Source organism: Sorex fumeus, unplaced genomic scaffold (genome assembly GCF_029834395.1).
Source record: "Sorex fumeus unplaced genomic scaffold, SorFum_2.1 ptg000015l, whole genome shotgun sequence".
Taxonomy (NCBI): domain Eukaryota; kingdom Metazoa; phylum Chordata; class Mammalia; order Eulipotyphla; family Soricidae; genus Sorex; species Sorex fumeus.
This window is the reverse complement of record NW_026606072.1, coordinates 10,306,206-10,376,670: the sequence shown is the minus strand read 5'-3', so window position 1 is coordinate 10,376,670 and position 70,465 is coordinate 10,306,206. Positions and strand designations below refer to the sequence as shown.

The window sequence follows — 70,465 nt, the reverse complement described above, 5'->3', positions numbered from 1 at the left end:
GTATTTCCATCAAAATAGCAATTACTTCTATTGTCTCCAACATTATTTCCAGAAGCTTCACAACAAAATGAGTTAGCACGAAAAGTTAGTACAGAAGTGCAAAAACAGACAGGCTCTCTAGCATTAAATATTTTTCCTGCAATGGGATGATCTTTTTAAATAAGTCTAGGGCCAGGACAATAGCCCTAAGGTCTGGAGCACATATTTTGCATGTGGGAGACCAGATACGATTCCCAGCACCCCATGTTCCCCTCAAGAACTCCTGGGAGTGACTCCCAGAGCATCAAGCTGGTGGTAGCCCCTGAACACCAGGTATAATCCACAAACCAATCCAAACAAGAAATAAAAGTACCAGTCCAAAATTGTGGAGTAATAAGGAAGAGTAAGCCTGGTGCATCACCTGGAGTGGCCCTCAAGAAAAAGAACAAACTAACCCTCAGATTCACGCCTCTTTAAAGTGCCCCTCCCCCACCCCAGGACCCTGAGCTGCAGAAACAACCTTCACCCCTTCACCCCATTGGCTTTGCCGTGGGGCCCCAGGACATGTGTTTGACACAAATGGGCTTTATTTATTGGAAAAGAGCCTCTGTTTGCAGCAATGGGGGAAGTGCGAGAAATTCCTGAGTTTGTTCCCGGCACCTTGGGGTCAGGGAACATGGACCGTGGGGGTGGAAGTACCGATAACCCCGCCCCCCGCCCCACGTGGTTTGATGTCTGGCATTGCAATCTACAAATTCATCTGCTCTTGAAACAGCCCCTGCGCTAAAACACTGCCAAGCAAAGCCTTTGGACAATTGTACTGGAAGAGCAGAGGAGAGGAGAGTCAGCACAACGGATGCCTAAGACGGGAATAAATATCTAAACGTGGGGCAGAACCCATGGCACTGCAGGGAGGGCCTGGCCTTGTCCGAGGCTAACCTGGGCTCAATCCCTGGCATCCCATGTGGTCCCTAAGCACTGGCAGGAGTAAGCCCTGAGCACAACTAGGTAGCACCCATAAACAGAAACAAAAAATATTTATAAATCAAACTTTATTTAGCAATACAGACTTTTGAACCCAGTGGCAGCAGTAGAATCTGCAGTCTTATTACTTCAGTAAGAAGACCGTACGACCAACCAAAAAAGTGACGACCAAAAATTCTGCAGTGACCAGATCTGGAAGGGGAAGAAAATAACCACTTTTCTGTACACAAATTTTTCTTTCTTTTTTTTTTTTAATGACATGCTAGGGGCTGGAATGATAGTACAACGTACAGCGGCTAGGGCATTTGCATATTCAATCCCCAGCATCCCATATGGTCCCCCATGCACCAGCAGGAGTAGTTCCTAAGTGCAGAGCCATGCATAACCCCTGAGCATCGCCGGGTGTGACCAAAAATCCAAAAATAAAATAAAATAAATGACATGCTAGTGTTATTTTAATTAAAAACTACATATTCCCTTACATGTAAAAAGACTGGTTTTTTTTTTTTTTCACTTTTATCACTCCATGGGGCTGAAGTGATATCAAGTGGGAAGGCTCTTGCCTTGCTTTTTGTCTGACTCAGGTTTGATTCCTGCACTCCATATGGTCCCCCGAGCACCGCCAGGAGTGCTCTCTGAGCACAGAACCAGGAGTAAGCCCTGGACACCACCAAGTGTGCCACCAAACAAAAAGAACTATCTTGTTAAGATTCGTTGTCTGCATTTACTGTTATGACTAAGGAGAACAAAAACTTCAACCAGAGTATCAGGAGAAAAATACATAGTTCCATAGAATGGAAAAAATCTTGAACTGAGGTGGAGCAGATAAGCCCAGAATTTGAACTTCCTGCAGAAATGCAAACGAAAGTCAGAATGAAAAGGACAAATAGGGGAACTGCAGGATAGCACAGCAGGCAGGGAACTTGCATTGATTGAGGCCAACCCGGGGTCGTCGATCCCCGGCATCCCAGGTGGACCGTCCCCCCGCCAGGAGTGATCCTTGAGCGCAATGCCAGGAGTAAGCCCCTCACATCACCAGGTGTGGCCCCAAAACAAAAGAAAGAGGCAGATGGGCCTAAGCATATCTGAGCTTTGCTCTGAAGTCTGGGGCCGCAGGGAGCACAGGCTTTGCAGGAGGCAGAGTTCCCTCCTTCCACCCAGCCCCCAGCAAGGAGCCAGGAGTATCCCCAAGGCCAGCCCACTGCCAGGCTGCCGAAGATGGAGGACACAAGGAAGGGAAAAGCGTTTCCCATGAAATCTACTGCGCTGTAATTCCCTGTGACACAGCACACCCCCCACCCCACCCCCACCGTCAGTTCTGGTTGCGGGGAGACCCCCCCCGTACTCTTGAGTGGCGATTGTCGGGGTCTGCTGCGCGTCCACGGTTGCCACCCGTCTCAGCTCCTTCAATCCGCTCATCCTCCCAGCCCCCCAGAGCTGGTCCCAAATGATCCCAAATGGTCGGTTCATCCCTGATGCTGTTTGCAGGAGACAGCTCCCAAGTTGGGGGCACACAGACACCAGAGTCTTGTACACAGCTGAGGTGGGTTCAATCCCTGGCACCCCATGTGGTACCGTGAGCCCAGAGCCAGGGTAAATCCTGAGCATGGCCAGGTGTGCACCCTTCCACCCCGAAGAAAAAAAACTTCCAGTGAATCTAAGGAACAAATGATGACTTTATTTTTGTGTGTGTGTGGGAGTAAAAAATTTTAAAACGTGGTCTCAAATATTGAACTGTTTCTTCTCCTTATTCATGGCAAGTTGTGTCTGATTTAGACATCTGAAGACGACTCTATTGTAGCTAATCCCAGGATCTTAATCGGCAGGTAGAGATTGTAAAGGATTCAGATGTAGGTCTGAGTGTGATGGTAGATAAAGTGCTAAAAGGAATTTGCTCTGCTCTTAGGTTGAAAGCCAGGGAAGGGTCTAGGTCCAGTTTCCCTGTGTTCATGCAGAAACCGCTGCCTGCCCCCAGGGGCCTTGGTGGCGTGCAGTCCTGATGGCGGAGACTCTCTCCATCCTGGGCTCCCACACGGAGGCGCAGAACTGCTGCCTCTGAGCGAGGAAGTCGGCTACACTCACCCAGCCCCTGGGTTTGCTGCTGGTTTTCCCCAGACTGTTGTTATCTCCAGCTTAGCTGCACGCGATGTGTGCCAAACGTGTGTCTCTGCACTTTGTGAAAGTCAGCGTTTCTCTCGGGAGCTTGTCTCCCAAGTTAGGTTTTCAGGCAGGTTCAAAACAGGCCCAGCTGCATAAGGCAGGGCCAGTCCTGCCCTGCTCCAACCACTGCTAAAGCCAGAGCGGACGCGGGGGGCGGGGGGCTCCTGTTCTGCGTCCCCCACTTCCCTGATGGCCAAGGACAGATACCAGAACCAGAATGTCAGGCATGGTCTTTGGTCAGGAACTCTGCGGGGCCGGGAGGCAGTCTCCGCGGTCCTGAGCTTACTGTGGGTGCTGATGTCTGGCTGTCTCTGCGCTCACACACTGCCGTGCTCACCTCACCCTCTCTTTTCCCTCCCACTCCTGCTTTCTTCTCTCTCTGTGTGTGTCTTTGATGGTAATACTAAAAGTCTATCCACGTTATAATAAATAAATTTCATATATATTTTTAGTAAACCAAGTCGTTGTGTATATATATATATATATATATATATATATATATATATATATTGGTTCTCCTGGCTGTGTTTGCATTTCTCTTCATGTTTCTAATATTTGGTTCTTGTTATTTGCATTTTTAAAGGTTGCCCAGTAACACTTTAAGGTATTTGCATCATGACTGAGATTTATTTCTTATGTAAGTTGTAAGGAAAGAATCTGGATAGTGTGATCCCTTGGGAAAGGTTTCTGGCCCCAGAGACCTCCCTTCTGGCTCTCCTCCCTCTGCTGTTGCTCAGGACACCAAATATAAAGCATGTGGCTTTAAAGGGGCCCATGTATTTGTGACTCGGGCATCGGTAAAGAGGCCCGATGTCCTCTAGCCACTTGTGGCTTGCACGGTAGAAGTCAGAGCTGAGAAGAAACCAAAGGAATTAGCCGTGAGGACTGGTCAGCAGGAGCAGCTGCCAGGGTCTGTTTGGCCATGTCCATGTAGGGGTCGCCACACATGCCCTGTCATGGACAGCCAACCGGGAGATTGTGCAGTGTTCCAGGCTTGTGTCAGGAACACGCCAAGGAAGCTTCCCTCTCCTCCTGCCTCAGAGCTCCTGGCTCAGGCAAGTTGGATAGTCCTGACCAAAGAATGGGGATCTGGGACTGGAGCGACATTCCAGCGTGGAGAGCAGTTGTCTTGCACACGGCCAACTTGGGTTCAATCCTCGGCATCACATATGGTCCCCCTGAGCACTGCCAGGAGTAATTCCTGAGTGCAGAACCAGGAGGGACCCCTGAGATCTCCTGGTATAACCCCCCTCAAAAAAAATTGGAATCTGTTCATCTTCCTTAAACCCCTTCACTTTGAATAAACATTCAAAATCAGATTTTCTAAGTGTGTGTTAGATTTAAAGCAAGGAACTCTTAAAATAATCTTATGGTGGGATCAGTTACCAAATGAGTTTGTTTTGCTTTGCTTTGGGGACGCAGTGCTCTGCAGTCATTCACGCCTCCAGAGACCATGCAGTGGTGGGGACCAACCCAGCTCTCCTGTCTGTGAACTGTAGACCCCAGCCCAGCCCCCAAACACATGCCATACGAAAGTCAAGATTCCTGACACGCGGGGTCGCATCAGAGTTTTCCTTTCCACTAAAACCCTCTTATTTCCACCTAAACAAGATTCTATTTCCTAGCGAGGTGTTACTCATGTAATAGCTTAACGGCACAGAAGTCCATCCTTTCTGGTGTACGTCCAGCCCTTGGGGTTGAATTCCAGAGATCTCTTTTAGTCTCAGATTCTTTTCTTACTACTTAATGATCTGGAGTGTAAGTGTGAGCCACACACTGAGATAAATACACACTTCTCTTTTCATCTCTGTGAGAATTTCAGTTTGTCGTAAACCCGTGAGAATTCTGTAATGTGTGTGTGTGGATATCTTGGATCTCACTAACCAGACATACATTCTGCCATTTCTAACGTGGGCCTCAGTCTCCGATTCCTCCTGTCAGTTTTTGGAGGGAGCCAACCCTCGGAACATGCTCCTCGTTCACCCACTCATCTGGGGACCAGGGAGACTCGGCTTGTTGCTGTAAGTTACACCTTATTCACTGTGTCACCTGCCCGCATCACTGGTGCTATGGCCCAGTGCATGTGATGTAAACATGCATGACCCAGTGCCGCAAGGTGGGATGGAGGGAGTTCCCATTGGCCCTCCCGGCTTCTCCCAGGGGTGCACATTCCCTCCGTCCCCAAGGCACACAGATTCGAACCACTGAGTAGGACATGAACATCCACAGCTGTCCTGGACCCCAGACTTTAATGAGATCCCCCACTTCACTCGCGCCTCTGTCTCTCTCCAAATATGAGTTCCAGGAGCCACACTTCTGTCCCCTCTCATGTCCTTTCCAGGCTGTGGCATTGCCCAGTCTTGGCTAGCTGTGCGTCCCCGCCCTGTGCTCCCCCACACACGTCCTTTTGTGGTGTAAATGGTCACACACACACACACAGCCACAGCCACACACGCACCCGTTGGGTTGTATCTGTTGTGTCTTCGCTCCTTCCCTGTCTTGCCACCCTCTCTCCCCAGGCCAGGTCCTCCTCCTCCTGCTCTGCAAGCCAGCCCGGAGGAGAGTCTGGCAGAGGGTGTGAGGCCACAGGCTCTGTGTGCCCCGAGCTCTCATCCTCTACCAGAAGCCCATGTTCATCTTTCTGTTCTGGCCTTTTGCGAATTGCCTTTTTGTTTAAGAGCAACTCACTTTGGTCCTCTCCAGAGTCTGGATGAAAATCATTCTCTGTTGGATTAGTCGGAACAATCTTTGCCCCTGTTCTGGCTCAGAAAGGTTTCAAAAACACATTCTCTGAACTTGCTGAAAGTGACTGAACTGAGTGAGAACCAATGGATACTCCCAGCATAAAGCCGCTCTGCAAGACATTTGTATAATTGCTTTGCATATGTGTGTGTGTTTTAATTGTTGTCATTGCTTGGTAATAATTTATTCAAGAAATAGCACTTCAACCTGGGATTAGGTGTTTAAAAGAATTCTTTTGGGGGGTTGGGGGTGCAGCCAGTCCTTCTTTTCTTTTTTCTTTGTGTTCTCCATCTCCCAAAGTTATTAACTTGTTTCTTTAAATTCACATGGACACAATGATATGCAGGTTCTGGCATGTACACATAGGCAAACTTTTTCTCCCTCACAGTAAGTAAAATTTCACTAAAATTTTGCACGTGTAAAAGCCTGGGCCCCTCCCCCCGCAATAGTCCTGGGAGCGATTGAGTGTCCATTCTAGGGCAGTTGTGCACTGGCCTCTCTCTGGGTTGATTTCTGGCATTTTGAACACTTTGGTCTTTTAGAGAATCCGAGTTCATAAGAGACTCCGATGAAGAGAAAGCTTCCCTGCAGAAATCCATCAGTATTACCAGTTCTTTTTCTCACGGAGAAGGACACAGAGCTGGAGAAGCTGAGAAATGAGGTCGAGCCCGGCCCCGCCCACGTGGACCGAGCCACGCCCATCTCAGTCCGGGCCACGCCTACATGGGCCGAGCCACGCCCATATCCCTCTGAACCACGCCCACATTGGCCTGAGCCATGCCCACTCCGGCTTGAGCCATGCCCATGTCGGCCCAGGCCACGCCCACATAGGGGGTCACAGCCATGGCAACATAGGCCTCAGCCACACCCCTGTGTTGCGGGTCTCCTTCCTCAGGGGAGAAAAATGCCTCCTCGAAGTCCTTGTATTCAGTTGTTCAATCCCTGGAATCTGACAAGGTGAAGCTGGAGCTCAAGGTCAAACACTTGGAGCTTCAACTCAAAGACAACAAAAGGCAGCTCCTGATCTGGGCAGGTAAAATGCTTCCGCTGAGGGGTGCCTGCTCTCCGCCCTCCCCCACACCTCCGGGGGCACCAGCCCCCCTGAACTTGGGCACCTGCCCGGAGCATCGGTTCTTGGTAGGGTCCCTGGGTCCGCAACACTGGCGCCAAAATAAGAGACCAAAACAATGTGAAAAGGCACTTTGGGGATGGGGGTTAGTTTGGTTTTGGCGTCACACCTTGCAGTGCTCAGAATTTACTGCTGGCTCTGCTCAGGGATCACCCTGCTCAGGGGACATTCAGGGGACTAGAGATCTAACCCCCTACCTGCTGAACTGTTTCTGCCCTAAAAAGGCACATTTTCAAAGACCTACACTCACTCTTTTTTTTTTTTCAACTAAAAGGTAATTCTGATTCTCAAGCAGATGAGGACGAAAGGGCCCAGGAGAATCAGGTAATATTTCTCTGCTCTGTTGCTTCCATGTTATGTTTTATTTTTGTTGTTAGTTTGGGGACCACACCCCGTGGTGCTCAGGGCTTACCCCTGGCTCTACACTCAGGAATCACTCCTGGTAAGGCTTGGGGAACCATGTGGGGTTCCGGGGATCCAACCCAGGTCAGTGGGGTACAAAGCAAATACCTATACCAATCCCACCACTATTACACCTTCTCACCACTCTTACTTTAAATTTCCCCACCACCGTTCAAGCCTGCCTGCCAGAGGCAGATGCTAGAAAATTTATTTTCTATTGCCGATAGCACAGCGATAGTGTATTTGCCTAAGAAGTGGCCAACATGCCTACCCGAGCTCGATTCCTCCACCCCTCTCGGAGAGCCTGGCAAGCTACCGAGAGTATCTCGCCCGCACGGCAGAGCCTGGCAAGCTACCTGTGACGTATTCGATATGCCAAACACAGTAACAACAAGTCTCATGATGGAGACGTTACTGGGCCCGCTCGAGCAAATCGATGAACAACGGGAGGACCGTGACCATTATGAATATCATCAGAGGTCTTCTGGAATTCTAAAATTGTAAATGGTTAGGGTCCAGAGACATCTCTGTAGGGAGCTAATCTATTTTGAGATTCCTTTGGGCGGCTCAGGATCAAGGCTGTTGATGGCCTGAGATGGTGCCCGGAGGCAGATCTGGGGCGTGTCAGCCATGACCCCAAGTGGGCGGGGAGAGGGTGGCCCTTGTTTTTTCATGACACTTCACTTTTCACTACGTAAGACATTCAGCGTTTAAAACATTAGCCAGTATGTTAAGTCTTTGTATATTATCTAATCTCACTCTGAACTGTCCTTCTCCAGTACCCCCCAGACAAGTAAACAGTTATTTCATCATTTTTTTATTTTTCCATATAAGCATATGTATATGTTTATAAGCATATATAAGCCAAGCCTAAATGTTTTCTTTTTGACTTAAATATTTTCATTTTACACGAAATGGCCTGAGCTTAGCTCTCTTAACAGCTGCTTACTATTCTATTCTATGGATTGCTCTAATTTCATCAAATTTGAAATTAATCTAGGATAAACCCCTAGAAACAGAATTGCTCCACCTAAAACTTCCTTTATATTTGGCTACTTGACTTCATTTCTCCTGTGCTGAATGGAGGGGCCATCTCAGCTTCTGTCCCAGACACCCAGCGGCTCCTGGGACTTAGCTCTGCCCAGTGGGGGCGGCGAGCCCGGAGCTGCCCGGGGTGTCTCACTGTCCTGGGCATGAGGAGCCCAGCGAGCCTTGTTTTCTCTCTCCTTTAAGCACCCGCTGGCCTTGTTTTCTCTCTCCTTTGCCTCCGCTTCCGCTTGTGCCTCCTGCTGCCGCCAACACTTTCCTCCTAAGCAGCAAATGCTTTGTTGTCTTCCTCACTTGTGAGTGTGTGTGCATGTGTGAACATGTGTGTGTGCTCACACGAGCACTGGGGAGCGTGTCTGTGTGTGTCCGGGTGTGTCCACGTGTAAGCGTGTCTGGCTTTCCCCTCTAGATTTGAATCCCTGCTCTGGCCTTTTCCTCTTCCTGAACGGTAGCTCCCAACAGGACCGTGTCTCGGAGGGAAGTGGGAATGGTTTCTTGGCTCCAGTGTGGGAGGGCCTGGGCCCTCTCAGAGACTCGTCATCAGAACTTGCCCTGAGGGAGAAAAAGAATCAGTCTGTTTTGCTGGTTTTCTTTACACTTCCTTTGGGGGCCACACCTGGCGATACTCCGGGCTTCCTCCTGGCTCTGCACTCAGGAATCACTCCTGGCTGCTCTCCGGTGTCCCCTATGGGATGCCAGGGATCGAACCCGGTTCGGCTGTGTGCAAGGCAACGCTGTTGCTCCGGTCCCTTCTCTTTATTTTATTTCAACCAACCAAACAAAACCAATGTTCTGCGCCCCACCCCGCGGTGTCCAGGGGCTGCCCGGGCAGGGGTCGCCCCGACGTCTTAGCACCACCACTTCCATCTCTGACGCACGTTCTCGGCTTCCGGGGGCTCGTGGGCCAAGGTGGGGACTGAGCGGGACCCTCGGCCCAGGGTGAAATGATCCCGGGCTGGAACCAAGAGGTGGAAGCCAAGACCAGAAAGAGGCGCAGGGACGCTGATCGCTTCCGGCTTCTGGCGGGGGTGTGACATCACGCCGTTCACGTGACCGCGTCGTCACGTGGCGGCATGGCCGGGCCGCGCACCTGTCATCAGGACGGTTAACCTGTACCTGCTGCACAAGTTCCTGCACAAGTGCGCGGGCAGCAAGCTGAGTGCCGGGTTCGGCAGCAGCCTCTGGGGCCGGGGGCACCCCCCAGTACCGGCAGCCCCGAGAGAGGGGGCGTTGCGCTCCCCACCCCTGCGGCTCAGCTCTGGGAAGGAAAACGGGGACGACTCCAGTCCGTCTTGGCAGGACAAGCGCAGCCCCGCGCCCAGGCACTCCCCGCTGTCCCCGTGTGCGGGGTGTCGCCGCATGCTACCCTGGGTACCACTTCTCCCAGCTGCCTGTTACTCCACGGTTAGCGCAATCAGTTACGCCAGATAAGGAAAAAGGACCCTGGTGTCGCACAGGCGAAATGCTCACAGGCCGCGTGGCATTCTTCCTGGCCCCCAGTGATACCATCCTTGCCTAGGTAGAAGCGAAGGTCTGCTGGAGGCCTGACTCTCTCAGGGCCACAGGACACTGTCCCAGCTTTCCAAATACTCTCAGAATTAAGATACCTATGGTGTTGGGGTTGGGAGTTCCCTAGAGCTGGGAGGCACGGAGAGACCAGACACACATCGTTCCTGCAGGAATTCAAGCGGGGTTTTATTCAGACCAGCATGCTGGGGCTCCACACCGTACCCAAGAATGGGCAGAGGCTGGGAGCCTCGAACTCAAAAACAGGTCATCTTTTATACAGTTTGAGAAAAAAGACCACATATTTTGCACATATTTTGCCAATACGTGTTTTGCTGGGTTCCTTTCAGTTTTCCTTGGAACATCTTGACCCGGTCACATAGTTTCAGTTTCCAGAATGGTCAAAACACTCTATCTATCTTTAAATAGTTATGTCTAGCCCATACCTTACACATCTACTGGGTTCAATCCAATTTTGTAACCGCAAGGCTGCTGAACTGTTTACAGAAAGCAATTTTGCAAGTTACTCCTACCTTCCCTTCCTAGCTCCTTTCAATGGGATACCTACGCGAGTGGTTTTTATTTTATAGACGCTGGATTATATGATGCCTGTTACATACTGGGTTGAACGGTTTCCTTGACAGTTCGCCCACGGTTCATGACCTCAGTCTGACCCCAGGACACTGCATACACACTCTTTGTGGATGACAGTGATTGTGCTCCATGGTCAGTAGGACCCCCTGGCCTGATGCTGTTTTTCTTCAGGCCATGAAATATGAGTGTCGTCAGCTATTGTTAACTGCAAGTTTTGTTTGTCAAGAGTTTGCAGATGACTGTTGTTTTCTGTTGGCCATTATTGAAATTCATTTTACTCAAATAACGGGATGCTTCTCCCTCCCGCAGGCAATAGTTTGGGATGAGTATCTCACATAGGACTACAGCTGAATCTTCCGAAGACAATGTTTATGAGAAACAGCCTCGTTCCTGATGCCGCATTCCCTCTCAACGGAACGACCATCTCCGAATGCAACCTAGGTCGAGAAGTCAACATGACAAATGACCTGGCTCCCGAGCTGCGCAGGAGGAAGAGAGCGGCATGGAGCGCCTTCAAGACTGTTTAAGAAATAGCTAAGAGGACGAAGAACCTCCAGCTCCGGGCACATCTCTTTGATTCCACTGTTCTTCCTGCATTAACATATGCCTCAGAGACCTGGGCCCTACGCAAACAGGATGAGAACGCTATTCAGGTCTCCCAAAGAAGAACAGAAAGAGCTATGCTTGGAATATCACGTTTCACTCAAATGAGAGAGAGAATCCGGAGTTCTGACATCCGTCGACGATCAAGAATCAGGGACGCTGTCTCATATGCCAAGGTGTCGAAAATCAGATGGGCTGGTCACGTAATGAGATTTAAAGACGACCGCTGGACTAGAGCTGTTACCGACTGGATTCCATGGGATGTCAAAAGACCGCGTGGCCGCCCACCTACCAGATGGTCAGACTTCTTCGTCAAGATCATGAACGATCGGTTTGAGGCTCTTCATGTTCCCAGAGCGAACAGATGCCATTGGGCTACACTAGCACGCGACAGGGACAAATGGAGACATTACTGGCGCCCGCTCGAGCAAATCGATGACTAACGGGAAGATAAGTGATTAAGTGAGTATCTCACAGGACCGTTTGGCTTGATTGCACAGTACTCACTTCTAAAGGTAAAAGGGTTTTGGTTATTATTATTATTTTTGAAACTGTCATTCTGGACTCTAGCAAGAGTAATATGATGTTCTACTTCTGGAGTAACTGGTGTGCAGAGCTGTCTGGTTTTAGAATCACTGACGCTGTTATGAGTGATGTTTTATCTTCTGTGGACCTTTGTTTATATATTTGAAGTAAAAAAAACAATTTATTTGGTGACTTTTAGGAAAGGGACGAAGGGAGAGAAAGTAACATGTTCAAGAGAGACTGTGGACTTCTCCAGAGGCAGAGAGAGCCCCTACACACATCCAACATTAGATAGGAAAGCACAAAATTCCCCATCTCAAGGAGACCTGCGGGCACCGCATTTGCTTGGCTACATGGGCACAAGCAGCTCAGGGGCTTGGGCAGCATAGGAGCCTTCAGTGGACCTTTCAAGGGTGGGTGTGCTCCCCCCTCCTCTCCTCGACGGAGCGGCATGTCTTCTGATTGTTACTTAATGTGGCTCAAAGTTTTTCAGACACAGGATTGGTTACTTCAGCCTGAATTTATACACCTGGCTTTGGGGAATCTAAATTTTTATACTAAAGTGGTTTTTTATTTTATTTGGGGGCTCGTGCCAGGCAGTGCTCAGGCTTCGCACTCAGGATCACTCCTGGCAGTGCTCGGTGGACAGTATGGGGTGCTGGGGATAGAACCCTGGGTCAGCTGAATGCGAAGCAAGCACCTTCCCCACTCTACTTTCTCCCTGGCCTCGGGTCTCCTGAGCACTGCCCCAGGGCACCTCCTGGTGGTGATTCTTAGCAGTTCGATGGTGCTTGGCGCTGTGGTGGCAGGGGTCGCCCAGGCCACTCCAGTGGCCTCTCCAGTGATGCACATGGCAATACTCGAGACCCTTGTGGTGCCATGGAGCGAAGTTGGCAGTCATGTGTCAGGCATGTCCCTTAACCCCTGCACTCTCCGACTCAACACTTAAGTATACTGTGCTTTGGAGTGGGAGTGCTGCAACACCTGAGTTTTTGTTGTTGGTCTGTTTTGTTTGGGCCACCCTGGCAGTGCTCAGGCTGACCCCTGGCTCTGCCGTCTGGAATGACTCTCGGTGGTGTTTGGGGACCGTGTGGGAGGCCGGCAATGCAACCCAGCTTGGCTGACTGCAGTGATGTCCGAGTTTGGGTCGGCTGCTAAGCTTTAGGGGTTCTGTTCACCATTTGTATGTGTGCTTTCCTAGGAACATGAGGTGGAGAAAATGTTCACACTCAAAGGAAGCCGCTTGCCAGCAGATGATGTCAAGAATATCATTTTTTTTCGTCAGACCCCGGCTAGAACTGATGGATATAATTGCTGAAAATGTGCTTAGGTATCTCAGAGCTGATGTTGGTCCATACAGAATCATTCCTCTAGTGGTTTTAGTGCTCATCAGGACACCTCTGCTTGCCAGCGCTTTAGGAAGTGGATCTTTGGACAGATGTGAGAGTGTGTCGAAGGAGAATGGGGGGGCAGGAGCAGGAAACTCTGCAGTCAGCCAAGGATAGATCCTCGGAACCCAGTGTGGTCCCCAAGTCTGCCGGGAGTGACTTCTGAGCCTATAGCCAGGAGTTAGCCCTGAGCACCTGCAGGTGTGGCCCAAAAACTGTAAATAGAGAATGGAAATTTTGTGTATTGGGGGTTGGGGAGGCAGGGCTAACCACATAAACCCCCTATCTCAGGACAGTAGAAAGCTGCGTCCTGTCTCAGTAGAAGGACCCAAATTTCTTTATAAAAAGAAAAGCAGCTGGGGCTGGAGCAATAGCACAGCGGATAGGTGTTTGCCTTGCATGCGGCCAATCCGGGTTCGATTCCCAGCATCCCGTATGGTCCCCTGAGCACCGCCAGGGGTAATTGCTGAGCACAGAGCCAGGAGTAACCCCTGTGCATTACTGGGTGTGACCCAAAAAGAAAAAAAAAAAGAAAAGAAAAACAGCTTTTCAAGTACTTTTGAAACCTGAATCAGTAAAATGATAGAAGCTGAATTTTTTTAACTCTGGGGAAGTTTTTAAAAATCACTTTTTCACTTGAAGGATGGATTTCCTGATTTCATATTTTTTAGGAGTTATCTTCTCCACTATATCAGTATTTGTATTTCTTTGGGTTTTTTTTTTTTTGAGGAGTGGCGCACCCAGAGGTGCTCAGGGCTAACTCCTGGCTCTGCGCTCAGGGATCACTTCTGGTGGGCTGAGGCAACCACATGGGATGCTGGGGATCGAACCCAGGCTGGCCGCATGCAAGGCGAGCACCTCGCCACTGTTCTGTCACTCTGTCCCCGTGGTTGTTGTATTTCTGAAGCTGCTTTTGTCTCACTTGGGTTTTGTTCCTCAATTTTTTATTTCCTCACCGTGACTTATAAAGCTATGGATAAGAAGTGTCGGGCATTCACTGTGCCAGCTCCGAGCTCGCCGTGGTGTCCAGTTCCCTCCCTTCCCGCTGCCAGTGCTCAGGGCAGGCTCCTGGCAGGCCTCGGGGTTCTGTGGGGAGGCCGGGCACTGAGCAAGCGCCTCCCCCACTGTATAGCTTGGACCCAGGATACGTTTTACACTTGATTTGCTATTGTTGACGTCTCAGGCTATACGAGCATTAGCTTTTGTGACTTTAAGGCAGTTTGCTGAGCTCCACATCCCTGGCAGGGACCATGCAGTGTCAGGTGTGGCCTGCATGGGCCCTGGGCTCCCTCCCTGTCCACATGGTCTCCCAGTGCTGCAGGAAGTGGCTGTCAGAGTCCCTGGACCCACCAACCTGCCTTTTCTGTTTTCGTGTGGCTGTGGGATCTGGTTATAGCCTAATTCGTTTTGTGTCCATTTCTCACACTAAAAATTAATTTGGGGGAGCCGGAGTGATAGCACAACGGGCCAGGCGCTTACCTTGCATGCAGCTGACCTGGGTTCACTCCCCAGCATTCCATGTGGTCCCGGTGCAGGCCAGGCGTGATCCTTGAGTTCCAGGCCAGGAGGAATTCCGGGGCACTGCCTTGCACGTGATTCAAACATGCCCTGGGCAACCCAAAGACCCAAGCTCTTAAAAATGCACTCTTGGCAGCCAGGGCTGGGGCTGAGGCACAGTGTGTGTGTGTGTGTGTGTGTGTGTGTGTGTGTGTGTGTGTGGCCTTGGGTGCCGTTCCCAGCACTGCTGTGGCTGTGACTGGGGCATGCCCTGTGTGCGTGTGTGTGTGTGTGTGTGCGAGGCCCTGAATGTGCGAGGCCCTGAGTGCTGTCCCCAGTTCTGTCGTGACCTTCTCCCCTCCCTCAGGAAAGGCACAACGCCAAGACGGCGGGCGAGATCAAGCAGTTCGTCTCCCAGCTACCCCACATGCAGGTGGTGTGGGGCTCCCTGGCCAACCACACCTCCATCGCCGAGCTCATCCAGGACGTGACGAGTGAGTGCCCTGTCCCGGGCTCAGCCTCAGGGTGTGTCACTGGCTCCCTGCTACTTCTGGGGGCCCCGGCTCCTGTTTCACTTGTGCATTGTTCCCTGTGCTAGCCGCTGTGTCCTCGCAGAAGTGTTCCGAGTGTGACTGTTGGGTTCTGCGGGGTCAGGTGGTGCAGCAGGGCTCTCCCAGGCTCCGGGTGGCGCCAGCACTGCTTCGCCAGACCTGGCACTACTTGCTGAGGTTGGTTTCAGTCGGATGTTGCAAGGAGCTGGAGTTGCAGCGGTACTGCAGTGCCTGGCACACAGCCGGCCCGGGTTGGATCCCGGGGTCCATATGGTCTCCGAAGCCTGCCAGGAGTGATCCCTGAGCACCACCGGGGGTGGCCCCCAAACGAACCAAAGTAAAATGCCCTTGGGAAATTGCTTTAATTAGTGTGAAGGGGGAGCTGCTAGGGCCCAGGCCCCGGGGCTCTGTGTCTAGGCGCACCTTGGGGCACAGGCCGTCAGCCTCACTGTTCTGGAAGGTGCCTTCCCGGTGATGACTTAAACTTGGTGCTTGCTTGCTACTTTGCATGCCTCCGGGAGAAATGAGCATTTATCCCACTTCTGAGATGCTCGTGTGTGAATTATGTTTCAGCGTCTGAAGACTTCTTTGATCAGTTAACCGTGGAGCAGGAGTTGCTGTCTGGAATAGACACTGATCAGGTACGTGAACACTAAAACCGCTTTAGCCGATAGTTAACCAGATTGGCAAACAGAACTCGAGGTAGGAAAGGAATCGCTTTGATTCCCGTGTCTGGCCTAAATACCTGTCAGGGCAGTGCAAAATGTGCGGAAAGAGATTCTGCCAAGGGATAGGTTTCTGTTGATCGGGGGTGGTGTGTGTGTGTGTGTGTGTGTGTGTGTGTGTGTGTGTTCCTTTGCGTGTGTGTGTGCATGTGTTCCATTGCTGTTCGCTGCCCTCAGAGAAACAAGACCCAGCCCTGAAGCCCAAGACTATTGAAGCCCATCACAGATAATTTAAGAGCGTGGGTTATATGATCCCTTTTCCTCTCTGCCTGTCAATAAATCCCGCATTCTCACTTGCAGAAAGCAAGCACCCAAATTCCCCACAGTCCCTGCTACTTTACTGATGCTGCTCAGGTGTCGCTGACAAGTGGGACAGTTGCACCCGCCCGCAGGCCCTGGAGCTAAGGTTGTCCAGGGAGTGTGGGCAGGAGCGTGAGCCAATCTCCAACCTCTCCTTGATTGGGCCTCTCAGGGGCCCGGGAACACCCAGGCCTGCAGGCCCAGACACAGCTCTCACGCATGAATCTGCCACGACTCGAGGTCAACAGTTATATGCAGGACGGCATGGCCCAGAAGCATCCACTCATCAAGGTGCTCAGGCTCATTTGCCTGCAGTCGGTGTGCAACAGTGGGGTCAAGCAGAAGGTTCTGGATTATTACAAAAGAGAAATTCTCCAGGTCAGTGTTTCTAAGTGACTCATTTGCCAAGGGCGAAATTTTTTAAAAAGGCAGTTGGCCTTGCACGTGGCCCACCTAGGCTCGATCCCCAGCACCCATATGGGTCCCCTGAGCCCCACCAGCACTGATCCCTGAGCACAGGAAGTGGGGGGGCAAAAGCAAACAAAACAAAGGAGACATCTGGAAAATAGCACGTCAGGACGTGTGGTTGGCCTCCTTTTCTTACTCAGTTATTTGAGTACACTGTCATCTATCTTCCTTACGTTGGGCCCATGCATTCTGACTTTAAAGTGAAAATGTGGGGTCCAAAGAGCTCGAAAGGGGCTGGAGCAATAGCACAGCGGGTAGGGCGTTTGCCTTGCACGCAGCCGACCCTGGTTCGATTCCCAGCATCCCATCGGTTTCCCGAGCACCGCCAGGAGTGATTCCTGAGTGCAAAGCCAGGACTAACCCCTGAGCATCACCGGGTGTGACCCGAAAAGCAAAACAAAACAAAAACAAAAACAAACCAAGAGCTAGAAAGGGGTAAGGCACTTGTCTTGCATGCTGCCGGGTATGACTCAAAACCAATAGTATCAGAATGAGAGTGAAAATGTTCGCTCCCTCTTCGGAATTGGGAGATCTAGCAGGCTCCCCAACTTCTCTTGCAGACATACGGCTACGAGCACATCCTGACGTTACAGAACCTGGAGAAGGCCGGGCTGCTGCGGCCCCAGCAGGGGGCAGGAACAGCTACCCCACCATCCGGAAGACCCTGCGCCTCTGGATGGACGATGTGAATGAGCAGGTGAGCCGAGTCTTCGTGCACACGCATGCACATGCACCCCATCTAATAGGCGAGCCGAGCTTTCACGCACATGCACGCGCGCCAACATACACACACAGACACGTACATAGACACACACACACATTTCCCCAGTGGTGTGGCATCTTGTTGGTGGGAAGGTGCTGCCCTTGCAGAAGCCAGGACTGAGTGGGGCTTGTTGGGGGACACTTTTTGAAGATGGGGGCTGGGGGTGGGAAGCGGGGGCCCTTGTCCACTTAGGCCTCAGGGCGGGGGAGGCTGGTCTGGACTCAAGGAAGCCTCTGGTCAGCGAAAAGGCCAGCCTCAAGTAAGAGGATTGGGGACCAACACAACTGACTCACTGTGGGCAGTTGGGGCTGCTGGACTCAGAGTCACTGTGAGAGAGGGGGGGTTTCAGACTGGGGGTCACTGTGATGCTGGGGGCTCTCCCTCTCACCCTTGGGAGATTTGGGCTTGGCTGTGCCCTGGGGCCTCGGCCCCTGGAAGAATGCCTGAGAGTAGCTTGGCTGGGCTTAGAGCTCTCCACATTCCCTCCCCCCAGTGGGCCAAGTTTCCATAGGAGAAGTTTCTCACCAAATCGATGAACAGTTTTTCTTCTGTGGGGGTCGGATGGAATCTTTCCCGGGCAGACAGTTGAATGTTCAGACCCAGCGGTGCTGGGGTTTGGCCACGCCCCTGCCCTCTGCACGGGCTGCCGGGCACTGGCATCTTCCAGCACACAGGGGTACCAAGCAGCTTTCTGAGATTGGTTTGAGACAGAAGGAGTCAGGGCCAGGAGAGGTGAGGGCAGAGCCATGCATCAGCTCTGCACCACCAGGTCTGATCCATAAAGCTGTAGGGACGGGGGTGGGGGGAGAGAGAGAGAGGAGAGAAGAGAGAGATTGGGAATTGGGTAGAGGGTGGAGATGGCAGGGCTCAGCGGGGTAGGCTGGAGCACACTGTGTTCCTCCCCAAAGTCAAATCCAGGACGGCAGCGTGGACATTTGCCTTTAATGCGGCCAACCCAGGTTGTGATCCCTGAGTGCAGCACCAGGAGGGAGCCCTGAGCACCGCAGGGTATGGCCTCTGCCAGAGGAAAAAAAAAGATCCCATGGCCCATTAGGCAGAGAGGAGTTGGTTGACTCCAGGTGTCCCTCTCGAATCCTCCGCAGAACCCCACGGACATCTCGGCTATGCCCCCCTCAGCATGTGTCTGGCCCAGCTGCTCTCCCGGCCTGGTTGGCGCAGAATCGAGGAAGTTCTGCGCATTCTCCCGGGCCCCCACTTCGAGGAGCGCAGCCGCTGCCCACGGGCCTGCAGAAGAAACGTAGGTTTGTGAGGGATTTTGTTTTCGTGACCCGCCTTTCCCCTTGATTGAGTCTTGGCAAGACCTGAAGACTCTAATCTTACATTCTCATTTTCTAGAAATACAATTGCCTACATTTTTCATTCAAACTCTTGAGGTTCTGCAGTGTGACCTCAGGGCTGGGTGCAGGGTGTGTGGGAAATTCTGTTTCTCCCACATGCCCGTCCCAGCCTGTTTCCTACTAGTTATTTTCAGCACATATTTATTTGTTTTGCTTTGGTTTTTGCTTGGGGCCTCACCTTGTGATGCTTAGGGATTACTCTTGGGGGTATTCAGGGGTCCATATTTGACTCTTTGATGCCAGGGAAGCACCTTTGCACTGAACTGTCTATCTGGCCCCCCAGAGTTTTTCTTTTTTAAATGTTGTATTTTTCTAAAAGGTGGTTTTTTGTTTGCAAATATGATTGTATATGTTTTGTTTACTATCTTTATGACAGGGAGCACTTCTGAAGTATTTCTCTTTCAAAGTGTCAGCTTGGCTCTTAGGGGCGCCTGGGCCAGAACTCTGCTCTTTCTTCTGTGCGGTGAGGTTTCTCCATGCTTAGTCCCTTAAGACAATCTGTAGACCCAAAAGCATTGATTTATGTGAGTTTTCAACCAGATGCTTTTTCTATGACGTACTCTTCACTGGAAATAGGGAAAATTGGGCGTGGCTGGAGTTCTGGCAGGCCGAGTGAGACTGCCCCCTCCAAGTGGGTAACCACCACCTAGAGTGTGCGACCCTCAGCCTCAGCGAGAAAGGGAGGGAAAGGGAAAATAAATACCGGAATGAAGGGGAAGATGCAAGGGGAAATAAATCAGCTTGATAATGTCCTCTAAAAATGGCATACCAGGGCCAGAGAGATAGTAAGGTGGGTAGGGCACTTGCCTTGCCCCTGGCAGACCCGGGTTCATTCCCTGGCACCCCATATGGTCCTCCAAGCCCTGCCTGGTGTGACCCCCAGTGCCAAGCCAGGGAGTCAGCTTGAACCGGTGCACGGCCCCAGCGCTCCCGGTGCCTGTCTGCGCCCTCTGCGCCCTCTGCCATTGGAAGCTTGTGCAGGTGTGTTTGAGACGCGATCGCATTTCCCTGCATTCTTGGGCGTGTGAGTTGATTTGTGGTACTGGTACTGCTGGTCTCAAGACTTGACCTTTCGAGAACGCAGGTGCATCACCAGATTTCCAGGCCCCCTTTCCCTCAGCATGCTGGTCTCAGCAGCACCTTAAGAGAAAGAACCTGCGGCTCGCTTGGTTTCTGGCTGCTGTCACCCAGGTCCCCGTGGGTTTGCTCACGTCCCTGGGCTTCGGCCTGTGGAATCCAGAACTTTCCTGGGCTCCCCCGATGGTCTCTCCCCACCCCAGTCTTGGAGCAGGGAAGGGCTTGCATGCCCTTGTGTGGTGACAGGACAGGGGCCTGCCCGGCCCTGTGTGGTGACAGGACTCGGGATTCACCTTCCATGCGAGTCATTGCAGGTCTGGGAGAGGCCTCTCTGCTCCTTCTGTTCCCAGTCAGCAGTGCGGAAGCTTTGAGGAAGAGGCTTGGTCACCCCAGCTGAGGGTAGGGGCTGTCTCGGTCACACCCAGGGTCGCTCCTGGCCCTGTGCAGGCGGGGTGGGGCCATCCCAACAGACAGACCCGAGACAGGTCGGAACCAAGGGCCCCACATCCCCCCGTGGATGCTGCATTCACATCTTCTCTCCCGCCCTGAGCCACGATGGCCCCCGAGCCCACATCCCGGCGGGGGTAGCCATGGCTCTGCTCACCTGAGCTGCTCGCAGTGGCCCTCACTCTGGGTATTCTGCTCGAGGGACCCCAGAACATGGGCACTCTGGCGTGTGTCATGTGAGCAGTCAGATTGGGCTCAAGGCGCTGGGGGACTTGCCCCGCCTGGGTGGAGTTTGCCAAGGGCCCCGGAGCCCTCACCAAAGTCTGTCTCTGAGGCTTCCTCGTGTGAATATGGGGGACCTTCCAGTCCTCACAGAAAGGAGTCTGCTGCTCGTGTCCGACCCCCTACCCACACACACACACACACACACACACACACACACACACACACGGAGCCCTCCCGCAGTCAGCTCCGTGGAGTAGAGGACACCAGTCTCCGGGAGCTGTGTGCAGGGATGGGCTCGTCCGTCTGTCTGTTCACTGCCCCTCTGCACCTCAGTCGGCAGCTGAGAGGAAATGCCTGGCATGACCAGAACTGCCGGGTCTCCCTCAGGGGCTTTGCAGACTCCAGCCCTCAGTGTCCTGTGTTGACTCACGGTTCTGCTGAGCCCCTGACCCAGAGTTCAGTACAGCCCTGCTCCCTGCCGGGCCCGCGTCTCTGTCCCACCACTAGACGTGGCTTCAACATTCAGCTATGCGGAGACCATCACTTGTTCTTTTACAAGTCAGTGTGTAGAAATGTCTCTACTTTGTAAAGACAAGCTCGAAAAATACTGTGCATGGTATCGCTCATGCAGGCGGGACTGAGGAAAAATGTGTGTGTGTAGTATCAGTGGGTTTAGCACTGGGCCCTCGCAAACGCCCTGGGGGCTGAACGGCCCTGTGAAATCCACTGAGAAGAGTAGAACTGGGCTGATAATGCAAAGGTTCACCCCACTCCCAGTTGCAACCGAGCAAAACATGCAGGGTAGACATGTGTTGTTAACGTGTGTGTGTGTGTGTGTGTGTGTGTGTGAGTGACACATGTGGCCATGCTCAGAGGTTACTGCTGGCACTCTAGTAGCCTGGCATTGGTTACTATCGCTCTGGCCTCTGTTGTTAGCACTGTAGCACTGTCCTCCCATTGTTCATCGATTTGCTGGAACGGGCACCAGTAACGTCTCTATTCTGAGACTTGTTGTTACTGTTTTTGGCACATCGAACATGCCACAGGGAGCTTGCCAGGCTCTGCTGTGCAGGCAGGATACTCTCAGTAGCTTGCCGAACTCTCCGAGAAGGACGGAGGAATCTAACCCGGGTAGGCCACGTGCAAGGTAAACGCCCTACCTGCTGTGCCATCGGCCCCTGTGGTTAACTTAAAAAAAATTTTTTTTAATAAGGAATTAAGGGTGGTGAGGATATAGATGAGAGGGCTAGAGCCCCAGCATCACCTGGGGAGCCCCGAGTTCAGGACAGGAGGGACCCACACACCACCAGATGTGGCCCCAGGGGCTTTTAAAGAGGAATTACAAGGGCTGGAGCAATATACATTGGGAGGGCATTTGCCTTGCACGCAGCTGACCCAGGTTCAATCCCCGGCATCCCATATGGTCCCCAAAGCACCACCAGAATAATTCCTGAGTGCAGAGCCTATCCCTTGAGCCTCGCCGGGTGGGAGTTATTAGAGGTGTCTCTGTAGTAATACGCCGTTTTTAAACATGAATGTTTTGTTTGGGTGCTCGGGGCTGGGCAGGGCCGGGCAGGAGCCGGCTTAGCTGTCCGCAGGCAGACACAGTTCCCGCCTGAACAGTCACCTGGATCCCTGAGCAGTTAGAAAGAGGCCCCCTAATGCTTTCCTTCCCCTGCATCATCCTCTGTGGTCTACTCCAATGCAGAGTTTCCGGTTCTTTTCTGAGGACTCTTTGGACATCCTGACCAGGGTTGCTTACACTCAAGTGTGAGGCTGCACCCCAGACCTGGCGGAGCCATCCTACGGGATCTTTGGGGATGTTATGCTCACTCTGGGCCAGGCTCTCTGGGAGGTCTCCCTCTGCACCCCGCCCCCAGTCTGCATACCTCCACGGTGTTATCTTTTTATTGTTAATTTTTTCACCCGGAGATGCACGAGGGTTACTCCTGGCTGTGCACTCAGGATTTATTCCTGGCGGTGCTCAGGGGACCATATGGGATGCCGGGATTTGAACCCAGGTTGGCTGCATGCAAGGCAAATGCCCTCCCCGCTGTACTATCGTTCCAGCCCCGACACTAGAAGCTTCGACCTGGGGATCCTTGTTCCTTCAGCTCTTTTGCATGGAAGGGCGGGTGTGAGGCAGAACTGAGCGGCTGTGAGCGCTGGGGGGATTCCATGGCATGTGGGGTGACTGTGAGCTTTCCGAGGCATGTGGGGTATCCCCTGGTGGGTTCTGCAGGGCAGCTGGGGCTGGGATCCGGGTTAGGCCAGAGACCAGCCTCACCTCCGGTCACCTTCTCTCAGTCCTGTTTGCCGGCTTGCTCTTCTCTTCGAGCTCTTGCTAACTCTGATTTTCCCCCCTGACACATAAAAATTTCCTCTATCTGGATATTTTGAAGTTGAATGCCAGCATGAGACGGGTGACGGGGCTCGCTGATGACAGTGAATAGATGTCGTTTGCATTTGTCCTATGCCTTCAGGCTGCACATACTCTTGAACTGTGTCTGCAGCTTCTGAAGTTTTGTTTGGAACGGAAGACTTATTTTTATGTAACTTCCTGATAGAAGTCATGCGGTGCTGCCCGAGGGGTAAGGGGTCCTCGGAGTCCTAAGGGAGGAAAATGACCCAAACTGAGGTGCTTCCTGTGTGCCAGTGTCCCATCACGCCACACCTCCCAGAGCTGGTGTTTCCCTGTCCAGAAGACACTGGACAGATGTGAGCCAACATTCTAGCAGGGGGGAAGCATTTGTGCTGCGGGATGAAATAGAACTGCCTTCGGAAACCCCAGCTTTGAGTCAAGCTGACATTTTCAAGAAACCCAAAACAGACTTTTTTCCCCCCATTTTTAGTACCAGAGCAGATAATCCCCTAAGGTTATTTGCTTCCCTGAGAGATATTTAGCTTACCCTTTCAAGGTTCATTTAGAGCAGATCTTGGCGGTAAATCAGAGTTGGGTGCTAACCGAGTTCAGAGTGTTTGCTTATTTGCGGCCTTCTTTGTCTCTTAAGAGGAGCCGTAGTTACAGGCCTCCAGAGAAAACAAAACACAAGCACCTGCTTCCTCCAGGCTTGGTTCCTCTGTTCTCAACCCCTGGCCACTTGTCTATGCATCGTCCCCAGAGCAGGCGGGGGACAGAGGCAGAGAGGGTCTGAGCAGCCCCTGCATGGTGCTCCCCGAGCAGTGCTCCCCATCTTTGTGACTTCTGTTGAGGTTCTGAAGTGAGTCATCAGGTTCTAGTGACAAATGTCTCATGTACGACGTGACACAAAGATGGAGTTTGTGCCATCAGTCCCCGGGGTGGGAGGAGGGAGTGTCGGGTTTTGGGGGTCAGTGGCAGGAGGATGTGACCCAAAGCGTGTCGGCTTTATCGCGGGTGGGGAAAAACAGATCGTTTGGGGAGGAATGTGCTTGGGGTACAGATTTGCCGCGTTTTTCTGGATTTCTCCTTCTCCCTCTCTTTTTTTTAATTTAGGAGTACTGCTATTTATCCAGCCACTGATTAGCTGATTGAATTGTGCATGAACTCCACCTTACTTTTTTTCATTTTTTATGATTTTATTTATTGAATCACCGTGAGAGCAGTTACAAAGCTTTCAGGTCTAAGTCTCGGTCATACAATGAAACACCCGTACCTTCAGCAGTGCCCATTCTCCACCACCAACAACCCCAGTATATCCCCATCCGACACCTTCCTCCTTCGTGTGGGGCAGATGATTTCCAAATTATTCTCTACTTTGATCACATTCAATATTTTGACACCAGACCCACCATTATTATTTGAGATTTTACCCCAACACTCAGATCTGCTGAACAGGCAGCAGTAGACAGTTTGTTTTCTATTGCTGGTTATGAATAACCTATGATGTTGTGTGGCTGCAGTAGTAGCCGCGCGATTTTGATATTCCAAATTTGAACACTTAAATCTGGAGGGATTTCTGCCAAAACCTGCTGGGTTCCGAGATTTGCTCCTGAGTCTCTGGCATCCTGGTCATTAAGCAGCTTGATCAGGAGTCAGAGAGGCCGTTCGTGGATGATGACTTGGGGTCTCGTTGGGACGGAGAGGACAGGACTGGTTCCACCCCCATCCTGTGAGGCCCAACAAGTTTTGTCACTGAGGGCCCAAGCCTGACTGTCCAGCCACCTGGCCGCCAGGGGAAACAGGCCAAGGCATGAAACCATGGGCCCAGCACTGCAGGGACCAGACGCATTTCTGCCAAAAGCCACTGGGTTTCGAGATCTGTTTCTGAGTCTCTGGGATCATGGCCATTAAGCAGTTCAATCAGGAACCAGAGAGGCCATGCCTCCAATGATATAGCTGAGCCGGAGCTGGCTTGTGGGTGTGTTTCCCACATACCTAACTTTTGGCCGTTTACTTTCTTGGTAAACTTTGCCCAAGTTTTTGGGGTCTGACCATAGTCACAGCAGCAATTTTGGGGTATCTGGAGTCTGAAGGTGCCATCTGGTTGCTGATATACTCACCTCACAAGTACAGTGTTTTTCATTTGTTTGTTTGTTTTTAATGTAGGAGTACTGCTATTTATTCAGCCACTGATTAGCTGATTGAATTGGGCTTGAACTCCACCTTACTTTTTTTTTGTTTTTCATAATTTTATTTATTTATTTATTTTTTCTTCTTATATTTATTTATTGAATCACCGTGGGAAAAGTAACAAAGCATTCAGATTTAAGTCTCGGTCATGCAATGATCAAACACCTTTCCCTTCACCCTTCACCAGTACTCATTTTTCACCACCAAGAACCCCACTATACCCCAGCTCCCACCCACCCAATGCCTATGAGGCAGATGATTTCTACTTAACTCTTCTCTACATTGATTACATTCATTATATCAACAAACGATGCACCATGATTGTTTAGAATTTACCCCCCAACAATCAGAATGGCTGAAAAGGCATTGTGAAATACATTGTTTTCTATATAAAGTTTGGAGTTCCGGGGCTGGAGAGATAGCACAGTGGGTAGGACATTTGCCTTTGACGTGGCCAACTCGGCTTCCAGTCCCAGCATCCATATGGTCCCCTGAGCAATGCAGGAGTAACTCCTGAGTGCAGAGCCAGGAGTAACTCCTGATTGCAGAGCCAGGAGTAACTCCTGAGTGCAGAGCCAGGAGTTACCCGTGTGAGTTCAGAGCCAGGAATAACCCTTGTGCATCACCAGGTGTGACCCAAAAAGCCAAAAAAAATAAAAGTTTGGTGTTCCTCCCCTCCAAACACAGGTGTGAGGTGCTGCGTTTAGCTGAGCAAGCAGAAGGAAAGCAGAGAGCTCGGGCCCAGAGGTTGATGCAGATTGCTGGGTCGGGCCGTCGATCAAGGGAAATTTGGGGATCTCTGGGACCCGTCCTCTGGCCCAGGGTCACGGTCCAAACACAGGAGCATGGGGGTGAGGGGGTCGGGGCTTGTTCAGGCCAGAGACTCTACTGGGCTCACACACGGCACTGAGTGCTCAAGTCTCAGGGAGACAGTGAGGTTCAAACACATTTTCTTTCGCGCTGTTTTTTTCTTTTTTTCTTTTTTGGCTTTTTGGGTCACACTCAGTGATGCTCAGGAATTACTCCTGGCAGTGCTCAGGACTGGTGATAGAACGTTAGTCAGCCGTGAGCAAGGCAAACCCCTCCCCACTGTGCTCTCACTTCAGCCCCTCCTTTTGCATCTTTTTGTGTTTTTTCAGAATTGATTGATTTCCTCGTAGACTTTGCTGGCCCTGACGTTCTCTGTAGAGTCCCTTGTTGCACACTGTGTTTCGTGGGCACTTTGACATCAAGACTTGGTGCTTGCCTGGTGCATGGCTCACCCTATAGGTCCCCTGAGCACCGCCAGGAGTGATTCCCGAGTGCAGACCCAGGAGTAACCCTGAGCACTGCCGGGTGTCCCAAAAAACAAAAGGAAAGAAAGAAAATAGGTATCCTTGACCGGAAGGGTAGCCCAGGGCCAAGGAGCCTGCCTTGCCTGTGGCTGACCCCACCCCACCCTATACGTCACCCCCCCCCAGGTCCTGCCAGGATGAGCCCCCATGACTGGATCAGAGTCGGCCCTGAGCACCGCCAGGTGTGTCCCGTCCTCAGCCCCTAGGTTAGGTCACTCCGCCCTCCCCTCCTCCCCACCACTCCCCCGTTCCTGCTCACTGATCCTCGAGGGGACCTGCACTCATTCAGCTTGTGCTCCCATCGGAAGCAGGCCAGGCCATACTCCTCTGTACAGCTCTCAGGCCTTAGTGGGCTGGGCCACTCCCTGGCCACGGTGCGGCAGGTGTTGCTCACAGCACTGGGGTCACAGAGAGCAGGGCTGTCAGGGTCGGGCTCAGGGCCTCTGCCCTGTCGCTCTGCCCCTCCGCCCCCCCCCCCCCCCCGCCCACAGATTTTATGGCCCGGCTCCTGAGGAGGGCCCTGGGCACGGTCACTGAGTCCAGGTCCCACTCAGGGGACGCCGAATGACCTCAATTGGAGATCTGTAACTGACAAACATTTGTCAAACGTTTTCTGAAACCACTTTCTCAGGGCTCAGGAGTCCAGAACTGGGCCCCGCAGGGACCAGAGGCACATTGGCCAGCTAGTGCTGGCGTCTGCAGGGCAGCCCTCCGGAGCCTCAGCCGGACCCTGGCGTCACGAAGGGTGGCGCCTGCCCCTTCAAGAAGGGCCCATGATGCCCTCCTCCTTGCTGAATTCTCATTCTACCTCGGAACATTCTAGACTCCAAGTGCCATTTTCAGTCTCTGTAGGAGACTGGCACGAGCCTGTTTGTCAGAGCTCAGTTCTTTAAGCTGCGAGTGCAGTGTGACACAGGTAAATCTGAGTCTCTGGGATTTTTGCCGGCGTGCGGGCGACTTTTTTCTCTAACAGTTCTTTAGTGTATGATAGTTTTTAATCTTTAGTTCGTTTAAGTTTTTTTAGTAGTTATATATATATTTTTGGGGGGTGGGGGCGGGGTGGGGTGGGGTGGCCATACCTGGCTGTGCCCAGGGGTCACCCTGGCCGGCTAACGTCCCTGTGCTGACGGAGATCGAGCCCAGGACAACTGGATAGAAGGCAAGTGCCCTCCCCACTGTCCTGCCTCTCTGCCCCCTGTGGACTTTTCTATTAAATACGGAATGACTCTGAAGTCAGTGGGCCCTCATGGGGGGCTGATGAGAAGCAGAGGAGAAGATGTCACTCCCCCGGGACTGGCTGGAGCCCTGGCACTGATGAGCGCGATGAGCCCTGCCAGCCCCACGACGCCCACTAGGCCTTCCCGGGGTCTCGGGCCGGAGTGAGGGGTTGCCCTTTTCAGGGAAAGGGAGTCGATCCTCGACCTCCTCAGGCCCCCGGGCCTTTGTCCTTCTCGCAGAAAAGCATTTCAGGAGATGAGCATGAAGCAGAAGCATTTTATTTGGAGGCTTTTAGGAAGGGGAAGGAGGGAGGGAGTAACACGCTCGAGAGAGAGTGAGCTTCTCCAGAGGCGCAGAAAGCCACTGAACACGTTAGGTTGCCTGGTTGCGTTCGGTCCGAAAGTTCACACCTCAGGAGGGGAGAAGCCCGTGACATGACCGACCTCATAGGCAAGAGCAGTCCCTGGGCTCGGGCACACATGAGCGCCATCCCTTGGTTCAAGGTGGCTAATCTCGGGTTTTCCCCAGGCTGCCCCTGGTGGGAGTTTCTAGCTACCTAGAGTCCGTTGCTAGGGTGGTTGCCAAGGGGGTAGAGTTGAGTGGTCCAGGGTCCTCTTAGAAATTCCTTTCCTGGCCTTTGTTCCTATTCCCCCCGTGGGGGGCGGGGAGGCTCCAGCCTGCTCTGGGCCTCCTAATGTGGGTTAATTTTGACCAGACCTTGGGTCCCGTGCCGTCAGGTGATCTTTTGGTGGCCATGAAGCTTTTGTTGACTTCCCCGGAGTTCCATTGCCATGGCGACGCTTCCCCCATCCACCTGTCTGCCTCAGTTCTGTGGGTTAAGAAATGGAGTTAATACTGGCTTGTGGTTATCAAACTTGGGCAGCGTCTCAAGGAACGAAGGAAACACCAACACCTCCTTCGCTCCCCTTTGGCTCCCCTTTGGCGCAATTTTTTTTCTTTTTGGGTCACACCTGGTGATGCACAGGGTTTACTTCTGGGTCTGCACTCGGGAATCAGTCCTGGCAGTGCTCAGAGGACCATATGGGATGCTGGGAATCGAACCTGGGTCGGCCGCGTGCAAGGCAAACGCCCTACCCACTGTGCTATCGCTCTCCAGCCCCCCTTTGGCGCAGTCTTGCTGGGCCCTTTTCCCTGGCAGTTCTCAGCCCATAGAAAAAGTGTGCCTGTTGCTTGCCTTAGTTTCTGTGTGTAACCCCGGGCCTCTCACACACACACATACGCACACACGCACACACAAGACCAGCGATCACTGCTGAGTCGCCTCCCGGCTAGTCAGTGTCTGGACGGGGAGGTGGTCAGTGACACTCGCAGTGCTCAGGCACGATTTCTGGCTCCTGAATGTGTTTGGGGGTGGGTGTGATGCCAGGGAGGGGTGAGGGTCAGCTACCCGCAGGGCAAGTACCTGTCCCCTCTGCCCTCTGGCCCCGAATCTGCAGTTGTTTGTTTGTCTGTTTGGGATTGAGTTTTTGCGCAGGAGTGACATTTGGTGGGCTCAGGGGGTTGTGCGGGAGGCTGGGGGTCGCACTTGGGGTGGCGAGTGTCAGACTGGCAGCTCTCTGGGCTCCGGAAGCTGCTGTGGTCGCTCCCCTGAGACAGACTCTCTCCTCTGCTCTTCAGAGATTTATCCCTGAGAACGAGTGCGCCTCAGAAGGCCCCACAGTGGGCTCGATGGTCGGGGCCTGGTAGTGGCCGCGGCAGCGTCTGACCACCTGACCATGAGTCTGCTGAGGCCCAGGGGGCTGAAGGCCCCCACCAAGATCCTCAAGCATGGGAGCTGGGCCCTGAAGGCGCCCTCGGCCGGTAAGAGCGCTCAGCCCGGGCCAGGGGAGACTCATTCCCACCCGGGAACCCCCTCCCGAGTCCTCGCCTGGGAAGGGCTCCCTGAGCTGTAGGCACGTTCGCGGCTCTGTGGACAGCTCTCACACAAGAGTCTCGCGTTCTGTGACTTTAGTGTCACGGCAACTGGTGACAGCTGAGGCGACCAACATGCTCCCTCCTAACTGCTAGCTCCCTCGCCCGGGGTTGGGGACAGGCTGAGGGAGGTGGACTCTCCTGGACTAAAGGGCCTCATTGCCGGCCGTAGCCACAGTACAGTGGAGAGGGCAACCGGCACCCCATGTGACTCTCCAGCCTCAACCTCACATGAGTGACCCTGAGCGCAGAGCCAGAAATAGGCCCTGAAGACTGGCTGGGGTGCTCTCCCCCTAAAAGAAAAAGAAGATGGGCCATGGATACAGCAGAAATAAGACACTGGGTTGGAGCTTTCGCCTGGCTTGGTCCGTAGCATCACGGGGTGTGTCCAAAGATTCCCCTCAGCTGCCCAAATATGACTGCGGCCTGGGATGCTGCAGTAGGTAGGCACGTCCCCTTCACGGTGGGCCCGGCCCGGCTTTGCCACAAGCAGCCCCCGTCATTGGCTGGGAGTAGCCCCAAGCACTGCTGGGTGTCCCTCCCCCCCAACCACACCTTAACTGGACCTAGGCAGGCCCTTCCTGACCCTTCTGACCCTTCTGACCCTTTCTGCTGTTCCAGCGGCTGCTCCCGTTGAGAAGACCGTGCCTGGGGAGAAAACACCCAGCGCCCCCTCCTCGGAGACGCAGGAGGAGTTTGTGGACGACTTCCAGGTCGGGGAACGAGTCTGGGTGAAGGGGAAGAAGCCTGGATTCATCCAGTTCCTCGGGGAGACGCAGTTTGCCCTTGGTCAGTGGGCCGGGATCGTCTTGGATGAGCCCATAGGCAAGAATGACGGCTCGGTGGCGGGTGTGCGCTACTTCCAGTGCGAACCGCTGAAGGGCATCTTCACCCGGCCGTCCAAGCTGAGCAGGAGCTGGCAGGCCGATGACGAGACCAACGGCCTGCAGCCAGCGCCTGCCGCCGGGGCCACACCACCCCTGTCGGCCTCCCCGGCCCCTGCCGCCGCCCCGAAGGCACCCCAGCCCTCCGCGAAGGAGGCACCGGCCACCCCTCACATCAGCAACCTGACCAGGACGGCCAGCGAGTCCATCTCCAACCTCTCGGAGGCTGGCTCCCTCAAGAACGGGGAGCAGAAGCTGAAGCTCGGGGAACGGGTGCTGGTGAGTGCCGAGGGCAGCGGTCGCGGGTGGGTGTCCATTCGCCTGTCTGGTCCATCAGCTTTTCCAGACTCGCGGTTTGGGTGGAAGCACGAGCAGCCTGGACGCCTGGTCCTGCAGTTTCCAGCGTGATGGATGCGTGCGGGGATGCTGCCAGTTTTACCAGTTTAGTCAAAACAGGGTGGAGGGGTCATGCCGTGGGGAGGCCGCATGCTTTGCACGCCTCTGACCCGGGGTTTAAGTCTTGGTCCCATGTACAGTCTCCCAAGCACATCCCGGAGTGATCCCTGAGCACCAAGCCAGAAGTAAGCCCTGAGCACTCTGACTGTGACTCAAAAAACAAACCGACGAACAAAGTTGGAAATCGGTTCCATTGCTCTGGTTTGTGATGTTTGTGTTTGGGGCGTCACAGGGCTCACCCCGAGCCGCTCCGGGCCATTCCGTGCCCGGCTGTGCGCAAGCCCTGAGCCGTCTCTCCAGACGTGTGTGGTTTGGTGTTTGGGCCACACCTGGCTGTGCTCAGGGCTTCCTCCTGGTGCTGAACTCAGGGATCACTCCTGGGAGGGCTCAGGGGACCATCTGGGGTGTCGGGGATGGACCCTGGGTAGGCCATGGGTAGGGACCCGTCTCCCGAACATTCTCAAAAGTATGTTCTGCTGACTTGGTTGCTCGATCTTCAGACTCAGCGCCTGCTCTTGGGTTTCTCTGAGCAGCTCCTGTAAGGCCTTCGGTGGGGGAGAGGGGGCACCCCCATGAGATGAGTTTCTGGTGGGGGTCACCAGGTCCCTGCACATGGCATCCTCAGTCCACCCCAAGCCCATTCCTCTGCACAGGTCCCCAAGGCAGAGGCGCTTGCTGTAGACAACTGTTCTCCCCCAGCAGAAGCACTCAATAACGCTTTCAGAACCCGTGGGAAGCGGCCGGGAAAAGTCCCCTTGGGGACGTCTGCAGCGGGCGGCTCTGACCAGAAAGACTGGGGGCTGGCCCAGAGCCAGTGGCTTCCCGGGGACCACAGGGATGGCCACCGCCAGGTCGGTGTCCGAGCTGTGGAGGCCGGAGAAGAGAGCAGTCAGGGGACCCGCCTGCAGGCGCAGGGTGACCCTCGAAGGGTCCTGGAGGGTCACCCACCCCTGGAGGGGTTCGGGGGTGACCAAAGAATAACACAGGGAAGGAATTGGAGCTGGAGGAGACACACGGTTTAAAGACTGTTTGGGGGCCTGGAGCAGTAGTACAGCAGAGAGGGCGTTTGCCTTGCACTCAGCAAACCTGGGTTCCCCGGTATCCCATAGGGTCCCCCAAGCATCGCAGGAATCATTCCTGAATGCAGAGCCAGGAGTCACCCCTGAGCATCACCAGGTGTGACCAAAAGACGCAAAGAAGAAAAAAGACTTTTTTTTTTTTAACTTGCATTCACAACTGTCCACACCCGGACACAGGGACACCAGTGTCGTTGGAACAAGGGAGCGGGGACACCGCCAGTGGCTTTGCGGTGAATAACTCTGATCAGTTATTTATTTATTGGTGGTGGTGCTCAGGGCTCACTCCTGGCCCTGTGCTCAGGGACCACATCCGGGCAGGTGGGTGCAAGGCCAACGCCCTGCCCACTGTGCTGTTCCATCGCTCCATACGTCAGCTAGAGCACACCTTTCAAAAATAAAGTTTTTGAGGGTTTTTTGGGGGACCACAACCAGGATAATGGCTGTTTTCTGAAAGAAGAGGGAAAAAGAAAACCGAAACACTTTATTTGGTCTTTTTCCTAATGCAAGAAGCTTTGCTTGGCTGTCCACGGCCTAACACAGCCGTGGTCAGCAGGCCGTGGCGAGGGGGGGCTGCCCTCGGGGCACCGAGGCGAAGCTCCCGTGCAGGGCTGGCGCCCGCCCGCGTCTCCAAACGGCCTCCTGCCCTTTGCCCCATTCTTCCCTGCGCACAGGAAGTGCAGGTTCTGCCCCAGTTGGCCCCGATGTTTACGTGACTGACCTCGGAGGAGCCCTTCGGAGGAGCCCTTCAGAGACTCTGAGACGGCTGTTCCAGCCTTAGGCCTGTGGAAGGCGGTCCCCTGCCCCCGGCACTCCCCATCCCTGGCAGTGGACAGGTTGCCCCCATGCTTGTGCTACTTTGGTTCTCTCTGGAGACTCAGGGACCCTCAGTGGGGTCACTGGAAATGCCCAGCTCTGACCTCAAGTCCCGTCTGTGCTCGCAAGTAGGCAGGGGTCTCAGAGTGGGACAGTCCATCGCTCTGGTCAGTCCTATGGTGTCTCAGAGCGGGAGGTCACTCTGTCCGTCCTGTGGCGTCTCAGAGTCCAGCCGTGAAGAGCTTCTCCGGGCTGATGTGTGGTGGTTCTCCTGACCTTGGGAGATCACTTCCCTTCTCTCCAGCTGAGCTCTGACAGAATGTTCTGGAGACAGGCTTGCAGCAGTTTTGGGCAGATGATATTTCCAGGATATGATGTCAGGGTCTTGAGAGAATTGACTGGCTTCCAGTTGTGCTGTTAGAGGAGGCTGTTTCCGGGTCGGGGACGGCATGTTTTGTGCCAAATTCTTCGCCGATGACCAGCTGTGAGACAGGAACTTTGCAGACTCTTCTCACCCCAGGGCCGCCATCCCAGCCACCTGTCTCTTGTTCTTTTATTCTTTGTCACACTCACAGTGCCCAGGGCCCACGCCTGGCCACGGAGGCTGTGACAGGGCCTTTGCACATGGCACTTCAGGACTCGCAGAGACAGTCCTGGGTGACGCTGCTACCCCTCGTGCTGCGAGTGACCCCCAAGCACGTGAACCCAGTCCTACCCCAGACCCGAAAAAAATAAAAACCACGCTCTTGGGAATTATTACTTGAGGTTTCTCTCTCTCTCTCTCTCTCTCTCTCTCTCTCTCTCTCTCTCTCTCTCCTTTCTGTTTCGACTTTTTGGTTTTGGGGCCACTCCTGGCAGTGCTTCTGGGTCACTCAGGCTTTGCACTCAGGAATCAGTCTTGGCGGGCTAGGGGGACCATCTTGGGTGCTGAGGATTGAACCCAGGGTGGCCGCACATAAAGCCAGTGCCCTTCCCCCGGTGCTCCAGCCCTGTTTGTCAGCATTCCCGTCACTGTCCAGCTCTGTGATTCTATTTTGCTCTGTATCCCAGGGGCCAAGCGTGAAGCCAAGGCATAGTGAAGGAGAACTGGAAAATCGAACTCTGCTAAGATATGAGAACAGTCATTTTCCTTTAGCTGGTTTCTGGCTTAATTGTTCTCCAGCGGTGGGGTTGCCACGGCTCCGCTCCCACACCCGTGGGGCAGCGACCCCCTCGCCACACCAGGTGGCTGGCCTGGGTCAGAGATTCCCGGGGGTGTGGTCAGCCAGGCCACCGGTGTCAGCGAGTGGGTGTGAATGCCGCTGCCTTGCCAGCGTCTGCTAACCCTGTAGGGGTTGCGGGGGGAAATGGCACCTTGACCTTTGGGGTTTCTTCCGGAAATCCCTACTCTGAAGCCAGAATGTTCCTTCGCGGGGGTGGGGGCGCTGTGCGCAGTCCAGGGTGCCTGACCCGCGTCCCTCTGGCAGGTGGGAGGTGTGGAGGTCGGTGTGGTGCGCTTCCTCGGGGAGACGGACTTCGCCAAGGGGGATTGGTGCGGCGTGGAGCTGGACAAGCCGCTGGGCAAGAACGATGGCGCCGTGGCCGGAACGAGGTGGGTCCTTCTGCCCCCCCCCCCCCCCAGACAGCCTGGCGCAATGCACGGTGCCCGGGAGGCGCTGAGGGGACTGCAGGCCACTTCACTTGGTTCTTAGGCGGGGCCACTTCTGGTGGCACTCGGGGACCCTGCAGGGATGTGGGGAGAGCCTGGGGCTCCCACATGCAGCTGTGCTCGGCCCGCAGGAACCCCCCGGGCCTGCTGTCGCCCTTCAGATGCCGGGAGGCTGCTTGGAATCGCCCTTGGTTTGCGCGGTGGGGGTGGGCGGCGTGGAGGGAGTGTGAGTGTGAATGTGTGTGCTTCAGAGTGTGGATATGTATGTATGAGGGTGTGTGTATGTGAGCGTGTGAGTGTGGGGCTGTGAGAATGTTGGTGAGGGCATGAGCATGTGAGTGTTGTGGGGGTGTGAGCATGTTTGTGAGGGAATGAGACCGTGTCATTGTTGGTTTGAGAGCGTGCAAGTGTTGGTTGGGGTGTGCGTGTGTGTGACACTGGGGCTGTGGGAATGTGGGAGTGTTGGTTGGGGTGTGAGTGTGAGTGTGTTTTTTTGGGGGTGTGTTTGTGAGTGTGGGACATTGGGAGTGTGGGAGTGTTGGTTGGGGTGTGAGTGTGTGGGAGTGTGGGAGTGTGCGTTGGGGTGTGAGTGTGTGTTTGTTGGAGTGTGAGTGTGTGTGTTGGGATGTGACTGTGTGTGAGTGTGGGGCTGAGGAAATGTGGGAGTGTTTGTTGGGGTGTGAGTGTGTGTTTGTTGGGTGAGAGTGTGTGTGAGTGTGGGGCTGTGTGAGGGTCTGATGTTTGTTTGGGAGTGAGTGTGTGTGAGTGTGGGGCTGTGGAAATGTGGGAGTGTTGGTTGGGGTGTGAGTGTGAGTGTGTTTGTTGGGGTGGGAGTGTGAGAGTGTGGGAGTGTTGGTTGGGTTGTGAGCGTGTGTGTTTCTTGGGGTGAGTGTGGGAGTGTTTGTTGGGGTGTGAGTGTGTGTTGGTTGGGGTGTGACTGTGTGGGAGTGTTGGTTGGGGTATGAGTGTGAGTTTGTGTTGGTTGGGGTGTGAGTGTGTGTTTGTTGGGTGAGAGTGTTGTGAGTGTGGGGCTGTGGGATGGTATGATGTTTGTTGGGGAGTGAGTGTGTGTGAGTGTGGGGCTGTGGAAATGTGGGAGTGTTGGTTGGGGTGTGAGTGTGTTTGTTGGGGTGAGTGGGAGTGTGAGAGTGTGGGAGTGTTTGTTGAAGTGTGAGTGTGTGGGAGTGTGGGGCTGTGGGAGCGTTTTAGTTTGTGGGGGTGTGAGACTGTGGGACTCAGTGGCCTCCTCGGTCGGCGCCTGTCTCTCTTGCCAAAGGTGTCTTTTGTCCCCCCCTCCTCGTTGTCCGCAGGTACTTCCAGTGTCAGCCCAAGTACGGCTTGTTTGCTCCCATTCACAAAGTCACCAAGATCGGCTTCCCCTCCACGACACCGGCCAAGGCCAAGGCGGCCCCCGCGAGCCGTGTGATGGCCACCACCCCCGCCAGCCTGAAGCGCCGCCCGTCGGCCTCCTCGCTCAGCTCCGTGAGCTCCGTGGCCTCATCCGTGAGCAGCAGGCTCAGCCGCGTGGGACTAGTAAGAAGCTCCCCCCACCCCGCGTGGTGCTCGGGCCCCCACAGACTCCCACGGCCCCAGGGGCGAGAGGCGTAGCAGGACTGGGTGGACTGAGCAGCTCGGGGGGCAGGCGAGTGGCTTCCCAGCCAGCACTGGTGAGAGGAGCAGGGACGGACTTTCCTCAGGTGCTCAGGTCTCGTCTCCTGCCTCAGGCCGCCTTAGGGATGAAGTGGGGTAGCTGAAGGGGGCGTCGGAGGGTCAGAGCGGGACCCAGAGACTCTGGGGAACGCTTGGCGCTTGGCGTTGCTTGTTTGCTCTCTCCATCCCTCCCTGCTCCCTCCTGTCCCTCTGCACCCCTGTCGCCATGCAGAGGGGCATCGACTTCTGTCCATTGCGGGCCGCAAGTCAAAGCTGGGGCCTCGTGGCTTCTCCCCTCACGTCTCTCTGAGTCATAAACACTAAAGTGTGTCCGAATGTGCAGGGGTTTTTCCTCAGGGAAAACAGGCCCACGATGGAGAGGGTGTTCCGGGGGGCTGGCTCTGCTGGGGGCTGCGCTTCCTGCCGCCCCTTCTGCTCCGTGCATTGATGCTCGATGCGGAAGAGGAGGGAGTGAGTGTGTGTGCAACGGAAGATACAAAACAGACGACACGGGAAAGGAGCCAGGAGGCCGCGCGCCATGGGCACAGGCCTGGGGCCAGTCCCGTCTTGCTCGACCACCACCAGGTTCCCCTGTGCCGACTCCATCCTTACTTCCGACTCCTCCTTCCCCTTGTATCGCCGTTTAGGAGGGGAGCAGTCTCAGAAGCCCCTCTCCTTCCCTCGCGAGCCAGCCCGTTTATGGAATTCAGTTTTCTTTTTCTGCTTGACTGTGGTTTTGGGGCTCACTTGGCAGTGCTCGGGGACTCCAGGAGTGGTGCTTGGGGGCTGCTTCCAGTGGAGGGGGTTTGAGGCCAGGTCTTGGTGCGAGACCCCCAAGGCTGCCAAGCTCTTCCCAGCCACCCCGCGAAATCCGAGTTGACTGCAGTTCCTGGGAGCACTGCACATGGCTGAACCCGAGAGCTTGTGTTCTCCTAGAAATTTTATTTATGTATTATTTGGTTTTGGGGCCGCACTCAGGGGTGCTCAGGGCTTATTCCTGGCTCTCTGCATGGGGGGGTGTCACTCCTGACGTTGCTGGATCTTGAACCTCTGCAAGCACCCCCCCAACCCCCAACAGACTCTTTGGGCCTGGGGAGAGCATTTAATCTGCTCAGATATACTTTAAGTGTATCGGGAAGTCACAGCCAGATCCTTACGCAGAGGCAAGGATGCGCCGCTCCCCGGACAGAACCAGGTAGCTCGAGAGCTCGCAGCAGGCAAAGCAGCAGTGGACAGCCTGGGCCCTGCTGGGCCCGTCGGTCAGGAGGCGTTTGGCAGCAGCTCAGATGATGCGGGGAAGCGGCAAGAGACCCCGTGACTGGACCTCAGCAGGGCGATGGAACAGGGATGGCCAGGCAGCGGAGCGGACGTCCTCGGCCACCCCGCCTCAGCCCCTGCCACCTTGTGCCCGAAGAATGAAGACCAGGTCCCACCTTGTCCCCTCCTGCAGGGGCCGTTGTGCCGAGAGGGATCTGGGTCTGCAGAGCGACGATGAGCGACCACGAGCCCAGGATAGAACGGACAGGACCCCCGGTCCCCAGGACCTCCAGCCCACTCCCCTCCCCTCCTCACTGTCTTTGCCTCTTCTCTCCTTCCCTTCGTGCTTGGTCTTCCCCTGAGCTGCCCTTGCTGTCCTGCTCGCTGGGCGTGAGCCCTCACACATGCTCACCCACCACTTGTTCCTTTTTTTCCTGGATTTTGGGCCACACCCCAGCAATGCTCAGGACTTACTCCGGGCTCTGCACTCAGGACTCACTCCTGGTGGGCTCGGGACCCTATGGGGTGGGTACCTGGGATCCAGTTTGGGTCAGCGGCATGCAAGGCCAGCGCCTTCCCCGCAACTTTATCATTCTAGCCTCTCATCCCCCACTTTCGAAGGCACATGGCACAGGGGTCTTTTATGGGGTCAAACCCAGTGACCCTGAGGGGCACGGGGCCATTCCCAGAGACAAGAGTCTCTGGTTAGTGCTATTGAGGCTTGGGGTGGGTGCTGAGGAGAGCGAGGTGAGCTGGAAGGAAGAGGAAGAGAGAAGGGCCAGGCTGCCCTGGGGAGACCCTGACGGACCTGCAAGGCTGAAGATGCTGGAGCCGGCCTCAAGCTCAGGCCAAGGGCTCAACCTTAAGGAAGCTCAGGCCAGAGCGGGCCGTGGAGGGGGCTGCCTCCGGCTCTGCAGAAGAGTCTCTGGATTCCCACGAAACCCATCAGTCGAGCCCAGATCCCGTCCAAGGATCTTCGGGAAGGTTTCAAGACGCTTCTGCTGAGAGTCGCTGGCCCATATGCACGGATGCAGCGCTGCTCCATCTGCGTTGCCGAGGATAGCCGCGTGCATGCCCGTGTCACCACCCCCACCCCCTTCACGTCTCTTTTTCCTTTGCAGTTGCCAGAAACCTCCTCTCGCTATGCCTGCAAGATCTCCAGCACCACCGCCCCCCAGGAGGCGCTGAAGGAGAAGCAGCAGCACATTGAGCAGCTGCTGGCTGAACGGGACCTGGAGAGGGTGGAGGTGGCCAAGGCCACGAGCCATGTGGGGGTGATAGAGCAGGAGCTGGCCCTGGCCGGGACGGGCACGACCAGGTGACGTCTGTGCAGACGGCAGTGCCGGGGCCAAGAGACGCTTGCAGCAAATGCTGGGTGCGACCTTGGTGCAGGCGGTGCAGGGAGAGGCCGTGGGTCCCCGTCTGCCGTCGTTGCGGTGGCATCCGGCGCGTGGTTTGATCGCATGCACCTTCTTCTTGCCCCGTGGGGGTTCAGGGAGCGCCGAGTTATCCCCGCCGGTGCTTTTGTGGTGTGGTTCCCCCCCGGCCTTCCAGAAACGCTGCAGCTTAGGTGGGAGACGCGTTCAGTATGCCGCGGTGGCAGGTGGCGGTGCCAGCCCACAGAGGGCTGTCGAAGGCGGGCGAGGACACTCACGCGCAGTTGCCTCCACAGCACGTCCTGGAGCTAGGGGCCAAGATGGACAAGCAGCGGGCCATGCTGGAAGCGAGCGACCGGGAGAAGGTGGAGCTGCTGAACCAGCTGGAGGAGGAGAAGAGGTGAGGCCGTGCCCCAAGCTGGAGAACTGCCTCGGGCGGGGCGCGCCTGGCCTTCCAGGGCTGTGAGGACCAGAAACCACCGGGTGCCCAGTCCTGAGCGTGGCCTCAGGGGGGGAATGGGGGTAGCTCACTGGAGCCCAGGCACCCCCGGCCCTCCCTGCTGTGTCCACGTGGCCTGGTGTTCAGGAGGCCTGTGCTGGGTGGCTGGGAACTGTCGTATCCCAGTGGGGCCCTGTGGGAGTCCCTGGGGTTAAGTCCTGGGCGGGAGGAAACCCGCAGCACCCATGGGGCACGGCAGCAGACGGGCAGGGCTCAGGCCAGGCTGCAGACAGACGGACACGGGGTGCCGGCCAAGACCGTCTTCTCAGATGGGCTCCCGGCAGTGTGGTGCCCAGGGGCACTGCCAGTGCCCGGCTCAGCTCCTCAGCTGCACATGCCGAACTCGCCACGTCCCCTGGGAGCCCCTCCTGCTCCCCCTAGCCCCGAGTCGTTTGCTGCTTCTCCCCGAGGGGCTCAGTTGTTGTCCCGATGCGGGGACAGGCGCTGGCTGGGAGGGACTGGCACGCACACCTGGTCAGTCTTTAACCACCTCTGTTAGCTGCGAGGCAGAAAAGGCTGATATGACACTGCGCCTGGCGTTGGCTCAGCAGAGCTTCCTCCTGTAGCCTGCGGGTGCCACCCAGTGCTCACAGCCGAGGGGACTCGCTGACTTTCTTTTTTTTCTTTTTGGGTCAACCCAGTGATGGTCAGGGGTTACTCCTGCCTCAGCACTCAGGAATTATTCCTGGCATTGCACGGGGGACCATAATGGGATGCTGGGAATTGAACCCGGGTCGGCCACGTGCAAGATAAATGCCCTGCCCGCTGTACTCTCGCTCTGGCCCTCACTGACTCTCTGAGCCCTCCTGTGTGTGGAGCCGGGGCTGGGTCAGGCGCGCATCTACAGGATGGTGGCCCTCATGGGGGGCAGCAGTGACGCCCCTCACAACTCTCCCTCTCCCCCACAGGAAAGTGGAGGACCTCCAGTTCCGAGTCGAAGAGGAGTCCATCACCAAAGGCGACCTGGAGGTAAAGCCCGGGCAGGTCGCAGAGGCTTGCAGGGTGCAGGCCAGGATGCGGGGTGGCCTGGCCGACCCCGCCGGGACCACTTCTGCTGGAGACTCCGAATCAGACAGGGATACCTGGGGTCATGCACCTGGCAGGGCCCGGCTGAGGCACCTCTGCTCCTTGGGGCCGGCGGCTGCTGTTGATGAGCGTTTTTCTCTCGTTCTGACAGTTGGGTCTACGCCTTTGCCTCAGCTTTGATTTTCAGTCAAGCAGCACAAATCAAATCCTTTAGAACCCCAGTTTTTTGAAGGTATTCCTTAAAACAAGAAGAAGCAAACAGTCAGTTTCACAAGAATAATTTCTATTTCTGCTTCTTTTCCTTCCTGTTTTAAGTTCATGGAAATTTTGTTTTCCCACCAGAAGGAGGTGAAGGCCCTGCAGTCGGCCTCCGAGAAGCTCGCCAAGGAGAACGAGAGGCTGAGGACCAAGCAGGACCATGCCAACGAGGAGAACGCGGACGTGATCGCCCTGTGGAAGTCCAAGCTGGAGACGGCCATCGGCCCGCACCAACAGGCCATGGGCGAGCCGAAGGCGTCCGTGAGCCGGGGCGTGGGCGCTGAGGCGGCCGAGCTGGCCGAGCTCAAGATGCAGATGGAGAGGCTGCAGTTCGAGTCCCAGCAGGAGGTGGAGAGCCTGAAGGCCCAGCTGGCGGCTGAGCGTGCGGCACACGCCTCTGAGCTGCAGACGATCAGGTCGCGGCTGGTCAGGCCGGCCCAGGAGCAGAAGAACAGCCTGGAGGCCGCGCGGGCCAAGCTCGACCAGACCGAGGACCAGCACCTGGTGGAGATGGAGGACGCCCTGAACAAGCTGCAGGAGGCGGAGACGAAGGTAAAGCACCTGGAGGGGTTGCGGGCCATGTGTAGTCAGCAAGCCCAGGCCCTGGCCAACCCTACGGCGCAGGGGGAGGCCACCCAGGAGAAACTCTTGCAGCTCGATGGGCTCCGGAAGGCCAGTTCCGAAGGTAAATTGGGAATGGAGAAGCTCAGGCAGCAGCTCCAGGTGGCTGAGTGGCAGATTCAGGAGTTAGAGAATGCAAAGGGGGCGAGAGCGGCAGGTTGGTACCCGGGCGCCCTCGCCCACTTCCACGCTCGCTCCCTGCATGCTGTGCGTCCGTCAGCTCACCGCCGTGTTCCAGCTTGGTGCTGACAGGTCTCCCGGTCACGTCCCGTGCGGTTCCCTCTGATGGGACTGAGAACGTGTAGACACGATTCTGGGGCTGTCATTGGTCCCCAGCACCCGGATGCTGTGCTAGCCTTGGCCCCAGCTAATCGGGCCCGTCTGGGGTCTTTCTGAAACCGAGAACTCTTCACAAGGCCAGTGAGAAAACAAGATGGGAGCCCCCAAAGCAAACCTCTGCCCCTCCCCTCTTGGGCCCCCTGCGTACTCGCCGAGTCTGCCCAGACCCTTGGGCTCGAGGCTGGCCGGGAGGGTCTTTCGCTGACCTTGCTGACCACCTGCTCGTGTGACTGGCTTTGCTGTCCTCTCCCCGAATCGCCTCAGTTTCCAGCTGGTGCTCAATGCGTCTGAACCTCTGAGCTCCCTCAGGGCTGTTGACATGGTCCATCTTGGTATTTCTCATTGCCGGCCCCTCCCTGCCTGCAGCACAAGCCCCCGCCCAACCCTGCAGAGATTTCATCCCTTTTAGCCTCTAAGGGGTGCTTGTGCCAAGTCCGCCTTCCAGCATGGCCTCCTGCTAGCCACGGGCATGGACTCTCATGGTAGCCCTGACCCTGGGGAAGGACAAGACAGTGAGATCTGGGCCAAGCTGAGGAAGCTGCAGTTCTCACCAAGGAGCCCCGAGAAATGCCCTTTTCCTCCTATAGGATTGTGGTGGCAGAGACGTGCCCTCCCAGCCGCCCCCCCCACCCCCCTGGCGCTGTGCGCTTTGTTGAAGAAACTTCTCTGTTGGCCAAGTTGGAAGGGCTGTGGGATTTGTAGACAGGACTGACAGACATAACAGAAGGGCCCAGAGACCCCCGGGAGTTCCTCTCAGGACTCAGGACTCCTTAGCTGGCATTCCAGAAACACCGGCTGAAACAAACGGAATCAATTCCTACGACACAGCAGGGGATAGTTGAGCCACTTGTTCGCATCAAGATGTAACAAACGTCAAGTTCTGGTGACTGCTGCCTAGTGGATTAGAGGTTCTTCATTTTAAATTTCATATTGAAACCCCTCAAACTTTTAATGTCACAGACAAGAAACTACAAGAAAGTAAATCTTGTGGGCCAGAGTGATAGTACAGTGGGAAGGGCATTTGCCTTGCACACGGCCTACGTGAGTTCGATCTCCAGCCTCCCATAGGGTCACTGTCATTGTCACTGTCCTCCCGTTGTTCATCGTTAGCTGGAGCGGGCCAAAAAAAAAAAGATAACCTTTTCTTCCTTCCCTCCCTTCCCTTTCCCTTTCTTCCCTGTTTCCTCCCTCCCTCCTTCCTATCCTTAGCCTCCCTCCTCCCTTGCTTACGTCCTTCTTCCTCGCCAAGCCATGGTCTGGGCTCTGGGGTCCTCCCGCCCAGCAGTAGTGGGTCTTTTCAGCTTGTGGACTGATCTCAGGCTCGCCCAGTGGTGCTGTAGTTCAAACTTGGGCCTGGTGTGTACTCCAACCCTTTGTGCCGTATCCCCGCCCCTGGAAAGTCAGTCTTTCTCATAGGCTTTCTTATTTTCTGGTCATTCCAAATGTAGGTCTATAAAATGCCTCTGTTTGTGCCGTTTTCAATAACCACTAGACAATCATCACCAGAACTGACAGCGCCAAGGCCTTGGCTTCGAGAGCTCCAGGCAATCACGCTCACCTCACGCCTCTGTTCTTCAGGGTTGTGTTGGGTCATGGGCTTCTCCTACGTGTTTTCTGTTTTGTTTTCCCCTTCCCATTCCTGTTCGTCTTTTTGGTCCATTCACTCCATCCTTGTCACTCTGGTAGGCCCATAGCCTGGCCGAGGATCTGCAGGGGAAGGGGCTAGCGCTTCGTAGTCTTCAGGAGAACTTGAACGAAGCCGGCCGAGTGAAGGAGGCTTTGGAGAAAGAGCTTCGGAGTTTGGTGAGTACCAGGGGAGTCGGACGCTGATCTTTACCTTGCTGAGGGTAAAGCGAAGCCTCCTCAGGCGAGCTCGGCCCTATCGCCTCTGAGGCTCACGAGCGTGTCAGCTAGAAAGCCCCAGGGGCTGCACGAGCCCCCATTGGGGCAGCAAAGGTAGGTGCGCTGCTCTGTCCCCACTGTGCCCGTCGCCTCTGCCTGATCAGTGAGTGGCCAGCGATGCTCCCGGAGTGCCGGGCTCCTTCCTCCCCTCAGCAGTGCCTCAGGCTCCTCTCCCGTGCCCCCTGCCCCCTCGGCTCTGTCTCCCCTGCCAGCCGGGAGCACTGGGGGCTCACAGCAAGGGGAGGGGGTGAGAGACATGCGCTGGGAAGGCCGCTTTTCTGGAACCTTCCAGACACCTTCCTGCACTGGATCAAAGTGTGTTTTCTGGTTTTCTTTTTAGGATTTTGGTTTTGTGTGTGTGTGTGTTTGTTTGTTTGTGTCTTGGGTTTTTTGTATATTCAGCTGTGCTGAGACCTTCACCTGGCTCTGTGCTCAGGGATCATTCCTGGTGGCCCTCAGGGGACCACGTGGAATGCTGGGGATTGAACCTGGGTTGGACACATACAAAGCAAAACACCTAAAGTATCTGGTTGTTTTTGTTTTTGTTTTCTTTTTTGGCTTTTTGGGTCACACCTGGTGATGCTCAGAGGTTACTCCTAGCTCTGCACTCAGGAATTACTCCTGGCGGAGCTTGGGGGACTACATGGGATTCCGGGGATTGAACCTGGGTCAGCCACATGCAAGGCAAACGCCCTCCCCACTGTCCCATCACTCTGGCGCTGGACCTTGATGAACTGGGCCTTTCCGTTGAGATGGTACTGATGGGGCCCCGTCAGGACCCGGGACTGAGCCCTTAAGGAGCCGTTCAGAACCCTGCGGGAGGCTTCCAAGGGAATCGTCCTTGCTGGGGCAGCATGGGCCCAGCACACGCAGTATCACAGGCTATCTGTGTATGCTTGAGAACATGTGTACACATGTGTGTCCACAGCCATGCACACACCCCAGTATACACACATGGGCTTCTGTCATGTGCAGAGTCATACATGTCCTTGGACATGCAAGCAAATACATACATATTTGCACAACTTACTCGTGTTTGCCAGGCAGATACACACTGGGCATTGATAGCTGAGTTTGGGGTGGATTATTTTTGTTTTCTGGGTTTTTTTGGTCTTGTTGTTTTTTGTCTTTTTTGGGTCACAGTTGGGGATGTTCAGGGGTCACTCCTGGCTCTGCACTCAGGAATTACTACTGACGGTGCATCCCCTATGGGATGCTGGGGATCAAAGGCGGGTCAGCCTTGTGCAAGACAAACACCCTCCCCGCTGGGCTATTGCTCTGGCCCTGGGGTGTGTATATATATATATATATTTTTTTTTTTTTTGGTGGTGGTGGTGGGGGACTAGTGCCATGCCTGTCTGTCCTTGGAGGCGACTCCTGGCTTTGTGCTCAGGATATTCCTGTTAGTGCCGGGATTCAGACCGGGGCCAAGTGGCCTTACTCAGTGCTCTCTCTCTCCCAGCCCCCAGATGATCACCATGTTTATTGGGGCTCCCCCCAAACTCGGTGGTATTCCTGGCTCAGGGTCTAACTGGCTGGCTGTTCTTGGGCGTCTGGACCCTGTGCCAGCCCTTCAGCCCCCAATATCTATGTTCTAAGTGCAAGTTCATTTTCATGAACATTGTGTGTGTGTGCTGGTGAGCAGAGCAGAGTCGCCATGTGTGTGCGGGTATGTTTGTGTGTGTGTGTGTGTGTGTGTGTGTGCGCGCGCGCGTGTGTGCTGGGGGCAGGCAGGAGGCCTGCGGCTGACGGTGGCCCCCGGCTCCCCGCAGGGGGAGAAGGTGGACGTGAGCCGCAGCCAGTCCCAGGCTCTGCAGGCCGAGCACGCCAAGTCCACCACGGAGAGCCAGGCGCAGCACGAGGAGGCGCTGCAAGCCCTGCAGAAGCTGCGGCTGCAGGCGGAGGAGAAGCTGCAGGCGGCGCAGGCGGAGAACAGGAGCCTGCTGCGGGAGGTGGCCGAGCTGAAGATGCAAGCCGACGAGGCCAAGGTGTGTGGGCGCAGGGCCGCCGTCTCGGGGTCGGGCTCTGTTGGGGGCCTCAGCCTGCAGCCTCAGACACTTCCTCTGCCCGTCGGTGCCTGTGAGAGCCGGAAGGGGGTTGCTCCCGGGGCGCCCGGCAGAACACATAGAAGCCCAGGGACCCCAGCTTGGGTTGTCCGTTTTGTTTTTAGCTTGTTCAGTAAGTTCAGGCCTTCGTGTTTTCATTTGATTGCTCAAAGGCATTTTTCAGTGTATCAGAGAAATGTTAAGGTTCGAAGCTCAATGGGGAGAAATAGAGCGGCTGGAACTAGTGCAGTGAGAGGGCACTTGCTGTGCACGTGACCCACCGGGGGATCCCTGCATCCCCCAGGGTCCCCCAAGCACCCAGGAGGACGCCGTGACCTCTGCCAGGTGTGAACCCCAAAAGAAAAAGGAAAATAATGTACACACACATATATGTGTGTACATACATAACATGTACATATGTGTACATCTTTATATCCATATAATAAGTGTATTTTAATTCATATGTACGTATTTTGATACGTTTTTAGTTTTACATGCTTGTTCCCATGTATAGTTTATACATATATGTGTGAGCCTATACATATATGTGCTTGTATGTATATGTGTGTGTATACATACCTATAAGCCAATGGAAAGAAAAACGGAAGCGCGCTTACATCAGAGGAAACCAGGGCTGCTGAGTGGCGGCCATGGCCTGCGAGTGTGTCGGTGCCCGGCCTCTTTCCACCACGCACCAGAGCCAGGGCTACGTCTCCTCTCTGGACTACCTGCACGGCCCGGTTCTGTGGCCAGCAGCCTCGTGTGCATGCTCAGGTCAGTCCCATTCCGGTAACATGACCGTCAGCGGTCAGCTGCCCAGCACACGCCAGTAGCCTGCTGCGGCTCATGGCTGCTGAGCTGGACAGAGAAGATAGCCCTTGCTGCAGAAAGTTCTGGAAAGTACATGGCGGTTAAACTATGGTGTGCATTGAGACTCAGAAACGAAAACGCACAACCCGTTGCTAACGGGCAGGGAGAGCAGGTGAGGGAGACCCTGGCCACTCCTCCTGGAGCCCCTGGGCCCCTCCCAAATTACTGTGTGCGGCCACTCCTCCTGGAGCCCCTGGACCCCTCCCAAATTACTGCAAACACTGCCCTCCCATTGCTCATCGATTTGCTCGAGCGGACCCACTAATGTCTCCATTTTGAGACTTGTTGTTACTGTGTTTGGCAAGCAAAACCTGTTGGCTTCAGTCTCCAAAGCTTGGTGGATTAGTCTGGATTTTCTATAAAGTGTATAACTTTTGGGACTAAGTCCATTTCCTGCCTCTGTTTGTCCCTGTGAAAATCGTTTGACAACCAGTGGTTGCTTTTCCCTTCCCCTCCTGCACAAAGTTCAAAAACAAAATACTTTTTGTGGTCCTTTGAATTGTATTGAAAACTAGTTTTTTAATGCATCCCTTCTGTGACAGAGTGATGGATTTTATAATAGAAGAATTGAAGTGGGGGGAAAAATCTTATGCCCCAATGTCAAGATCCAACTGTCCAAACTTCCGGGGAGCTGTCAGGAATAATTTCAGACGGCATTTCAAAAATAAAATCGGCTGATAGTAGAATGGGTAGGGTGCTGCCTTGTACTCGGCCAACCTGGGGTTGATCCCCAGCATCCTGTCTGGTCCTCCAGCCCTGCCAGCAGTGATCCCTGAGCACAGAAAACTGAGCGAGACCCGAACACCACCAGGTGTGGGGCCCCCATCCACAAAATAGGCAGGTAGATATGTTGAGCCCAAGAAGCTAACTGTGTTTGAGCCTCTCCATCCTGCGAGTGTGTGTGTGTGTGTGTGTGTGTGTGTGTGAGTGAGTGTGTGTGTGTGTGTGTGTGTGTGTGTGTGTGTGTGTGTGTGCGCGCGCGTATACACCATGTGCAGGTAAGACTACTCTACCATTTTCATTTCTGGTATTTAGGCCGAGTGTAAGAAGGGCCTGGAGGAGAGGGGCCAGCTGGAGGAGCATGTCAAGAAGCTGGTTCTGGAGAACCTATCCCTGGCCAAGGACAAGGACAACATCATCCAGAAGCTGCAGTGCTCCTACGAGGAGCTGGCTCGGGATCAGAAGTCGCTGGTGCAAGAGATCGAGGAGCTCACGGCCGAGAAGAAGTCGGCCCTCGAGAAGCAGTCGGCCCTCGAGGCGGCGCTGCAGGAGGCCCGGGACGCGGTCCGCAGCCTGGAGAAGACACACGCCAGCGTGCTGCAGGCCAAGGAGGCGCTCGACGCCGAGCGGCAGGAGGAGTGCCGGCGGCTGGCGGAGGACGGGCTGGCGGCACAGCAGGCCCTGGTGCAGGAGCGGGAGGCCCGCGCCCAGGAGACCCAGGCGGCCGCCCACGAGGCCAGCCAGCTGCGAGGCCGCCTGGGGCTGCTGGAGCAGGAGGCGGAGGAGCTGCGGGCGCGTGCCCAGGGGCTGCAGGCCGAGCGCCTGGACCTGCTGGAGGAGAAGGCGCGGTCAGACCAGAAGGTGGCCGAGATCCTGCGGGAGACGGAGCTGCTGAGCGCCGACGCCGCCCGGCTGGCCACCGACATCGAGGCCCTCAAGGGCGACTTCGCGGCCCTGTCCAAATCCAAGCTGGAGCTGCAGAGCCTGCACATCTGCCTCGCCGAGATCCTGGCCGACCTGCAGCGCAAGCACGAGGCGGCCCTGGCCGAGCAGGCCCAGGCCGGGCAAGAGAACGAGAGCCTGCTGGCCGAGAAGAGGGAGCTGCAGCAAGAGAGGGCCGAGCTCCTGCAGGAGAAGGAGCAGCTGGCCGGCAGGTACATCCTCCTCCAAAAGGAGGTCAGTTGGCTGGCCCAGACCAGCAGCCACGTCTCGGCCAACCTCCTGGAGGCCCAGAAGGAGAACCGTGTGCTTAGGAAGGACAAGATCAGGCTCACTTTCAAGATCAGAGAGCTCGAGACGCTACAGTCTTTTACGGTAAAGTGGAGCAGGCCCGACCCCCGTTGGCCCCGGGCACCCCCTTGTAGCGGTTAAGAGGATTGCTCTTCTTCGGCACAAGGAGCAGTGGATCCCCACGGAACCCGTCGCATGTGTGTCACGGGCTGTTTGCTGCGGGTGCAGGGACAGCTCGTCACCACGTGGCTGGTGACCTCTAGGACAAGGCATAAGCTGTGAATAAAACTGAAAAAGAACAGTATGTTCATATCCGGGGGGAGTTCTCACGGAAGTTTGCACTGTGGCTCTTCAAGACGTAAGGGAAGGCATGAGAGAGGCACTAAGTTGTAAAGCAAGCAGTGTCTTCTGGGGGGGCTTTGAGCGGTTGCCTTGAGTCTGCTCACTTGGGACTCCGGGGTGCCCTGTGCCCCCAGCAGTGTGCCTGGTGCAGGGCAGCTGGGACTCGGGGGTGCCCTGTGCCACCAGCAGGGTGCCTAGTGCAGGGCAGCTTGGAATTGGGGGTGCCTGGTGCCGGGCAGGTGTTCTCTCTTCCCAGCTGACTCAGGGTTTGCCTTTCTCCCACTCCCACACCGGTGCTCACGGCTCACATCTCCTCTCCTTCCCCCCCCCCCCCCCACCGCCCACGCTTTCCAACCAGGCCTGCTTAGCTGTCCGCTCATGTCATTTTTATTCTGTGTGAGGAATGGAGGCTCTTGGGAGCCCGGGGCTGTGTCGGGGCGTCAGTCTTGCCGCTGAGCGGCTTAGACGTGAGTCCCCGCGGGGTGAGCGGCGCCCGGGGGGGGGGGGGGGGAGGGCGGAACCTCTGTGGCAGGTTTGTGTGGCATTTCGTGCCGTGCTCTGCCACTGCGGCCAACCCCTCCCTGCCCCCCCCCCCCCCGGCGTGGCTCAACGAGGTTTCTCTCTCCAGGCTGTGCAGACAGCGGAAGATGCCAGGCATTTTATGGAGCAACTGTCCCAGGAGAAGACAGAGACCCTGGCCTCCCTGGAGGACACCAGGAACACCAATGCAAACTTGCAGAATGAGGTGGGTGATGGTGGTGACCAGGGCTGTGTAGGCCTGGCCTCAGCCTTGAGAGAAACCATATCCTGGGCCAGAGTGATAGCACAGCGGGGAGGGCATTTGACTTACACACGCCAGACCCAGGTTCTATCCCCGGCATCCCATCTGGTCCCCTGAGCACCGCCAGGAGTAATTGGTCCCTGGTTCTTGCATGGGACAGGAGGGGAAGTGTACCCCTGCGTGACCCCTGTATAACCCCTGGGGAGGTGCTGTGCGGAGTGACCACACAGGATCTGGGGGACATGGGGCGGCCTGGCGAGATCACTGAACAGCTGACCACTCCCAGACTGCTCGGAGGAGCAAGGAGCCCGGCAGGGACTGGACGCCCCAGTTAGCTCGCCCAGAGCCTGGGCCGGGACAGGAAGAGAAGCCACATGTGTTGACATATGCAGCGTCTCAAGGCTCTTTGATGACCGTGAGAAGGCGAGCCAGTGCCCTCTGACCACACAGCCCCACTTTCCCGGGCTCGAGTGACTGCTGACGGCCTGGGCTGCTCCTCCCTCGCCAGGAGTGATCCCTGAGAACAGAGCCAGGGCTTAGTCCACACCCACCAAACAAACCAAACTGACTACCCACAAAGGTTATAGATAAGCGTGTATACATACACAGACATGTACATATGTATATATGCGTGTACGCTTCAAAAGAGTTGGTGAATATCTACCATTTAAGATATCCGTGAATGGGGCCGGAGCTATAGCACAGCAGGTAGGGTGTTTGCCTTGCACATGGCCAACCCAGGTTCCATCCCCGGCATCCCATATGGTCCCCGAAGCACCGCCAGGAGTAATTCCGGAGTGCAGAGCCAGGAGTCACTCCTGAGGAATGCCGGGTTGTGACCCAAAAAGCCACCCCCCCAAATTAATTGATTAATCAAAATAAAAGAAGCCAAAAAGAAGGAAGCTGAGGAAGAAGGGGCGGTGCTCGCCTGGCGAGCGTGAGAACCAGGGGCCGGGCACCCTCTGCCGGAATCCCACCCCCAAATGCTCCCAGCACACAAGGTGATGCTTAAGGAGTGAAAGGCCCCATGGGCAAGGACACATCCCTTCAGTCAAGGGGTCATGTCCTTGCCAGAGCCCGAGAAGCCAGACCTCTCCACTGCCCTTACTCTTGCTGCTCTCCAAGAACCTGGGCTTCAGGCTCCCATAAAATTGGCAAATCTTCACTTTGCCAGAGTCGAACACCACTTTGGAGGGCCTCCTTCCCATCAGGAAGGTCCGGTCGCAAACGGAAACGTCCACCAACATGTGGCTGTCCTGGCCACGTTGCGCATGCTCTGGGCACAGAGCTGGGGAGTCTGGTCCTCTGGGCCGCCTTCCTGCTTCTTGCTCCTGTCGAGGGAGACAGCTGGGTGGGGTCCTCTGGGGTGTGCACAGTTGGCTGCAGACCCCAGTGCCCGCACCTACCATCAACAGGCTCAGGTCTGGCCTGCGGCAGGAGTCAGCCTTGGGGCCTCCTTGATGTCTCTCCTTCCCCAACCCTCTTCCATCACACCCGGGCCTGCAGCGCTTTATAGTTTGAATCCTCTCTGAGGAAGGGGACCATCTGGGTCCCCGTGCCCTGTGGAGTTCCCGCACACCCTCACTTCCTGCACTTCTGTACTTAACAGCCGGTGGCCCTGGACGGCACATGTGGGCTGAAGTGAACTTTGCATGTGGGCTGTGGAGGTGAACCTTCATGGACTTGTTGGGAAAGGAACATTTCCATGTTTTGGTTTTTTTTTTTGTTTTCTTTAGCTGGAGGAAGAGAGATCTGTGTTTCTTGGCTCCAGTGTGGGAGGGCCTGGGCAGTCTCAGAGACTCCTCATCAGAACTTGCCCTGAGGGAGAAAAAGAATCAGTCAGCTTTATGGTTTTCTTTCTACTTTCTTTGGGGGCCACACCTGGCGATACTCCGGGCTTCCTCCTGGCTCTGCACTCAGGAATCACTCCTGGCTGCTCTCCAGTGGCCCCTGTGGGATGCCAGGGATCAAACCTGGGTTGGCTGCGTGCGAGACAAGCACCTTTCCCGCTGTGCTATCACTCAGACACAAACCTGCCAGTTTTTAAGTGAAACATGAATGTTTGTGCCTACAGTCATGCTTACTTTTGTAAAGTGGGATTTCCCCTCCACCCCCGTGGATTTTAAAGAAGTGAGTCTGTCTTTGTAGGAGAGGGAAGGCCCTCTTGATTCCCTGCTCTGAGAGGAACCGAGGGGGCCCAGCATGTCATCCTGGGGTCTTCCCTGGGGCACCCGGGAGCTTGCACTCAGGAAGGGAAAGGGGAGCTCTGGCTGCCTCCAACCCTGGGGCGGGGACTGGAAGCGGGGCCCAGCCTTCTCTGTGGCGGGCTCCGATGGCTCCCACAGATGGCTCACCATCTCACGCTCTCCTTTAACACAGATTGATTTCCTGAATTCCGTGATTGTGGACCTCCAAAGAAAGAATCGGAACCTCAAGATGAAAGTGGAGATGATATCCGAGGTGGCTCTCGACGGAAACGGGGACGACTCAACAATTACGACAACTTCGGCCCGGCCACCCCATTCTCTGCACTGTGCAGAAATCACCAACACTTGAAGGATGACATAACAAGCTACTTGTGAAACACCTGAAATAACCAATTTACTGTCTTTACAAGATTTACATTTTTCACTGTGGTTTTAGATGAATGTATGATGAGAAATTCAACATTACTAATTTTGGATTTTCTTATCACAAAAAAATTGAATGAAGGACCTCAACCATCAGAAGTTTATTATCCAGTTTGAATCTATTTATCTTCATTTGAATGTTTTCTAGTTCTGTAAAAAGTGATAAATAATGTACCATCCAGGCTACATGTATAATAAGAACTTCTATAATTGTATGTATGATTTTGATGTATTTTTCTCTGGAGATTATCAACTGTCTGACAAGTGAAAGATCTGGATCAATTGAAATTTTTTGTAATAACCATTATTGAAATTGTTTCACAAACTATGTAAAGCAGTATTAAAATTTGAGCAAACAGGTGTTCTATATCTACTTTAATAAAATTATTTCTTTTTTGCCAGTGATAACTGATTATTCTCAGGTTTATTTATAAAAGATTTTTGGCTAGCAATGAAGAACTATAGAGTCAAATGAGTCAAACAGTTTCTACAATGGAATTGTGATACACCAATTTCTTTTTGTTTCTTTATGTTTGTGCCACACCTGGTGATGTCTTAGGGCTTATTCATGGCTCTGCACTCAGGATTGACTCCTGAAAGTGCTTGGGCAGACTCTATGGAATGTCAGGGATTGAAGCCAGATTGGCCACCTGCAAAGCAAATGCCCTACCTGCTGCACTATTGCTCTGGACCTGTAAACCATTTTCTTAAAAGCGTTTATCTTGGGCTAAAGAGATAGTCCAGTGAGTAGGGTACTTACCTTGCATGTGGCTGATCTGGGTTCAATGGCAGGAATCCCATCCAGTCCTCTGTGCCCTGGCAGGAGCAATCTCTAAGTGCAGAGGCAGGAGTAAACCCTAAGAAGCACTGGTTGGGGGTATGGTGCCACCAGCAGATCAGCCTGTACCTGTGAGGCGAGTGCATCAGCAGCCTGATGGCGCCTTCAGACTTCCAGGTACCCCCAAATTGCTGCCGTGTGTTTGGCCAGACCCCAAAAACTTGGGGCAGAGTTTACCAAGAAAGTAAACAGGCAAAAGTTAGGTATGTGGGAGACACACCCACAAACCACCTCCAGCTCAGCTATATAATTGGAGGCATGGCCTCTCTGGTTCCTGATTGAACTGCTTAACGGCCATGATCCCAGAGACTCAGAAACAAATCTCGAAACCCAACGGTTTTTGGCAGAGATGTGTCCAGTCCCTGCAGTAAGTTAGAGGCGCTGGGCCACCCCAGGTGGGAATAGATTTCGTGCCTTGGCCTGTTCTCCCTGGCAGCCTGCTGGCCGCCATCCTCCACAGGCCACTGGACAGTCAGGTTTGGGCCCACAGTGACGAGACACGTAGGGCCTCACGGGATGGGGGTGGAGCTGGCCATTTCCTCCCCAACGAGACCCCAAGTTGTCACCCACAAACGGTCTCTCTGGCTTCTGATCGAGCTGTTTAACGGCCATGATCCCAGAGACTCAAAAACAAATCTCGAAACCCAGAAGGTTTTGGCAGAAATGCATCCAGACCACACAATAGGTTACTGTTGCCGGGCCACCCCGGGGGGGAAAGGGTGCTGTCCCTCCGCCTGCTCCCCCTTGGGGGCTCAGTGGCCACCATCCGCCAGAGGTCATTGGACAGTCAGGTTTGGGTCCACAGTGATGAGATACGTGGGGCCTCATGGGATGGGGGTGGAGCCGGCCTTTTCCTCCCAGTCTCAACGAGACCCCCAAGTCGCCGCCCATGAACGGCCTCTCTGGGTCCTGATTAAGCTGCTTAACAGCCATGATCCCAGAGACTCAGAAACAAATCTCGGAATCCAGTGGCTTTTGGCAGAAATGCATCTGGACCCTGCAGTAGGTTACTGTTGCTGGGCCATTCCAGGGAGGAAAGGGTGCTGTCCCTCCACCTGCTCCCCCTTGGCGGCTCTGTGGCCGCCATCCTCCAGAGGCCATTGAAAAGTAGGTTTGGGCCCTCGTTGATGAGACAGAGCCTGGCAAGCTATCCGTTGTGTATTCGATATGCCAAAACCAGTAACTACAACGGGTCTCATTCACCTGACCCTGAAGGCTTCACCGACATGGCAGCACTGAGAAGAATGAGAAAGGAGAGGCCAATAAAATCTCAAAGCCGATCTAGGCTGCCACAACGAAGGAAGACAAAAATGATCGTCTGGGTTTTATAGTCTCTGGGTTTTGGCCGTTGATGGGACCAACCTGGCGCTGGCGGCAGCGTGTGGGTGTGACGCCTACCTACTGGAAGATGGGGAAGGGGTCTGGGTGGAGAAGGCCCAGTCCCGTTCCGAGTAGGCTTGGAGACCTCAGCCCCAGGACCCGCATGCCTGGGTTCCTCTGCCAGTTCTTTCATGCATGAGGCCCATCCGGACATGTGGAGAGTGGGCCCAGCATGGCCGTGGCTGGCTCCAGAGGTCCTCAGCTGCTATGGCTCTGCTCGGGGTGGGGCGGGGCGGGGGGAGAGAAACTCAACCCTCCCCCCCCAAGGGGCCCCGGTGAGGAGAGCCAGGCGCAGGGGCAGGAGACTCTGCTCAGAGAAGAGCTGGATCATTGAGATCAGGCCAGGGCCACCCCGCCAGCGAGAAGCTCGCCCTCCCGTGGCAGCTTTGGAGAACTGCAACTCAGACAGGAGCTGGATAATTAAAGGCAGGCCAGGCCCCCCACCCCCCCAGCGAGAAGGGCGCCCTCCCGTGGCAGTTCGGGAGAACTGCAGCTCAGACAAGAGCTGGATAATCAAGATCTGGCCAGATCACCCCGCCAGCGAGAAGCGCGCCCTCCCGTGGCAGCTTTGGAGAACTGCAACTCAGACAGGAGCTGGATAATTAAAAGCAGGCCAGGGCCACACCCCCAGCGAGAAGGGCGCCCTCCCGTGGCAGTTCGGGAGAACTGCAGCTCAGACAAGAGCTGGATAATCAAGATCTGGCCAGATCACCCACGCCTGCGAGAAGCTCGCCCTCCCGTGGCAGCTTGGGAGAACTGCAGCTTAGTCAAATTCCGGGGAGTCAAGATCTGGCCAGCCACCCCTGCCTTTGCCCCCAGGTGACCCTTTCTGCCTTGTTTCATTCAGCCCCCCGTGATCTCTTTCTCACCCCCTCACATTTCTCTAAATTTCTTTCAATAAAAACATTTTACTGAAGAATTTTATTGTAAATCTTTTTTCGATAAAAAACATCAGAATCCTTGCATTAGATTGCCGACGTTGCCAGTATCATGGCCATCTTTACCATACGTCCACCAAATTGCACCAAATTTGCCATAATGTCGCCAAGCCCACCAAATTCGTGCCACAGCAAACCAAAACGGAACCCCCCCCCAAAAAACAGCAGTGGCAAACGTCACCAAATTCACCATACCAACACGAGATTCACCATGTTTGTGCCACAGTGTACCAAATTCACCAGATCTCTGTCACAGCCAACCAAAATCGGAAATATAAAACAGCAGTGCCAAACCTCACCAAATTTTACCACAGTGTGCCAAATTCACCAGATTTGTGCCACATTCAACCAAAACACAAATAGCAAAATAGCGGTGCCAAACACCACCGAATTTTCCATAACATCACCGAACTTGCCAGATTTGTGCCACAGCCAATCCAAACAGAAATAGCAAAAAATAGCGATGCCAAACTTCACTGAATGTACCAGATCACCAAATTAACCAGAATTGTGCCACAGCCAACCAAAACAAATACAAAAAACAGCAGAGACAAACATCACCAAATTTGCCATAGTCACCAAAGTCACCGGATTTGTGCCACAGCCAACCAAAACCAAACTACCCCAAAAGCACTAGTGCCAAAGTCACCAAATTTGCCATAGCATTGCCAAATTCACCAAATTTGTGCCACAGTCAACCAAAACGGAAATACCCCCATAATAGCCACGCCAAAAGTCACTAAACTTGCCATATCTTCGCCAAATTCACCATATCGTCACCAAGAGTCATCAAACTTGTGCATGACTCCATTTCATGGCCGACATCATGATTACCACCACCACGAAAATGACCATGACCCGCCTCAGATCATGATCACCAGATCACCAGCATGATCTGATCGGCAGAGCGTCCCGCCAGCTCTGTCCGCATCACCATGTCACCATCATCACCGCAACTACATTCCCAACAATGCTGCCATTTTCACCACCAAAGCATCATCACCACAGCACCATGCGACAGCTATTCCTGCCACCATCACCACCGCCACAATCTTTGGCATTGCCATTGCTGCCTCAATATCCGTCACCATTGTCGTTCCACCAGCTCAGCCTATCCCAGTGCCCCACATGAGTGTGACTGATGTGCTGGGGGGGGTGCCTCCCTCCATGACGAGTGCCGCTGTGCCGAGACGGGTGCCTGTGTGTCTGGGATGTCCCTGCCCCCTGCCAGGCGTGGGCACTCTGAGCTGAGGGGTGCGGGCGAAGGTCCGTTTTCTTGCTCTCGGGGGCCCCTAAATGGGGCAGCTGCAGGGAGCCAGTTTCTCTGTTGATCACTGATGACAATCCGGTGCTTGCTGGGCTCCAGAACTCTGGGGAGAGAGACACACACACAGAGATCACTCACAGGCATTTTGCTGACAGCTGCATCCCCTGAGCAGAAATGATAATAATATACATATATACATATATATGAGATTGATATCCAAGCCTAGGAAAATGGGGCCAGGAGGACTGGTCAATGGTTGGAAGCTCCCACAAGCATCGGAGACAGAGGGTAGTTAGGATAGAGTAGGGACCAGTCTGGCAATAATGCTTGGAAATGGTTGGAAATCACTTTGGACGGGAACTGGGTGTTGAAAGTAGGTAAAGAGATACACATAATAACCGTTCCATATCTGTATTGTAAACCAAAAGGCGTGTGTCAGAGAGAGGGGGAGAGAGAGAAGAGGGAGAGAGGGGTAGAGAGAGAGCACTGCAGAAAGGAGGAGGGAGAGAGAGGTGCCTTGCCTGTCTGGGGGAGTAGGGAGACTGGGAACATTGGTGGTGAGCAATGTCCACTGGTGAAGGGACAGGTGTTGGAACAGGATATGACTGAAATCCAATCATGATCAACTCTGTGTATTTCACTAGGATTGAAAAAATTCACAAAGAAAATAACATTTCTAAAAAGACAAAACGAATTTAAGTCGATCTTGAAATTTTGAGCGAGCAGCAGTGCAATGGGCTGCTGAGCGATGCTAGCAGAGCCTCCCCTGGCAGCTGTGGTGGGAGTCAGCTCCCACACTCCAGAAGCTTCCGAAGCTTGGCGCCCTCTCCCTGGCCCAAACTGAGCCTTACTCATCAGCGTTCCTTTGGGGGGCTGCAGGGGCTGAAGCATATGAAGCACATCCCTCCTGCAGGCAAATGCCTTAGTCCCTGTGCTATTGTAAGGCCAGAGATGGAAATGTAAGGGCCGCCCGGGCTAACAGTCATGAAAGAGTTAAGTGGTAGGAAAGAGTTCACCAGAGAACTGTAAAAGCTGTGAAAGTTGGAGCTGCAAAAGCTGGCTCAAAAGAGTCTTAATGTAGCTCCCACCTACACCCTGCTATGACCTTGTGGTTGGGCCGGATATGGGGACGTGTGCTCAGATGTTCCGAAGAATTTCATCTTGTGCAAGTGTCGTGCTGTTCTTGGTAAAGCTGCAGATTGCTGTACTGTAAGATTCCTTTGTTTATTCTTGGTTATAAAATCCCACTGTGCTTTGATTCGGGGCTCTCTGCCTCTGTCCTGTTTTCGGGACATGTAGTGAGCCCCAGCATGCTTGGACAATAAACCCTGTGCGTGTTGCATGAGAAAGTCTCCTGGAGTCTCCTTCACGGACGGCGAGCGTCTCGACCCTAACATTTGGAGGTCCCACCGAGATCTGCTCTGCTGCCCCGGCCGTCTTCAACGGGCTCTTCTCGGAATAAGTAAGCCGCCCAAAATCTGGGAATCGCCATCGCGTAAGGCCAGGTCCTGACTGGCATTGTGACTGTCGGTGGGAGGCGTGAGCCTTCTCTGACTGTGGCTGACAGTCGTGTCCGGGAGCCACAGGTCACGCCCCTGGGGGCGCCCTGGTGGTGTGGTAAAGGAGCTCTGGGAACGCCTGGATGTCTCCTAGGAGGCGGGTGCTGCGACTTTGTTGCCAGCAAAGTCAGGGAGGCTGCTAATGGTTTAGTTTCAACATGAGTTTCTAGAGTTATAAAATGGGTTCATCTCAGATGTCAGCTTGCTGTAATAGTTTCTGAAAATGGAGAATTTCATGGGAAAGGTGGGAAATTTTACTAACTATATTGTGAGTCAGCATGTCCAGTGCTTGCAAGTACATGCTACTATTTTGATAACTTTATTCCATGCAAAGCCTTGTCACCAGCCCTGATCTCCAGAGAGCTTTGTACACAAGTGTGAAATCCTTAATGTTGCAGGATAATTTTAGGAGTGTTTTAATCTTTTTCCTGGAAATCAAAATTTTAAGACGTCTTCTGGTTAACTTCCAATGTCAAGTGATCTTTTGCCCAGTGAATATACCTTGTAAGAGCTTTAATTGTGAGCATTTTTAAGACTTTTTGAATAGCTCTAGAACTGATTTAATGCTTCTGAAATAGCACTGCAGAGTACAGTTTTGTTATGTTAAGTGAGATTATTGGTAGCTGTGTCCAAACTTGGGAGATCGTGTTGAACTAAGATCAGTAAAATAAGAGTTCAAACTTGTGGGATGACAGGAATATAGATGTATGTCTTAAGTCAGAAAGATAAATGATGGAGATATCGTCAGCGGGAAAAAGGAAAGGGATCCTGTTAAAGTGAAGATGGTTTTTTACAGGATGGAATGAATGTTAAGGAATGTGCAGAAGGCTAGAGGTTGTCAAACTGTATTGTTATAAAAAAAATTTGAATTAGACCTGCAGAATTGTTCTAGTGAATTTTTGGTAAGCTCTATGGAAAAGATATTGGACAGATTGGCTAGACTCCTGGTACAGTGCTCTTAGAAAATGGAAGTCAAGGTTTAAACATGATGTCAAATTGTATCCTTTATTGCTACAGATTTAAGCTTCTTTTGACTAGGACCCCCAGCAAATGGGTGGATTGCACCTCACCATGAGTAAGGTGAAATGCTTGTTCTTTGCTTCTTTTATACCTTCAGTATATTCTTTAATGCTCCATGGCACTATGTTGGTTTGTATGAATCTAGGTAAGTCTTTCCTCTCTGTAATAGGAGTGATCCTTGAGCGCACCGCCAGGAGTAAGCCCCTGACATCACCAGGTGTGATCTCTGAGGCATATGTTAATGCAGGAAGAACAGTGGAATCAAAGAGATGTGCCCGGAGCCGGAGGTTCTTCGTCCTCTTAGCTGTTTCTTCGATGTTCTTGAAGGCGTTCCAAGCCGCTCTCTTCCTCCTGCGCAGCTCGGGTGCCAGGTCATTTGTCATGTTGACCTCTCGACCTAGGTACACATAGCTGTTGCATTCGGAGATGGTCGTTCCGTTGAGAGTGAATGGGGCGTCAGGAACGAGGCTGTTTCTCATAAACATTGTCTTCGTAAGATTCAGCTGTAGTCCTACCTTTCCACACTCACGGTCAAAGTCGGCCAGCATTTGTGCCGCTTGGCTGATGTTTGGTGTTATTAAAACAATGTCATCAGCAAAGCGGAGGTGGTGTAGTTGCTGACCATCTATCTTCACTCCCATTCCTTCCCATTCCAGTTGTCGCATGATGTTCTCGAGGGTGGCATTGAAGAGTTTCGGTGAAATGGTATCACCCTGCCGAACCCCTCTCTTGACATCAACGATCACTTCTTTGTAGAATGGTGAGATCCTGGTAGTGAATCTGCAATACAGCTCACAGAGGATCCTGATGTATTGGGCTTGAATGCCCTGATTGGCTAGGGCTTCAATGACCGCTTCCGTCTCAACAGAATCAAAGGCCTTCTTTAAATCAATGAACGTTAAACAGAACGGCATCTTCAACTCCCGAGAAACCTCAATGAGTTTGGTTATTGTGTGGATATGGTCGATGGTGCTGAATCCTTTGCGGAACCCGGCTTGCTCGCATGGTTGTCCTTCATCTAGTGTTCTGCCAATCCTATTTAGGATGACTCGAGTGAACAACTTGTAGATGACAGACAATAGGCAGATCGGGCGATAGTTGCCAATGTCATGATGTCTCCTTTCTTGAACAGTAGTACGGTCCTGCTGGTTTTCCATTGGGACGGAACCTTGCATTCAGACAGGTAGCGAGTGAAGAGCCGAGCCAGTGTATTGATGAGTACTGACGGCAGGTTCTATAGGTGTTCAGGTCTGACCTTGTCTGGGCCGGGTGCTGTTTGCTTCTTTACCGACGAAATGGCGTGTCAGATTTTGGAAGGGAGAACGTTGGGAATGACATATCCATCCTGTGGAATTTGGTATGTCAACAAGTGGACATGGCTATCGAAGAGATTTGAGTAGAAGTCATGGATAATCTTCTCCATTGCCGTTCTGGAGGATGTGATGGATCCACCAGTAACTACAACAGGTCTCATTCACCTGACCATGAAATCTACTGTGCTGTAATTCCCTGTGACACAGCGCACCTGCTACCCCACCCCCACCGTCAGTTCTGGTTGCGGGGAGACCCCCTCCTCTGTACTCTTGAGTGGCGATTGTTGGGGTCTGCTGCGCGTCCATGGTTGCCGCCTGTCTCAGCTCCTTCCATCCGCTCATCCTCCCAGCCCCCCAGAGCTGGTCCCAAATGGTCGGTTCATCCCTGGTGCTGTTTGCAGGAGACAGCTCCCAAGTTGGGGGCACACAGACACCAGAGTCCCATCCTCCCCTATGCTCCACACAACGCACAGCCGCCCAGAATGTAGACTGGCGCCCCTGGCTTGAGGAGGAACCATCCGTCAAAACGGGAAGCAATTTCTTGTTTCATTTTGGTTTTGTTTTTTAAGGCACTCATCTTGGGCATGCAACTTAGTGCTGGAGCGGTAGCACAGCGGAGTAGGGCGTTTGCCTTGCACGCGACTGACCCAGGTTCAATTCCCAGCATCCCATATGGTCTCCTGAGCAACACCAGGAGTAATTCCTGAGTGCAGATCCAGGAGTAACCCCTGTGCATCGCTGGGCGGGACCCCCGGCAAAAATAAATACATAAATAAATTTAAAAAAATAAATGACCCATTTAACCACTTGTCCATTTCCCTCTGCTGTCTCATCGCCTCTGTTCCCCGCCCCCCACCCACACCCCGATGTCCCAGGAATGTTTATGCAGTCATCCATGGAAAGTCACTCCTTCAGGGGCCAGGGAAATTCTAGAACTGGTACTATCTTGTCTTGTACACAGCTGAGCTGGGTTCAATCCCTGGCACCCCATGTGGTACCCTGAGCCCAGAGCCAGGGTAAACCCTGAGCATGGCCAGGTGTATACACATCCACCCTGAAGAAAAAAAAACGTTCAGTGAATCAAAGAAACAAATGATGACTTTTTTTTTTGTAGGAGTAAAAAATTTTAAAACTATTAAAAATTTTAAAACAAATATTGAACTGATTTGAACCAGTGAGTATGACACGAACATCCACAGCTGTCCTGGACCCCAGACTTTAATGAGATCCCCCACTTCACACGCACCTCTGTCTCTCTCCAAATATGCATCCCAGGAGCCACACTTCTGTCCCCTCTCATGTCCTTTCCAGGCTGCGGCATTGCCCAGTCTTGACTGGCCGTCCGTCCCCGCCCTGTGCTCCCCCACACACGTCCTCTTGTGGTGTAAATGCTCTCACACACACACACACACACACACACACAGCCACAGGCACACACGCACCCGTTGGGTTGTATCTGTTGTGTCTTCACTCCTTCCCTGTCTTGCCACCCTCTCTCCCCAGGCCAGGTCCTCCTCCTCCTGCTCTGCAAGCCAGCCCGGAGGAGAGTCTGGCAGAGGGTGTGAGGCCACAGGCTCTGTGTGCCCCGAGCTCTCATCCTCTACCAGAAGCCCATGTGCATCTTTCTGTTCTGGCCTTTTGCGAATTGCCTTTTTGTTTAAGAGCAACTCACTTTGGTCCTCTCCAGAGACTGGATGAAAATCATTCTCTGTTGGATTAGTCGGAACAATCTTTGCCCCTGTTCTGGCTCAGAAAGGTTTCAAAAACACATTCTCTGAACTTGCTGAAAGTTACTGAACTGCGTGAGAACCAGTGGATACTCCCAGCATAAAGCCGCTCTGCAAGACATTTGTATAATTGCTTTGCATATGTGTGTGTGTTTTAATTGTTGTCATTGCTTGGTAATAATTTATTCAAGAAATAGCACTTCAACCTGGGATTAGGTGTTTAAAAGAATTCTTTTTTGGGGGCGTGGGGTGGGGGTGCAACAAGTCCTCTTTTTCTTTTTTCTTTGTGTTCTCCATCTCCCAAAGTTATTAACTTGTTTCTTTAAATTCACATGGACACAATGATATGCAGGTTCTGGCATGTACACATAGGCAAACTTTTTCTCCCTCACAGTAAGTAAAATTTCACTAAAATTTTGCACGGGTAAAAGCCTGGGCACCTCCCCCCGCAATAGTCCTGGGAGTGATTGAATGTCCATTCTAGGGCAGTTGTGTACTGGCCTCTCTCTGGGTTGATTTCTGGCATTTTGAACACTTTGGTCTTTTAGAGAATCCGAGTTCATAAGAGAGTCCGATGAAGAGAAAGCTTCCCTGCAGAAATCCATCAGTATTACCAGTTCTTTTTCTCGCGGAGGACACAGAGCTGGAGAAGCTGAGAAATGAGGTCGAGTCCCGGCCCCGCCCATGTGGACTGAGCCACGCCCATCTCAGTCCGGGCCGCGCCTACATTGGCCGAGCCACGCCCATCTCCCTCTGAACCACGCCCACATTGGCCTGAGCCATGCCCACTCCGGCTTGAGCCACTCCCATGTCGGCCCAGGCCATGCCCACATGAGGGGGGGCGGGGGGGTCACAGCCGTGGCCACGTAGGCCTCAGCCACACCCCTGTGTTGCAGGTCTCCTTGCTCAGGGGAGAAAATGCCTCCACCAAGTCCTTGCATTCAGTTGTTCAGTCCCTGGAATCTGACAAGGTGAAGCTGGAGCTCAAGGTCAAACACTTGGAGCTTCAACTCAAAGACAACAAAAGGCAGCTCCTGATCTGGGCAGGTAAAATGCTTCTGCTGAGGGGTGCCTGCTCTCCGCCCTTCCCCACACCTCCGGGGGCACCAACCCCCTGCCCTGCCCCCCTCCCCCAGCTGGCTGCACGGGAGTGTGAACTTGGGCACCTGCCCGGAGCATGGGTTCTTGGTAGGGTCCATGGGTCCGCAACACTGGCGCCAAAATAAGAGACCAAAACAAGGCGAAAAGGCACTTTGGGGATGGGGGTTAGTTTGGTTTTGGCGTCACACCTTGCAGTGCTCAGAATTTACTGCTGGCTCTGCTCAGGGATCACCCTGCTCAGGGGACATTCAGGGGACTAGAGATCTAACCCCCTACCTGCTGAACTGTTTCTGCCCTAAAAAGGCACATTTTCAAAGACCTACACTCACTCTTTATTTTTTCAACTAAAAGGTAATTCTGATTCTCAAGCAGATGAGGACGAAAGGGCCCAGGAGAATCAGGTAATATTTCTTTGCTGTGTTGCTTCCATGTTATGTTTTATTTTGGTTGTTAGTTTGGGGACCACACCCCGTGGTGCTCAGGGCTTACCCCTGGCTCTACACTCAGGAATCACTCCTGGTAAGGCTTGGGGAACCATGTGGGGTGCCGGGGATCCCACCCAGGTCAGTGGGGTACAAAGCAAATACCTATACTATTTTTCTGGCCCTTGTTGGGTTTTGTTGTTGTTGTTTTTGTTGTTTCAAAAGGTTGTTCACATTATTTTGATTACATTCAATATTTCAACACCAATCCCACCACTATTACACCTTCTCACCACGCTTATTTCAAATTTCCCCACCACCATTCAAGCCTGCCTGCCAGAGGCAGATGCTAGATCATTTATTTTGTATTGCGTATTATGAATATCATGAGAGGTCTTCTAGAATTCTAAAATTGTAAATGGTTAGGGTCCAGAGACATCTCTGTAGGGAGCTAATCTATTTTGAGATTCCTTTGGGCGGCTCAGGATCAAGGCTGTTGATGGCCTGAGATGGTGCCTGGAGGCAGATCAGGGGCGTGACAGCCAGGACCCCAAGTGGGCTGGGAGAGGGTGGCCCTTGTTTTTTCATGACGCTTCACTTTTGACTAAGACATTCAGCATTTAAAACATTAGCCAGTTCCGGCCTCCTCGGGACCCAGTGCCCCGCGATGGGTCTGAAGAATAGCCGGGCGGGGCGGACGCGTCCTCTGCAGCGGAGGGGTGGTAAGGGCCCGGGCACGGCCCCCCTCCCCGCGCCTCGGGCAGGGAGGGTGGGCGCTCCCGCTACATCTGCTCGTTCCCACACGCCCTCCCGGGCCCAGCAGAGTGACCGCTGCGTGCCTGGGGCGAGCGGGCGCGGGTGAGCCCTCCAAGCTTCTGCCCCGGGGAGGGGTGGGGGGTGGCGGGCGGCGCCCCTGAGTCACGCCTTGTGTGGAGGCAGAGGGTGTCCAGGGACTTCCCAGGCCCGGCAGGGGCGCAGGAGGGCCCCTCCCTTCCCCCGCCCCGATTTTTCCTGATTTCAGGGCCAACACTCATCCCTCGCCCTCCAGCTCCGAGGTGGAGCTCCGAGTTCCAAAACTTGGTGCCCCGGGAGGGAGCCACCCCCGCTGCTCTGCAGGAGGGAACTTTGATCCAGTGGCTGCCGGGGTGGGGAGTGGGGGCTTTGGACCCTCCTGGAGAAATTGCAGAAAGCCCAGATCCCCGCAACACCGCCCTCCCAACCCCTGCCACCCCCTTTGCTCCCCACCCGCAGTCCCTGCTCCGGGAAGACCAGAAAGGATTTTTCTGGGGTCTTGTCGGGAAACCAGCGGTCCCTCTTGGTGCCCACTCGCGGGGCCTCCCGTGGGCTCAGCACGGCCCTTTGTGCAAGTGCAGGCGGCTCAGCGTGAGGACGCGCAGGGCTGACCTGTGCGGCCCGCGGGGACAGAGCTCAGCCCGGAAGGGAGCCCGCGGGTGCTGAGTGTTGCAAGCGGCCCTGTCCGCTGCAACATTGTTTCCCTTTGGCCGCCCGGACCTGTGCGTGCAGGCGCGCCTCCGTGCAGAGCCCTGCCCGGGTCTCCGAGGGCGCAGAGGGTGCGCCCCCCTCTCGGGCTCTTTCAGACTGTTTTCCTTTCTTCCGCAGCTTGGTGTTTTTTGTTGTTTTGTTTTGTTGCTTTGCTTTTCTTTGGCCTTTGTCGCCTCTCCCCCTGCCCACCCCACTCTTCTCATCTCTCTCTCTTTGTATTGCAGACCCGGGAACACCTGGAGGCAGGTACTGCTCCTGGCTCTGCTCACTACGGACCCCTGGCGGTGATGGGGGGAACTACTGCGTTGCCGGGGTGGAACCTGCCCTCCCCCGCCCTATGCAAACCCCAGGGGGCCTACCCTCCCAGCCCTCACTTATTTTCTTGAAGTTCCTTTCATAGGATCACCATGAGATGCACCATTGCAAGGCTGTTCAAGATCCGGTTTCAGTCGCGCCATGTTCCCGCCACCTATCCCTCCACCAGCGGACGTTTCCCACCCAGTTCCCTCCCGCCACCCCTCCACCCTGCCTTAGAGGCAGGCACCTTTCTTCTTTCTCTCTCCTTTGGGGCGTGATGGTTTGCAATTCAGGCACAGAGAGGTCATCCTGTTCTGTTCCTTACGGGACTTTCAGCACTCAGATCTTACCCAGTGATCGTTTCTTACTGTCACTGTCCTTATGATCCCTTCTCTCTCCCAACTGCCTTCTCCCCAGCGCTTGGGGCAGGCCTCCAACCACGGACCAATCAATCAATTGTTGTATCTTATGGAGACATTGAGTCCTTGTAAGATGTTGTGATAGGTTCAGCCTCCTGTGTTTGTTTTGTTAACCGAGATGGGTCCCTTCTCCAATCTGGTGTGCTACTACTGGTTTATCAGTGTTTTAGAGTTTGAGATGTCAGAAAGTTAAGTCTTTTTATTGGGAAGTTCAGTATTTTATTGGGAAGGTACTACTTACTGGAGTTGATGTTTTGTCTGGGTGGCAGCTTTGGAGTGTGGATGTCCAAAAGCTGCTGGGGCTTCTGGAAGTACAAGGACATGGGGGAGGGGGGAGGTGGCCCATCCCAACTCTGAAAAAGCCTGGAGATTTCAGTCACGAATCCTGTATACCTGAGTTTGCATCCATTTAATTTCTCCACGGGGTCCATCCCGAGAAGATGGAGTCTTGCCCATGGGGGCCATGGCAGCAATTTCGGACTGTGGGAGTGCGTGGCTGTGGGGGGTTGTTTGGGCAGGCACTGCTCAGCCCTCATTTCTTTTCTCTTAATGACCTACACGAGTACTTCTGAAGTTGTGGCTTTTATAGTGAACAAGCTTTGTCTCTGTTCAGGGTGAAGTATGAACTAATGCAGTCCCTCTGATATTTTATCCTGTTTTTCTATGTCCTCGGTTTAGGCTCTGATTTGGCAAAAATGTCATCACTCTTGGTAATAAGTCTCTCCTGTCTGTGTCCCCGCCACCGCTGCCATGGCACCAGGAGAAAAATCAGCTGCCTGAGTCCCGGATTCCGTGGGCTTGTGTGTTTGCTGTGTCTGAGAACATCTTGTGCCTGGAACCGGAGTCGCGTCCCAGGCCAGCCGCGGTGCCCGTGGTGAGCTCTGCCAGAGACCTCGTTTCAGCAGTGTGACACTTCTGGGTGTGAGCGAAGGCCCATGCCGGAGTCACCGTGTGCTTTTCGGTTCTCTGTCTCCTGAGTGGTTTCGGAGGGAAAAGGGACCTTTTCCAGTGTGTCCTATTACTGCTTTGTGATGGTGTAACTCCTCCCCTCCCCGTCGCCTCCCACCGTGTCTCCATGTGAGTCCAGCTGGCACCATCAGCGTCGGCCTCCCAGCCAGAACACGTAACTGCCTGATTGTGTGCTCCCAGGCGCAGCTTGGACTGGGAGGTCCAGAGGTTCATCCTGCCCGCGCGAAGCGTTTGTCTGTGGATGACAATGCAAACATGGGGGCCCGAGAGCTAGGAGAGCAGCTGGTAGGGCACTCGCCTTGCCTGAGGCTGATGGGGCTTTGATCCCTGGCCTGGCATAGGGTCCTGAGGACCTCCAGGAGTGACCCCTGAGTGCAGTCAGGAACAAGTTCTGAGCACCGCCTGGTGAGGCCCAGAAAAAAAAAGAGGAAAGAAGGAAACTGTTCCACCGACATGGGGTTCAAGTTTAGTCTTTGGGGTTCTGGGGCCACTGGAGCCGTTCCCCACATGAGTCTACCACTTGAGCCCATCTCTCGACTGCAACTTTTGCTTTTCATAGTTAAAAGAGTTGAATTGTGAATCTACTTTGCCCTCACCACCCAAAGGGCTGGAGCGATAGCACAGCGGTAGGGCGTTTGCCTTGCACGCAGCCAGCCCTGGTTTGATTCCCAACATCCCATATGGTCTCCCAAGCACCACTAGGAGTAATTCCAGAATGTATGAGCCAGTCGTAACCTCTTTGATCGCTGGGTGTGACCCAAAAAGCAAATATTTATATATACATATATGTATATATATAATTTTTTCCAAGGAAAATTTTTATCATTATAGCAGATTATTCATAACAAGCAATACAAAATAAATTATTTAGGTCTTGCTTTAGGGGCAGTCTTTAGGGGGTGTTGGAGTGGAAAAATTTGAAATATGGTGATGGAAAGGTATAATGGTGGTGGGATTGGTGTTGGAATATTGAATTTATTTAATTATTGTAAACAACTTTATGAAAATAAAATAAATTTTTAAATAAAATAAAATATTATTATTATTATAGTTATTTTGAGTTCATGAATGTAAGTGCCAACATTAGGAGGTCCTTTGGGTTTGTTACCTTTTCTTCTTGAATTTTGGTCATTTCATCCTGCCTCTGGAGTGCCTGATAATGTTCTATAAATGTCAAACATTGTCAATTAAAGTTATAGAGATAATCAGAAGCTGAATTGACTGAAGATTGCATTTGACCTAGCCAAGGACAATTTTGTATCTGGACTCAACTCCTTATGAAAACCGTACATTTCTGATTAACAATTCTTTATAGGGTATGGTTTTACTATAGTCTTAGCTTGAAGATTGTAAGAAGTTTTTGAGGACTCAAAAGAGTAGAGCTGAGGCCAGAGTGGTAGTACAGAGGGTAGGATGTTTGCATTGCACACAGCCACCCTGGGTTCAATTCCCGGCATCCCATCTCCTGTACACCACCAGGAGTGACTCGTGAGTACAGAACCATGTGTTACCCCTCGAGCACCACTGTGTGTGACCCAAACACAAAACAAAACAAAAAACTGGTAGATCTCAAGCCTTGCATTAGTTAGATTTTTCTCATACCATGTGGTCCCCTTAACACTGTGAGTCCCTGAGTACCACCAGAGTGGCCCTGAAAAATTAAAGTTTAGAAGCTGGAGCAATGGCACAGAAGGTAGGGCATTTACCTAGCATATGGCCAACCCATATTAAGGTTCAATTCCTCACGTCCTATATGGTTCCCCAAGCACCACCAAGAGTAATTTCTGATCACAGAACCAGGAGTGAGCACCACCAGGTGTGGTCCAAAAACAATAAAAAATAAATAAATCTGAAAATCTCTGCTAAGTTTTCCATTTATTAGTTTCCACCATTTATGTATGAGAAAATCCATTGGAAGGAAAGGTATCAAAGAATCTCCAACCCTCACCTCACATTTGCTTCCTTTCTGGGATCTCATCCCCTTGATTCATGGCTAATTTTTGTATTGCTATTAAGTCTTTAGATTTTTTTCTAGACTTCTATGAAGAGGACAGATGGATGTCCAGTAGGTATACGAAAAAGTGCATGTCATCACCTATTATCAGGAATATCCAAGTCAAGATGACAATTAGATACTACCAGTGAGGATGGCCCATACCAAAAAGAATGGAAACAGCCTGTGTGGCAGCAAAGTGGTGAAAAAGAAACTCTCATCCACTGAAGAATGTTGTGGTGTTCAACCCCTAAGGGAAATCTGTATGGAAATTAATTTCTCCAAAAGGAAAGAATATAGTTTTCCTGAGAACTGGACCTCAGTAGGAAGCTTGACACCAAAGAGTGTGCATGTGTGTGTGTTGGGGTGGGGGGGAGGGAAGGTGATAAAGTTTCATTCATGCAACCTTATCAGCAACATTATTTTACGAACACAATGCCTAAAGGGAAAAATATAAATAAGGTGCCTGCCATAGGGATAAGCTGAGTGGTGGGAAGATAACTGGGAACATCAGTTGTCTGTCCTGAAAGTGAATGTTGGTGAAGGAACTCTGTTGAAGCATTGTATGCCTGAAATTCAATCATTTTCATTTCATTTACAAAGTTCATTATTCAACTTTGTAAATCACAGTGCCTCAATTAAAAATTAAAAAAAGAACAAAGCTTTTCTACAACCCAATAAATTCACTTAGCAGTATCTATCCCCCAAGATACAAAACATTCATTTAAATAAAGAGATAGAAGAACTGATAAGGTTTTTGCCTTGCACAAAGCTGACCAGGTTCCAATTCCTGGCACTCCATATAGTACCCTGAGCCTACCAGGAGTTTTCTGAGCATAGAGCCAGGAGTAATCCCTAAGTACCACTGGATATGGTCCAACAGCTACAACAACAAACAATTGTTTGAAAGGAATATGTGCATACATACTTTATTGCAGCACTTAGTTCAATAGCTAGAATGTGAATCAACCTAGGCGTCCAATAATAACAAATGAATGGATAAAGGAAATGTGGTATGGAATAGTACACAGTCACAAAGAAAAATAAAATCATGAAATCCACTGCAACTTGGATGAATTGTAGGTTATCATTGTTCAGTGAGGTAAGTCAGAAGAAGAAGGTCAAATACTAAAGGATCTCACTTATCTATGGTACATAGATTAACATGACAAGGGAACACAAAATCTTTGGTCCTGTATCATAGTAATTAAAAGACCAGGAATGTGCCTGCCACAGAGGCAGAAGGTTGGAAGGGGTGAAGGTGGAAGGAGGGATACTGGGAACATTGGTGGTGGAGAATGGACACTGGTGGATGGAAGGGTGCTTGATTATCGAAGGACCTAAACATAGTCATGAAAGTTTGTAAGTCTGTAACTGTATCTCATGGTGATTCAATTAAAATAATAAAATAATAAAAAAAAAAGACTAGGGAGGGAGAGAAATGGCATGTGGGAGGTAACAGGGCAAGATTTAGGGCAATTGAATATCTAGATGGTGTAGAAATGAAGTATATGTGTATATATAAACCACAGAGCCATCAGCATTGAGGCAAAGTTTCCAGACTACAATGTTTTATCTTAAAAGTTTGTCTGCGGGGCTGGAGCAATAGCACAGCAGGTAGGGCAATTGCCTTGCGCGTGGCCGACCTGGGTTCAATTCCCAGCATCCCATATGGTCCCTCCCAGCACCGCCAGGAGTAATTCCTGAGTGCATGAACCGGGAGTAATTCCTGTGCATCGCTGGGGTGTGACCCAAAAAGCAAAAAAAGTTTGCCTGCTAAGGAGGTA

General features: G+C 53.4%; 1 protein-coding gene across 1 annotated transcript; it reads left to right on the top strand.

The window, feature by feature from the left end:
- The first annotated feature begins 29,310 nt into the window (after positions 1–29,310).
- On the top strand, positions 29,311–64,900 carry LOC130021292 (CAP-Gly domain-containing linker protein 1-like). Its single transcript, XM_056112025.1, is given in 18 exon segments — positions 29,311–29,395; positions 30,128–30,669; positions 34,205–34,329; positions 35,697–35,919; positions 38,415–38,589; positions 38,592–38,611; positions 38,966–39,069; positions 40,077–40,134; positions 40,534–41,223; positions 43,099–43,203; positions 45,096–45,302; positions 49,150–49,263; positions 61,751–61,755; positions 62,523–62,591; positions 62,593–62,638; positions 62,871–63,021; positions 63,427–63,494; positions 64,871–64,900. Coding segments are annotated over 18 exon segments (2,817 nt in total).
- The last annotated feature ends 5,565 nt before the right edge of the window (positions 64,901–70,465 follow it).